The sequence below is a fragment of the Panthera pardus genome, unplaced genomic scaffold (genome assembly GCF_024362965.1).
Source record: "Panthera pardus isolate Hobbes unplaced genomic scaffold, ASM2436296v1 HiC_scaffold_316, whole genome shotgun sequence".
Taxonomy (NCBI): Eukaryota; Metazoa; Chordata; class Mammalia; order Carnivora; family Felidae; genus Panthera; species Panthera pardus.
Window position 1 is genome coordinate 1820327 of NW_026526895.1, and position 72089 is coordinate 1892415.

Here is a 72089-nt window from a genome sequence, read left to right on the forward strand (position 1 = left end):
ATATTATGAACAACTATATGCAACAAATTGGACACTCTGAGAAAAATGGACAAATTCCTATAAACACACAAACTACCAAAACTGAAACAGGAAGATACATATATTCTGAAAAGAGAAAGAAATCAAATCAGTAATAAAAAAATCTCCCCCCAACACAAAAGTTCTGGGCCAGATGGTTTAACTGATGAATTCTACCATCCATTTAAGAAAGAGGTAATATGTATTCTCCTCGAATTATTACGAAGAATAAAAAAGAAGGAAAACTTATAAATTCATCTTATGAGGCCATCATTACCCTGATACCAAAACCAGATAAAGCCTCCACTAAAACCGAAAACTGGCGGGGCGCCTGTGTGGCTCGGGCTGTTTACTGTCCAACTCTTAATTTCGGATTATGACATTATCTTGCGGTGCGTGGGTTCGAGTCCCATGTTGGACCCTGCCATGACAGTGTGGGGCATGGCCAGGATTCTCTCTCTCCCTATCTTTGAGCCACTCCCTCACTTTTATGTACTCAAAGGAAAGAAATAAACATTTAAAAAATGTTAAAAAAATTTTTAAATAAAACTGCAGCCCAATAGCCTGATGACTGTGTATGCAGAAATTCTTATTAAAATACCTTCAAATTAAAGTCAACAATACATTAATAGAATCATTTACCATAATCAAGTGGAATATATTCCTGGGCTGCAAGGGGGGTTGCACATTCACAGATCAATCAACATGATGCACCACAGTAATAGAAGAAAGGATAAGAACAATACGATGCTTTCAACAGATGCAGGAAAACTATTTGACAGAATGTCACATCCATTCATGATAAAACCCCTCAGCAAAGTACATTGAGAGTCAACCTACCTGCACATAATAAAGGTCATCTAGGAAAAACCCACAGCTCATCTCATCCTCAATGGGGAAAAATTGAAAAATTTTCCTCCAAGGTCAGGGACAAAACAGGGACGACCCCTCTCACCACTGTTATTCCACATAGTACGGGAAACCCTAACCACAGCACTCAGACAACCAAAAGAAATAAGAGGCATCCAAATCGGCAAGGAAGAAGTAGCACTTTTGCTATTTGGAACTGACATGATGTGTTCTATAAAAAAACATGAATGATTCCCTTAAAAATTGCTAGAATTGATATATGAATTCCACAAGTCACAATATACAGAAATCAAGCTACATAGATGTATTGCATTTCTAACACAAATCATGAATTAACACAGAGAGAAAGTAAGGGATCAATCCCACTGACAGGCTCACAAATACCACAAGAAACCAGGAATAAACCTAACCAAAGGGTTGAAAGACGTGTACTCTAAAGTCAATGAAACACTGATGAAAGAAATGGAAGAGGACACAAAGAAATGGAATACATTTCATGTTCATGGATGGGAAGCACAAAATACTGTTAAAATGTCTACACTCCTCAAAACAATCTACACATATAATGAAATCCCTATCACACTAACAAAAACATTTGTCACAGAACAATAACAAATAATCTCAAAATTTGTATGGAATAACAAAGTCCCCAAACAGCCAAAACAAACTTGAAGAAGAAAAGCAAAGTTGGAGACATCACAATTCCAGACTTTAGGTTATATTACAAAGCTGTACTGATCAGAACAGTATGGTACTGGCAAAACAACAACAACAACAACAACAACAACAACAACAACAACCACAACAACACACAGAGGCATAGATCAATAGAATAGAAACGCAGAAATGAACTAACACCTATATGGTCAATTAATGCTCAACAAAGCAGGAAAGAACATCCAATGGGAAAAAAGATAGTCTTGGGACACAGGGGTGGCTCAGTCAACAAAGCGTGTGATTGTGAATTCAGCTCAGGTTATGATCTTAGGGCAGTGCAGAGCATGCGTGGGATTCTCTGTCTCCATTTCTCTCTGCCCCTCTTCTGCATGCTCTCTCTCTCAAAAATAAGTAAATAAACTTAAAAAAAGGCTCCTCAACTATGGTTTTGGAAAAACTGGACAGCATCCTGCAAAACAAAACAAAAACAACAATGGACCACTTTCTTACAACATACACAAAAATAAATCCAACATGGATAAAGACCTATATGTGAAACCTGAAACCATAAAAATCCCAGAGGATAACACGGGTAGTATCTTATTTGACATTGCCTGTACAAACGTCTTTGCAGATATATCTCTACAGGTAAGGGAGACACAAGCAAAAATAATGGGACTTCATAAAAATTAAAACCTTCTATCACCAAGGAAATAATCAACAAAACTAAAACACCTACAGAATGATATTTGCAAATGACATCAGATAAAGGCTTAGTGCCCAAAATATATACAGTTATTCAGCACCCAAAAAATGACAAATCTGATTAAAAATGGGCAGAAGACAAAAATGGACATTTCCTGAAGGAAGACATATACCTGGCCAAGAGACACATGAAAAAATACTCAACAATACTGATCTTCAGGGAAATACAATTTAAAAGTACAATGAGTTAACACATCACATCTGTCACAATGACGAAAATCAATGAAGGATGAAACAGCAGGTGTTTCCAAGGATGTGGGGAAAGAATAACTCTCTTGCACTGTGGGTAAGAATGCAAACTGGTGCAGCCAGTATGGAAAACATTATGGAGATTTCTCAAAAAAAAAAAAAACTGGAAATGGAAGTACCTTACAATCCAGCAATTTCATTACAAGGTATTTCCACAAAGAATACAAAATCTTCAAAGGGATACATACACCATGATGTTTACAGCAGCATTTTCTACAACAGCCAAATTCCAGAAACTACCCAAGCTTCCATCAACTGATGAATAAATTGAGATGTGGTATATGGAATGTAATATTATTTAGCCGTAAAAACATGAAATCTTGTCATTTGCCATGAGCTGGATGCAGCGAGAGAATGTTATCCTGGGTGAAATAGCCTTTCAGACAAAGACAAATACCAGATGATTTCATCAACACATGGATATAAAATAAAACAAAGCGGGGGGGGGGGCGGGGGCGGGGAGGAGATAGTGACAAACAGACTTTTAACTAGGAAACAAACTGAGGGCTTCCAGAGCAAGGTGGGGAATGGGTGAAACAGCTGCTGGGGATTAAGAAGTGCACCTGGGATGAGCACCGGATGACGTGTGGAAGGGTTGCTCTATATTTTACACCTGAAACTAATACTACACTGTATCTTTATGCACTGGAATTTAAATTCAAGATAACGTACGTTAATGACAGGTACCTACCAGGTTTTCTGTAGTTTGCAATCACTTAATTAGGTTGGAAAAAAAACCATGAAACTTTTTAAAAGGCATGTATGATATGGGGGACAGTTTGTGCCCTTACCTCGGTCACTGGTTCTAGCAGGACTCGGAAAGTGGGTCCCAGCTCAAGCTTCTAGGGGTTCCCAAGACGAGCATTTCATGTATTCATGTCCTAACGGAATGCAGCTCCCGTTCTTCTGAATTTCTGTCAGGGTTTCTTCCCAGAAACAAGCCTGAATCTGGAACAACAAACCATCGACTGCATCAATGAGGTGATGTCGTGGGCCTCCGCAATCCACGAGACCTTTAGTAAAATACGTCTTGTTCAAATACTGTCCGGGAAGGGGAGGAATGAAACACGAGAACAGCCCAGAAAACGCAAGGGCCTGTGCAGCTCAGCAACCAGTTTGCCCAGGGAAGCCACCCAGCGCCCACTCCTCAGCACTCAGTACAATAAGACAAATTCTCTCTGGCGACTCAGGAGATGCCAAGTTGCTACAAAGCTCCCAAGATCTCCCCTGGGGCGGGCGGCACAACCTGCTGGAAATGCAGCTCTGCTCTCTGTACTGAGGCAGCGGCAGAGGCCCTGAGTCCTCTGGGAGCAATCAAAGCCCTTCCTGCTCTCAGGTGCCCTGGGTCAGAAAAGCCCATGGTGCGCCCTCTACTGGCCATCACTGCCTGGGCAGAGGAACCCGCCTCTCCGGGTCTGTGGTGCTCGAGCTCTCTCTGTTGGCTATCATGGGCATTTTTGCAATGTGGAAGGCCCTGGTCGCTCAGCTGAGACACTGAAGGTGCCTGGGCAACTAAACCTGTTCTCCACATTGGGAAAGGTTTTAATGACAGGGCCTGAGACACAAAGAAATCTTTTCCTTCTCCTTTCTTGTGAGTGAAGAATGAAACCGACGTTATTAACGTAATGACATGATTTGTAATGTTTTAAGCAATGTTCACAGAAAAACAGACCGCCAATTTACACTTGCTGAGCAAGTGGTAATTGTGTTTACCACCAAAATACTTAGGTTAGATAAAGAATGAACACCTTTGAGAGAGATACTGGCGTCAGCTATGGAATGAATGAGTCCTAGGGATACAAGGGACAGCCAATGTAATGGAGTCAATCCTGTAATACTGTTGCATGCTTTCACAGGATAGCTACACTCGTGCTTAAGTACAATATAATTTATAGACATATGGAATGACTACAATGTATGCCTAAAACTCATACAACAAATGTGTGAACAATATTTCAATTAAAAATAAACATCCTTTACACTATGTTTAATTTCTCCTTCTTTGCCAATAAACTATCATTCCTGGGGCGCTTGGGTGGCTTAGTCGGCTAAGCGTCCGACTTTGACGCAAGTCGTGATCTTGCAGTCCATGAGTTTGAGCCCTGCATCAGGCTCTGTCCTGAGAGCTCAGAGCCTCGAGCCTGCCTCAGATTCGGTATCTCCCACTCTCTCCCCCCTCCCCAGCTCGGGATCTCTCAAAAAAAGAAAAAAAGAAACATTAAAAATGAAAAATCATTCCTCATTTGGAATTTGTGAAATTCCATTTATACCAGATTCTCTAACATCACCATCTTGATGTGGAGGGCTTATCTGAAAAGTCACTAATAATATCTTTGATGACACATATGTGACAAGGTCAGAATGAAACTAACAGGGAGCTATGAATCAGTTGTGAATTTACAGTATGTATCCTTGGCTAATATTTACAATGAAACGTGCTTTAGGGTCACGGATGGATGAAACAATGTCCACCAGTCATATAGGTAAATATTCTATAGGACCATTATGCCTTCAATTACTAATTGCCATCTCTTCAGCAGTAAAAGAAAGCTGGGACAAGAAAATGTCTTTGAATTTGATGTAAGAGAAGACTAGAGTGTTTTAAAGTGTTCACCTACCTTCTGGAATGCTCAGATTAGTTGTGGACAGGAGGATAGCAACCCACGATTGGGATGCACACCGCTAGTCCCAGAGGGAGGATGTGGACCTTATTGTCAAATTTTTTTTAAATCAGTATCAGCAGTCCACCTCTGCCAGGTACAGACTTCAGGACCTGGGGACAACATGATGCCTGATGCCTGGGTTCAGAACTTGAGGAAGGCCAGCTGGTGGGGGAGAGGGGAAATCCAACAGGGCCGGTGGCAGTGAGAGAGATGGCCCCAGGTCACCTCCCCACAGGGCAGACTTGGAGTATACCTGCCAAAGAGCAGCACAATCTCCCTCAAGACATCCCTCTCCATGACAGAACATGAGGCTGAGCCTCACAGTTCCAGAAGAAATGAGGGATACCCATTTGTTCAATTCCAATGACTTCTGCAGAGTTTGGACCCAGGGATGTTGGAGTCTTGGGGTCATGGAACTCTGGTGCCCATGATACAAGCCCTTTCTGCCCCAGCACTCAGAGCCACCTCATACATCCCCTCTCCCCTGACGCCTCTAACGCCATCCACATACCTCGAGTAGGTGTCTACCTTCCTCTTTGTACTTCCTCTTTGTCACTGTTTCTCTCTAACCACATCTCTCTATGTTTCTTCCTTTCACTCTTTAGGGAGTGGTGTAACATATGGTGCTAACCTTTATTCTTATACATGTGAATATCCAATTTTCGCAGCACCAGTTATTCAAGAGACTATTCTTCTCCACTGTGTATCTTTGACTCCCTTGTCAAATACTAGTTGACTGTGCATGCTTGGGTTTAGATTGGGCTCTGAATTTCCGTTCCATTGTCTTATGTGTGTGCTTATGCCAGTGACATAACTGACTTATTTGTGTTAGAATGTAGCTTGAAATCGAGAAGTGTGATGCCTCCTATTTTGTCCTTTCTTGCATTGGCTACTTAGGGTCTTTTTGTGGTTCCAAATACATTTGAGGAAATGTGTTTCTAATTGCATAAAAATTGCATCGGAGTCTTGATAGAGATAGCACTGAATCTCTAGGGGGCTTTGAGTAGTATGGACATTGTATCTGTATTAATTCCTCCTACAGATGGACATGGGGTGGCTTTTCACTGACTTGTGTGTTCTGTTTCTTCCATGAAAATTGAATTTCTTCCATTTCTGCACACAGGTTTTATAGTTTTCTGTAGAGATCTTTCACCTTCTTGGCTCAATTTATTCCAATAAATTTTATTGTTTTTGATGCTATTGTAAACGTATGGCCAACTAATCTTTGACAAAGCAGGAAAGATTATCCAATGGAAAAAAGACAGTCTCTTTAACAAATGGTGCTGGGAGAACCGGACAGAAACATGCAGAAGATTGAAACTAGACCACTTTCTCACACCATTCACAAAAATAAACTCAAAATGGATAAAGGATCTGAATGTGAGACAGGAAACCATCCAAACCCTAGAGGAGAAAGCAGGAAAAGACCTCTCTGACCTCAGCCGTAGCAATTTCTTACTTCACACATCCTCAAAGGCAAGGGAATTAAAAGCAAAAATGAACTACTGGGACCTCATGAAGATAAAAATCTTCTGCACAGCAAAGGAAACAACCGACAAAACTAAAAGGCAACCAACGGAACGGGAAAATATATTTGCAAATGACATATTGGACAAAGGGCTAGTATCCAAAATCTATAAAGAGCTCACCAAACTCCATACCCGAAAAACAAGTAATCCAGTGAAGAAATGGGCAGAAAACATGAATAGACACGTCTCTAAAGAAGACATCCAGATGACCAACAGGAACATGAAAAGATGTTCAACGTCGCTCCTTATCAGGGAAATACGAATCAAAACCACATTCAGATATGACCTCACGCCAGTCAGAGTGGCCAAAATGAACAAATCAGGAGACTATAGATGCTGGTGAGGATGTGGAGAAACGGGAACCCTCTTGCACTCTTGGTGGGAATACAAATTGGTGCAGCCACTCTGGAAAACAGTGTGGAGGTTCCTCAAAATATTAAAAATAGACCTACCCTATGACCCAGAAATAGCACTGCTGGGAATTAACCCAAGGGATTCAGGAGTACTGATGCATAGCGGCATTTGTACCCCAATGTTTATACCCTCCAGATTTTCCAGTGATCCGTGCACTGCAGTCTGCAGGGAACCAAGTCCCCACAGCACTGCACCCTGCAGTGAACCCTGTTCTGACTGCACTGCAGGTTCTAAGGATCCCAGTGCCCATGGCACTTCAGCCTCCAGGGAACAAAGTGCCCGCAGCAATGCAATCTCCAGTGAACCCAGTGCCCGCGGCACTGCAGCCTGCAGTGAACCCAGGGCCTGCGGGTCTCTACGCTCCAGTGAAGCCAGTGTCCCTGGCACTGCACCCTCCAGTGAACCCAGTACCCACGGCACTACACCATCCAGTGAAAAGAGTGCCCTCAGCACTGCCCCACGCAGTGAATTCACTTCCCGCTTCTATGCAGCCTCAAGTAAACCAATTGCCCACAACACTACAACCTCCAGTGTACCCACTGACCGAGGCACTGCACCCTACATTGAAGGCAGTGCCTGCCGCACTGCACCCTCCAGTGAAACCAGTGCTCGCGGAACTGCACCATGCAGTGAACCAGGTTCCCACTTATATGCAGCCTGTAGTGAACACAGTGTCCGTAGCACTGCAGTCTCCAGTGAACCCAGATCCTGCAGCAGTGGAGCCTCCAGTGAACCCACTTCCTGCAGCACTGCACCCGCCAGTGAAGGCAGTGCCTGCCGCACTGTAGCGTCCTGTGAACCCAGTGCCCGCGGCACTGCACCATGCAGTGAAACCAGTTCCAGCTTGTATGCAGTCTCCAGTGAACATATTGCCCGCAGCACTGCAGCCTCCAGTGAACCCGGATCCGGTGGCACTGCCCCCTACAGTGAACCCACTGCCTGCGGCACTGCAGCCTCCAGTGACCCATTGCCTGTGACACTGCCTCCTCCAGTAATACAGTGTCCGTGGCACTGCACCCTCCAGTGAACCCAGTGCCTGTGGCAATGCACCCTCCAGTGAACCCAGTGCCCAGGGCACAACAGCATCCAGTGAACAAAGTGCCTGCGGCACTGCAGCCTGCTATGAACCCAGTGCCCGCGGATCTGCAGCCTCCACTGAAGTCAGTGCCTGCCGTACTACACTCTCCATTGAACCTTGGGTCCACGGCACTGCAGCTGCCAGTAAAGCCAGTGCCCTCGGCATTGCAGCCTCAAGTGAAACCCGTGCCCACAGCACTGCAGGCTCCAGGTTTCCCAGTGATCTGTGCACTGCAGTCTGCACTGAACCAAGTGCCCACAGCACTGCACCCTGCAGTAGAACCTAGTTCCGACTGCACTGCAGGTTCCAAGGATCCTAGTGCCTATGGCACTTCATCCTCCATTGAACAAAGTGCCTGCGGCAATGTACCCTGCAGTGAGCCCAGTACCTGCGGCTCTGCAGCCTGCAGTGAACCCAGGGCCTGCGGGTCTCTACCCTCCAGTGAAGCCAGTGTCCCTGGCACTGCACCCTCCAGTGAACACAGTGCCCACGGCACTACACCATCCAGTAAACAAAGCGCCCTCAGCACTGCACCATGCAGTGAACCCCGTTCCCGCTTCTATGCAGTCTCAAGTAAACCAACTGCCCGCAGCACTGCAGCTTCAAGTGAACCCACTGACCGCGGCACTGCAGCCTCCATTGAAGGCAGTGACTGCCGCACTGCACCCTCCAGTGAACCCAGTGCTCGTGGAACTGCACTATGCAGTGAACCCAGTTCCCGCTTCTAGGCATCCTGCAGTGAACACAGTGCCCGCAGCACTGCAGCCTCCAGTGAACACAGATCCCGCAGCACTGGAGCCTCCAGTGAACCCACTTCACGCAGCATTGCACCCGCCAGTGAAGGCAGTGGCTAACGCACTGTAGCCTCCTGTGACCCCACTGCCCACGGCACTGCAGCATGCAGTGTAACCAGTTCCAACTTGTATGCAGCCTCCAGTGAACACACTGCCCGCAGCACAGCAGCCTCCAGTGAACCCAGATCCGGCGGCACTGCCTCCTCCAGAGAACCCACTGCTTGCGGCACTGCAGCATCCAGTGACAAACTGCCTGCGACACTGCAGGCTCCAGTGAACCCAGTTACGCGGCACTGCACCATCCAGTGAACCGAGTGCACGCGTCACTGCATCCTGCATTGAACCCACTGCCCAGGGTACTGCAGCCTGCATTGAACCCAGTTCCCGCTGCACTGCACCATCCAGTGAACTCAGTACCCGTGGCACTGGAGCCTGCTGTGAACCCACTGCCCGAGGCCCTGCAGCCTCCAGTGACCCACTGCCTGCGACACTGCCCACTCCAGTGAACACAATGTCCGTGGCACTGCACCCTGCAGTGAAGCCAGTGCCAGCGGCAATGCACCCTCCAGTAAAACCAGTGCCCACGGCACGACACCATCCACTGAACAAACTGTCCGCAGCATTGCAGCCAGTAATGAACCCAGTGCCCGCGGTTCTGCAGCTTACATTGAAGCCAGTGCCCGCCGTACTGCACTATCCAGTGAAACTAGGGTCTGCGGCACTGCAGCCGCCAGTAAAGCCAGTGCCCATGGCATTTCAGCCTCCAGTGAAACACTTGCCCACTGCACTGCAGCCTCCAGTTATCCCAGTGATCCGTGCACTACAGTCTGCAGTGAACCCAGTGTCCACAGCACTGCACCCTGCAGTGAACACAGTTCCGACTGCACTGCAGTTTCCAGGGATCCCAGTGCCCATTGCACTGCAGCATCCAGTGAACGAAGTGCCTACGGCACTGCAGCCTGCAATGAACCCAGTGCCCGCGTCTCTGCAGCCACCATTGAAGGCAGTGCCCGCTGTAATGCACTCTCCAGGGACCCTAGGGTCCGCGGCACTGCAGCTGCCAGTAAAGCCAGTGCCCGCTCCATGGCAGCCTCCAGTGAAACGCGTGACCACTGCACTGCAGCCTCCAGTTATCACTGTGATCCGTGCACTGTGAGCCTGCATTGAACACAGTACCCGCAGGACTGCACCATGCATTGAACCCAGTTCCCGCTTCTATGCAGCCTCCCGTGAACCTAGTACCCGTGGAATTGCAGCCTCCAGTGAACCCAGTGCACGCGTCACTGCATCCTGCATTGAACCCAGTGCCTAGGGTACTGCAGCCTACAGTGAACCCAGTTACCACGTCACTGCACCATCCAGTGAACCCAGGAACCGTGGTACTTGAGCCTGCTGTGAACCCACTGACTGCGGCACTGCACCCTCCATTGAACCCAGTGCACATGTCACTGCATCCTGCATTGAACCCACTGCCCAGGGTAATGCAGCCTGAAGTGAACACAGTTCCTGCGACACTGCACCATCCAGTGAACTCAGTACCCGTGGCACTGGAGCCTTCTGTGAACCCAATGCGCGCGGCACTGCAGCCTCCAATGACCCACTGCCTGCGACACTGCCCACTCTAGTGAACACAGTGTCCATGGCACTGCATCCTCCAGTGAAGCCAGTGCCCACGGCACTACACCATCCAGTGAACAAAGTGCCCGCGGCACTGCAGCCTGCAATGAACCCAGTGCCCGCAGCTCTGCAGCCAACATTGAAGACAGTGCCTGCTGTAATGCACTCTCCAGGGAACCTAGGGTCCGCGGCACTGAAGCCTCCAGTAAAGCCAGTGCCCGCGCCATTGCAGCCTCCAAAGTAACCCGTGCCCACTGCACTGCAGCCTCCAGTTATCCCTGTGATCCGTGCACTGCACTCTGCATTGAAACCAGTACCCGCAGGACTGCACCATGCAGTGACCCAGTTCACGCTTCTATGCAGCTTCCAGTGAACCCAGTGCCCGCAGCACTGAACCATGCTGTGAAACCAGGTCCCGCTTCTATGCAGCCTCCAATGAACCCGGTGCCAACGGTACTGCAGCCTCCAGTGAACCCAGCGCACGCGTCACTGCATCTTGCATTGAACCCAGTGCCCAGGGTACTGAAGCCGGCAGTGAACCCAGTTCCCGCGGCAATGCACCATCCAGTGAACCCAGGACCCATAGTACTGGAGCCTGCTGTGAACCTCTGCCCGCGGCACTGCAACCTCCATTGACCCACTGCCTGCGACACTGCCCCCTCCAGTGAACAAAGTGTCCGTGGCACTGCACCCTCCAGTGAACCCAGTGCCCACAGCACTGCAGCCTGCTATGAACCCAGTGCCCGCCGCTCTGCAGCCTCCATTGAAGCCAGTGCCCGCAGTACTGCACCCTCTATTGAACCTTGGGTCCGCCGGACTGCAGCCGCCAGTAAAGCCAGTGCCCGCGGCATTGCAGCCTCAAGTGAAATCCGTACCCACAGTACTGCAACCTATAGTTTTCCAAGTGATCTGTGCACTGCAGTCTGCAGTGAACCCAGTGCCCACACCACGGTACCCTGCAGTGAATCTAGTTCCGACTGCACTACAGGTTCCAAGGATCCCAGTGCCCATGGCACTTCAGCCTCCAGTGAACAAAGTGCCTGTGGCAATGCACCCTCCAGTGAACCCAGTGCCCATGGCACTGCAGCCTGCGGTGAACCCAGGGCCTGTGGGTGTCTACCCACCAGTGAAGCCAGTGTCCCTGGCACTGCACCCTCCAGTGAACCCAGTTACGTGGCACTACACCATCCAGTGAACAAAGTGCCCACGGCACTGCAGCCTGCAATGAACCCAGTGCCCGCAGCTCTGCAGCCTCCATTGAAGCCAGTGCCCGCCGTAATGCACTCTCCAGGGAACCTAGGGTCCGCGGCACTGCATCCTGCAGTGAACCCAGGGCCTGCGGGTGCCTATCACCAGAGAAGCCAGTGTCTCTGGCACTGCACCCTCCAGTGAACCCAGTGCCCACGGCACTAAACCATCCAGTGAACAAAGTGCCCGTGGCAGTGCAGCCTGCAATGAGCCCAGTGCCTGCAGCACTGCACCATGCAGTGAACCCAGGTCCCGCTTCTATGCAGCCTCCAGTGAACCCGGTGCCCACAGTACTGCAGCTTCCATTGAAGACAGTGCCCGTGGCACTGCAGCCTCCATTGAACCCAGTGCCCGCGGCTCTGCAGCCTCCATTGAAGCCAGTGCCCGCCGTACTGCACTCTCCAGTGAACCTAGGGTCTGTGGCACTGCAGCCGCCAGTAAAGCAAGTGCCCGCAGCATTGCAGCCACAAGTGAAACCCGTGCCCACAGCACTGCAGCCTCCAGTTATCCCAGTGATCTGTGCACTGCAGTCTGCAGTGAACACACTGGCAATGGCACTGCACGCTGCAGTGAACCCAGTTCCAACTGCACTGCAGGTTCCAGGGATCCCAGTGCCCATGGAACTGCAGCCTCCAGTGAACAAAGTGCCCGGGGGAATGCACCCTCCAATGAACCCAGTGACCGTGGCACTGCAGCCTGCAGTGAAACCAGGGCCTGAGGGTCTCTATATTCTAGGGAAGCCAGTGTCACTGGGAGTGCACACTCCAGTGAACCCAGTGCCCACTGTACTACATCATGCAGTGAACAAAGTGCCTGCCGCACTGCAGCCTGCTATGAACCCAGTGCCCGCGTCTCTGCAGCCTCCATTCAAGACAGAGCCCACCATAACTGAACTCTCCATTGAAACTTGGGTCTGTGGAACTGCAGCCGCCATTTGAGCCAGTGCCCGCGGCATAGCAGCCTGAAGGAAACCCATGCCCACAGCACTGCAGCCTCCAGTTATCCCAGTCATCCGTGCACTGCAGTCTGCAGTGAACCAACTCCCAACAGCACTGCACCCTGCAGTGAACCCATTTCCAACTGCACTGCAGGTTCAAGGATCCCAGTGCCCAAGACACTTCAGCCTCCAGTGAACAAAGTCCCTGTGGTAATGCACCCTCCAGTGAACCCAGTGCCCGCAGCACTGCAGCCTACTGTGAACCCAGTGCCCGCGGCTCGGCAGCCTCCATTGAAGCCAGTGACCGCCGTACTGCACTCTCCATTGAACCTTGGGTCCGAGGCACTGCACTGCCAGTAAAGCCACTGCCCGCGGCATTGCAGCCTGAAGTGAAACCAGGGACCACAAAACTGCATCGTTCAGTTATCCCAGTGATCCATGCACTGCACTGTGCAGGGAACCCAGTGCCCACACCACTGCACCCTGCAGTGACCCCAGTTCCGACTGCACTGTAGGTTCCATGGATCCCAGTGCCCATGGCAATTCAGCCTCCAGTGAACAGATTGCCTGCTGCAATACACCCTCCAGTGAACCCAGTACATGCGGCACTGGGGCCTGCAATGAACCCAGGGCCTGAGGGTGTCTACCCACCAGTGAAGCCAGTGTCCCTGGCACTGCACCCTCCAGTGAACCCAGTTACGTGGCACTACACCATTGAGTGAACAAACTGCCCGCAGCACTGTAGCCTGCTATGAACCCAGTGCCCGTGGCTCTGCAGCCTCCATTGAAGCAAGTGCCCACCGTATTGCACTCTCCATTGAACCTTGGGTCCGCGGCACTGCAGCCGCCTGTAAAGCGCGTGCCCGTGGCATTGCAGCCTCAAGTGAAACCCGTGCACACAGCACTCCAGCCTCCAGTTATCCCAGTGATCAGTGCACTTCAGTCTGCAGTGAACCAAGCCCCCACATCTCTGGACACTGCAGTGAACCCATTTCCGACTGCACTGCAGGTTCCAAGGCTCCCAGTGCCCAAGGCACTTCAGCCTCCAGTGAACATAGTGCCTGCGGTAATGCACCCTTCAGTGAACCCAGTGCCCGCAGCAGTGCAGCCTGCTATGAACCCAGTGCCCACGGCTCTGCAGCCTCCATTGAAGACAGTGCCCGCCGTACTGCACTCTATTGAACCTTGGGTCCGCAGCCCTGCACCGCCAGTAAAGCCACTGCCCGCAGCATTGCAGCCTGAAGTGAAACGCGTGCCCACAGCACTGCATCGTCCAGTTATCCCAGTGATCCATGCACTGCACTGCAGTGAACCCAGTGCCCACACCACTGCACCCTGCAGTGAACCCAGTTCCGACTGCACTGTAGGTTCGAAGGATCCCAGTGCCCATGGGAATTCAGCCTCCAGTGAACAAATTGCCTGCCGCACTGCACCCTCCAGTGAACCCAGCGCCCGCGGAACGGCACCATGCCATGAACACAGTTCCTGCGGCACTGCACCATGCATTGAACTCAGTACCCGTGGCACTGGAGTCTGCTCTGAACCCACTGCTTGAGGCACTGCAGTCTCCAGTGACCCACTGCCTGCGACACTGACCCCTCCAGTGAACACAGTGTCCGTGGCACTGCACCCTCCAGAGAACCTAGTGTCTGCGTCAATGCACCCTCCAGTGAAATACGTGCCCAAGGCACTATACCATCCAGTGAACGTGCCCGTAGCACTGCAGCCTGCTATGAACCCAGTGCCCGCGGCTCTGCAGCCTCCATTGAAGCCAGTGCCCACCGTACTGCACTCTCCATTGAACCTTGGGTCCGCGGCACTGCAGCCGCCAGTAAAGCCAGTGCCCGCTGCATTGCAGCCTCCAGTGAAACAAGTGCCCACTGCACTGCAGCCTCCAGTTATTCCAGTGATCCAGGCACTGCACTGTGCAGGGAACCCAGTACCCACACCACTGCACCCTGCAGTGAACCCAGTTCCGACTGCACTGTAGGTTCCAAGGATCCCAGTGCCCATGGCAATTCAGCCTCCAGTGAACAAATTGCCCGCAGCAATGCACCCTCCAGTGAACCCAGTGCCTGCGGCACAGCGGCCTGCAGTGAACCCAGGGCCTGCGGGTGTCTACACACCAGTGAACCCAGCGCCCGCGGAATGGCACCATGCTGTGAACACAGTTCCCGTGGCTCTGCACCATGCAGTGAACTCAGTACCCGTGGCACTAGAGCCTGTTCTGAACCCACTGCTTGTGGCACTGCAGTCTCCAGTGACCCACTGCCTGCGACACTGACCCTTCCAGTGAACACAGTGTCTGTGGCACTGAACACTCCAGAGAACCCAGTGCCCGTATCAATGCACCCTCCAGTCAAACCAGTGTCCTAGGCACTACACCATCCAGTGAACAACGTGCCTGCGTCATTGCTGCCTTCTATGAACCCAGTGACCACGGATCTGCAGCCTCCATTGAAGCCAATGCCCACCCGTCTGCACTCCATTGAACCTTGGCTCTGCGGCACTGCAGCTGCCAGTTAAGACAGTGCCCGCAGCATTGCAGTCTCAAGTGAAACCCGTGCTGGCAGCACTGCAGCCTCCAGTTATCCCAGGGATCCGTGCAATGCAGTCTGCAGTGAACCAAGTCCCCACAGCACTGCACCATGCTGTGAACCCTGTTCCGACTGTACTGCATGTTCCAAGGATCCCAGTGCCCATGGCACTTCAGCCTCCAGTGAACAAAGTGCCTGCGGTAATGCACCCTCCAGTGAACCCAGTACCCGCAGCACTGCAGCCTGTTATGAACCCAGTGCCCACGGCTCTGCAGACTCCATTGAAGCCAGTGCCCGCCGTACTGCACTCTCCATTGAACCTTGCGTACGTGGGACTGCAGCTGCCCGTTAAGCCAGTGCCCGCGGCATTGGAGCCTCAAGTGAAAACTGTGCCCACAGCACTGCAGCCTCCAGTTATCCCAGTGATCCGTGCACTGCAGTCTAGAGTGAACCCAGTGCCCACAGCACTGCACCCTGCAGTGAACCCAGTTCCCACTTCTATGCAGCCTCAAGTAAACCAATTGCCTGCAGCACTGCAGCCTCCAGTGAACGCACTGACCGCGGCACTGCACCCTCAAATGAAGGTAGTGCCTGCCGCACTGCACCCTCCAGTGAACCCAGGGCCCGCAGAACTGCACCATGCGGTGAACCCAGTTCCCGCTTCTATGCACCCTGCATTGAACACAGTGCCCGCAGCACTGCAGCCTCCAGTGAACCCACTTCCCGCAACACTGCACCAACCAGTGAAGGCAGTGCCTAACGCACTGTAGCCTCCTATGAACCCAGTGTCCACGGCACTGCACCATCCAGTGAACCCAGGACCCGTGGTACTGGAGCCTGCTGTGAACCAACTGCCCGCGGCACTGCAGCCTCCAGTGAACCCAGTTCCCGCGGCACTGCACCATGCAGTGAAACCATTTCCAGCTTGTATGCAGCATCCAGTGAACACATTGCCCCCAGCAATGCAGCCTCCAGTGAACCCAGATCCGGCGGCACTGCCCCCTCCAGTGAACCCACTGCCTGCGGCACTGCAGCCTCCAGTGACCCACAGCCTGAGACACTGCCCCCTCCAGTGAACACAGTGTACGTGGCCCTGCACCCTCCAGTGAACCCAGTGCCCGCGGCAATGCACCCTCCAGTGAACCCAGTGCCCAGGGCATGACAGCATCCAGTGATCAAAGTGCCTGCAGCACTGCAGACTCCTATAAACACAGTGACCACTTCTCTGCAGCCTCCATTGAAGCCAGGGCCCACAGTAATAGACTCTCCAATGAACCTTGGGTCCGCGGCATTGCAGCCGCCAGTAAAGCCAGTGCTCACGGCATTGCAGTCTCAAGTGAAACCCGTGCCCACAGCATGACAGCCTCCAGTTTTCCCAGGGATCCGTGCAATGCAGTCTGCAGTGAACGCATGCCTACAGCACTGTACCCTGTAGTGAACCTAGTTCTGACTGCACTGCAGGTTTCAAGGATCCAAGTGCCCATGGCATTTCAGCCTCCAGTGAAAAAAGTGCCTGCGGCAATGCACCGTCAAATGAACCCAGTGCCTGCGGCACTGCAGCCTGCAGTGAACCCAGGACCTGTGGGTCTCTACATTCCAGTGAAGACAGTCCCCACGGCACTGCACCATCCAGTGAACAAAGTGCCCGCAGCACTGCACCATGCAGTGAACCCAGTACCCGCTTGTATGCAGCCTCAAGTAAACCAATTGCCGCAGAACTGCCGCCTCCAGTGAACCCACTGACCACGGCACTGCACCCTCAATTGAAGGCAGTTCCTGCCGCACTGCACCCTCCTGTGAACCCAGTGCCCGCGGAACTGCACCATGCTGTGAACCCAGTTCCCGCGGCACTGCACCATCCAGTGAACTCAGTCCCCTTGGCACTGGATCCTGCTGTGAACCCACTGCCCGCGGCACTGCACCCTGCTATGAACCTTGTCGCGAATGCACTGCAGGTTCCAGGGATCCCAGGACCCATGGCACTTCAACATCCAGTGAACAAAATGCCTGCCGCAATGCATCCTCCAGTGAACCCACTGCCCATGGCACTACACCATCCAGTGTACAAAGTGCCCGCGGCACTGCAGCCTGCAATGAACCCAGTCCCCGCGGCTCTGCAGCCTCAATTGAAGCCAGTGCCTGCCGTACTGAAATCTCCATTGAACATTGGGTCCGCGGCACGGCAGCTGCCAGTAAACCAGTGCCCGTGGCATTACAGCCTCCAGTGAAACACGAGCCCACTGCACTGCAGCCTCCAGTTATTCTAGTGATCCGTGCACTGCAGTCTGCAGTGAACCCAGTGACCACAGCACTGCACCCTGCAGTGAACCCAGTTCCGACTGCACTGCAGGTTCCAGGGATCCCATTTCCCATGGCACTGCAGCCTCCAGTGAACAAAGTGCCCGCGGCAATGCACCCTCCAGTGAACCCAGTGACCGCATCACTGCAGCCTGCACTGAACACAGGGCCTGCGGGTCTCTACCTCCAGTGAGGCCAGTGTCCCTGGCACTGCACCCTCCATTGAAGACAGTGCCTGTGGCACTGCACCCTCCAGTGAACCAAGTGTCCGCGCCACTGCAGCCTCAAGTGAAGCCAGTACCCATGGCACTGCACACTCTAGTAAAGCCAGTGATGGCGGCACTGCAGCTTCCAGTGAATCCAGTTCCTGCGTCACTGGAGCCTCCAGTGAACCCAGTGACCACTGCACTGCAGCCTCCTGTGAACCCAGTGCCAGCTGTAATGGATTGTCCAGTGAACCCAGTGCCTGGGGCAATGCAGCCTCCAGTGAGTGCACTGCCCGATGCAGTGCAGCCTACAGTGAACCCACTGCCAGTGTCACTGCAGCCTCCAGTAAACTTACCACCCGAAGCACTGCTGACACCTGTAAACACACTTTCCGACGCACTGCTGCCTACAGTGAACCCACTGCCCGAGGCAATGCAGCCTCCATGAACCCAGCGCCTGCCATCATGGAGTTACTTACGTTAAGGCGTCATGTCACTAACCCTAAATTTACTCCTGTAGGAATGTAACCTTTAACCGGTCAACAATGAAATTCCTAGTCATTGCCGGAAATTTAACTGATAGACCACTGCCATTCCATCAGGGAGGAAATCTCGCATAAATAAGGTATTCCATGCCACTAAATTTGTTTTCAGTTTATTTTGAGAGAGACAGAGAGCACAAGCAAGGAAGGGGCAGGAATAGAGGGAAAGAGAGAAGCCCATGACCACGAGGTCATGATCTGAGCCAGGATCAAGACTCGGACACTTAACCAAGTGATCCAGACCCTGAGAATGTGGAGTTTCAAAGGTTAGAAGGCTTGGCTGGGATACAGCCCTGAGGGCACTGGCCTAATCCTTCAGAGAGGGCAGCAAACTACTTACAGGCAGATGGCATGGAAACAGTTACCTGTACATCGCCTGGTGAACACAGTGGGGAGATTATACATATCATGGAGAGCAACCCTGAGAGGCAGTGTTCACAACAAGGGGACAAAGGAGCTAGGAGAGAGGAGGTGTGTGGGACCATTTTCCTCCTCTTCTCCACAGCATAAACACAGAGCCATCTGCTGGAAACAATGTCATCCCCACACTGGCTGCCTAAGATGCTTACACCAACCCCACATTCCTGTGCTCTGGTGAGACTGGCCTTCTAGGTCAATCAGGCTTGCCTCAGTCCCAATGGAGGTGTCCCCTTCCCCAGGAGACCAGCGGAAGCCCAGGACCACACCACCTCTCTTGACCAGACAGTTCTGCAGAGCTTCACTTCGAGTGGCAGTCATTTCAAGTCTCATTTAAGAAGCAGATCGGAGCTGGCCTAGACAAAACTCAGCACATTCTGGCCAAGGACCATACATTATCCATACAACTGGCCTGAAGGACAGTGCAGCCAGAACACAAAACAATGTATGCAACACACACCATGGACACTCCCTGATGTGTCAGCCCCTGGACACTAGATGACCTCCTTTTCATAAAGCCATTCATCTCACAGACAGCTAACATAATGAGTGTTTGTAACACAGAGAAGGCAAAAACTCAGCCAAAATGCCAAGACAAGAGGAATGCATCCCAAATGAAAGAACAAGGTAAGGTCATGGCCAGAGAAATGGAAGGAACACTTCCAAACTCATTCTATGAGGCCAGCTTGGCCTTGAGTCCAAACTGGACAAAGACCCCACCAGAAAGGAAAACTACAGACCAATTTCCCTGATGAACCTGGATGCAAAAATTCTCAACAAAAGTAGCAAACCGGATCCAACAATACATACAAATAATTATTCACCAGAATGAATTGGATTCTGGGATGCACCACGAATTCAATATCTGCAAATCAACTGATGTGATACATCACATTGATAAAAGAAAGAATAACAACCATATGATCCTCTCAATAGATGCAGAAAGAGCATTTGACACAATGCAGCATCCGTTCTTGATGGAAAAAAAAGCACTCGTGAAAGGAAGGATAGAAAGATCTTGTCTGAATATCCGTATGTCCAGATACGAAAGTCCCACAACTAATATCATCTTCAATGAGGAAAAACTGAGAGCTTTCCCCCTAAGGTCAGGAACACGACTGGGATGTCCACTCTCACCACTGTTATTCCACAAACTGTTGGAAGTCCTAACCTCAGCAAGCAGACAACAAAAAGAAATACAAGGCGTCCAAATTGGCAAGGAGGGTCAAACTTTCCCTCTTCGCAGACATGATACTTTCCAAGGAAATCCAAAAGACTCCATGGAAAAACTTGTAGGACTGATACTGGAATTCAGGAAAGTCTCAGGATATAAAATCAATATACAGAAGTTGACTGCATTTCTATACACCAATAATGAGTCAGCAGAGAGAAATCAAGGATTAATGTTCTTTACAACTGCACTGAAAACCATCAAATACCCAGGGGTAAACATAACCAAAGAGGTAAAAGATCAGTACACTTAAAACAATAGAGGGGCGGGGCGCCTGGGTGGCTCAGTCGGTTAAGCGTCCAACTTCAGGTCACGATCTCACGGTCCGTGAGTTCGAGCCCCACGTCGGGCTCTGGGCTGATGATGGCCCAGAGCCTAGAGCCTGCTTCCAATTCTGTGTCTCCCTCTCTCTCTGACCCTCCCCCATTCATGCTCTGCCTCTCTCTGTCTCAAAAATAAATAAACGTTAAAAAAATATTAAAAAAAAAAAAACAATAGAGGGGCACCTGGGTGGCTCAGTCGGTTAAGTGCCGACTTTGGTTCCGGACATGATCCTGCATTTGTGGGTCTGAGTCCCGTGATGGGCAATGTGCTGACAGCTCGGAGCCTGGAGCCTGCTTCAGAGTCTTTGTCTCCCTCTCTCTCTCTTTCTGCCCCTCCCCTGCTCATGTGCTCTCTCTTTCTCTCTCTCTCTCTCAAAAATAAACAAAGATTAAAAACATAAAGGAACAGACCATAACATCTATGAAAGAAATGGAAGAAACACAAAGAAATGGAAAAACATTCCATACATGGATGAGAAGAACAAATATTATTAAAATGTCAATACTCCCCCAAGCAATCGACACATTCAATGCAATCCCTATCAACATAACACCAGCATTTCTCACAGAAACAGAACAACCCTAAAATTGTAGGGAGCCAGAAAAGACCCCAAATCGCCAAAGTCATGTTGAAAAAGAAAACAAAGCTGGAGACATTAAAATCTGGACTTTATGGTGTATTAGAAAACCGCCATCATCAAGACAGTATGGTACGGGCACAAAAACGGACACAGACATCAATGGAATGGAATAGGGAACCCATAAATGGACCCTCAAACATATGGCCGAGTAATCTTTGATAACACTGGAAAGAGTATCCAGTGGAAAAACAAAAGTCTCTTCAGCAAATGGTACTGGGAAAACTGGACAGTGAGAAGATTGGACCTGGACTATGTTCTTAACCACACACACACACACACACACACACACACACACACACACACACACACACAAACACACCTCAAAATGGATGAAAGATATAAATGTAAGAAAGGGACCATCAAAATCCTAGAGGAGAAAACAGGCAATCTACCTCCTTGATCCTGGCCACAACAACTTCTTGCTTGTCATGTCTCCAAAGCAAGGGCAATAAAAACAAAATGAACTATTGGGACCTCAAGATAAAAAGCATCTGCACAGCAGAGGACACAATCAGCAAAACTGAAAGGCCACTGAATGAAATGGGAGAAGATATTTGCAGGTGACATATCAGATAAAGGGTTAGTATCCAAAATCTATAAAAAAATTATCACACTCAACACCCAAAAACCAAATAATCCAATGAAGAAATGGGCAAAAGACATGAAGAGACACTTTAACAAAGATGACATCCAGATTGGTCGCACATGAAAAGATGCTCAATCTCACTTGTCATCAATGAAATACAAATCGAAACCACAATGAGATATCCCCTCACACCTATCAGAATGGCTAAAATTAACATCTCCGAAAAAGACAGATGTTGGCAAGGATGCATAGAAAGGGAACGCTTTTGAAATGCTGGTGGGCATGCAAAGTGGTGTAGCCACTCTGGAAATAGTATGGAGATTTGTCAGAAAAACTAAAAATAGAACTACACTAGGCCCCAGCAATTGCACTACTACGTATTTATGCAAAGGATACACTAACGCTGAGTCGAAGTGGCATATGCACTGCAATGTTTATAGCAACATTATCAACAATAGCTAAATTATGCAAAGAGCCCAAATTACCATTGACAGATGAATGGATAAAGAAGATGTGGTATATTCATACAATGGAATATTACTCGGCGGTCAAAAAGAATGAAATCTTGCTATTTGAAACAACATGGATGGAACCGGACTTGATTATGCTAAGCAAAATATGTCAGAGAAAGACACACATCATATGATTTCTCTCATCTGTGGAATTTAATACAACTGATGAATGTAGTGAAAGGAAAGCAAAAATAAGATGCAAACAGAGAGAGAGTCAAACGATAAGAGACTCTGAAATACAGAGAAGAAACTCAGGGTTCCAGAAGGGTTACTGAATAGGGGTATGGACTAAATGGGTATGGGCATTACGGGCGCACTTGGGATGAGTATTGGGTATAATTTGTACTTGATGGATCACTAAATTCTACTGCTGAAATGTATTCCACTATAAAGTAACTAACTTGGGCTTAAATTTTAAAAAAAAGAAATATTAAAAAGAAGTAAAGAAATGTACTACCAGTCAAAAGAAAAGAATATTTAAATCGGGCTCTTTGAGTGGAAATCTAGGACTAAAAGTGTTACAGACAAGAAAGGATCAGAGAAAACATCAAGAAACAATGGCAAAACAACTAGTAGAATGGCACTAAATATATGCCTATTAATAATCACTCTAAATGTACATGGACTAAATGCTCCAATCATAAGACATTGAATAGGGCATCAGAATGGACAAAACAAACAAACAAACAAACAAACAAACAAAAACAACACCTATCTAGATACTGCCTACAAAGCTTTATTTGGACTTGAGTCACCTTCAGATTTAAAGTAAGGGAATGAAGAAACATTTATTATGCCAATAATGTCAAAGGAAAGCCAGTAGCAATACTTATATCAGGCAAAATAACCTTTAAAACCCAGACTCTATTTTGGTACACTTTGGGTAAATACCTAATAGTGACATTTCATGAACCCAGTATTTGTAGCAGCATTATCAACAGTAGCCAAACTATAGAGAAAGCCCAAGTATCCATCAACTGATGAAGGTATAAAGAAGTTGTGGTGTGTGTCTGTGTGTGTATGTATGTATACGCATATATACATATGTACATATGTGTAGGTTCATATATACAAACATGTATATGCAAAGAAATATAACTCAACTTCAAGAAGAATGAAATCTTGCCATTTGCAATGATGTGGATGGAGCTAGAATGTATTATGTGGATGGAGCTAGAATGTATATATGACATATATAGAAATATGTCAATCAGAGAACGACAAATATATGATTTCACTTATGTGGAATTGAAGAAACAAAACCGATGAAAACATGGGAAAGGGGCAGGAAACGAGAAGAGTGGTAACAAACCACATGACTCTCTTAATGTTAGAGAAAAAAACCGAAGGTTGATGGAGGGAAATGGGTCAGCGCTGGGCTAGATGTGGGATGAGTATTACGGAGAGCACTTGTTGGGATGAGCACTGGGTATTGTATGTAAGGGATGAATCACCAAATTCTACTCCCGAAACCGAGAATGCACTATATGTCAACTATGACTTAAATTAAAATACATAAATAAATAAATAAATAAATAAATAAATAAATAAATAAATAAAGCTATAACAAGAGATGAAGACGGACGCTATCTCATACTAAAGGGGACAATGAAACAAGAAGATCCAATGATTATAAATTTTGATGCACCCAACATGCGATCAAGAAGTATATAAAATACTTAACAACAACCATAAAGGAAGTCATCTTTTATAATATAATGATAGTAGAGGACTTTAACACATCGCTCACATCAATGGACAGAAGGTGTAAACAGAAAATCAACAAGGAAACAATGGCTTTGAATGACACACTGGACCAGATGGGTTTAACAGATATATTGAGAACACTCCATACTAAAATGGCAGAGTACATATTCTTTTCAAGCGCACATGGGACATTCTCCAGAATTGATAATATTCTAGGTCACATATCAGAAGAAGAACAGCAGAAGGAAGGAAGTAATAGAGATTCAGACAGAAATAAGGGATATTCAAACCAAAAAGACACTAGTCAAAATCAGTGAAACCAGGGGCTGGTTCTTTGTAAACATTAATCGACATGAAAACTTCTAGGCAGACTTTTCAGTAAGAAGAGAGAAATGACTCAAATAACTAAAATCACAAATAAGAAAGGAGAAATAACATTCCACACCACAAAAATACAGTTAGAAGTTAATATTATGAACTATATGCAACAAATTGGACACTCTGAGAAATATGGACAAATTCCTATAAACACACAAACTACCAAAACTGAAACAGGAAGATACATAAAATCTGAAAACAGAAAGAAATAAAATCTGTAATAAAAAAAAATCTCCCCCCAACACAAGAGTTCTGGGCCAGATGGTATAACTGATGAATTCTACCATCCATTTAAGAAAGAGGTAATAGGGGCGCCTGGGTGGCGCAGTCGGCTAAGCGTCCGACTTCAGCCAGGTCACGATCTCGCGGTCTGTGAGTTCGAGCCCCGCGTCAGGCTCTGGGCTGATGGCTCGGAGCCTGGAGCCTGTTTCTGATTCTGTGTCTCCCTCTCTCTCTGCCCCTCCCCCGTTCATGCTCTGTCTCTCTCTGTCCCAAAAATAAAAAAAAAAAAAAAAAACGTTGAAAAAAAAAGAAAGAGGTAATATGTATTCTCCTCGAATTATTACGAAAAATAAAAAAGAAGGAAAACTTATAAATTCATCTTATGAGGCCATCATTACCCTGATACCAAAACCAGATAAAGCCTCCACTAAAACCGAAAACTGGCGGGGCGTCTGTGTGGCTCGGGCTGTTTACTGTCCAACTCTTAATTTCGGATTATGACATTATCTTGCGGTGCGTGGGTTCGAGTCCCATGTTGGACCCTGCCATGACAGTGTGGGGCATGGCCAGGATTCTCTCTCTCCCTATCTCTGAGCCTCTCCTTCACTTTTATGTACTCAAAGGAAAGAAATAAACATTTTAAAATGTTTAAATTTTTTTTAAATAAAACTGCAGCCCAATAGCCTGATGACTATGTATGCAGAAATTCTTATTAAAATACCTTAAATTAAAGTCAACAATACATTAATAGAATCATTTACCATAATCAAGTGGGATATATTCATGGGCTGCAAGGGTGGTTCCACATTCACAGATCAATCAACATGATGCACCACAGTAATAGAAGAAAGGATAAGAACAATACGATGCTTTCAACAGATGCAGGAAAACTATTTGACAGAATGTCACATCCATTCATGATAAAACCCCTCAGCAAAGTACATTCAGAGTCAACCTACCTGCACATAATAAAGGTCATCTATGAAAAACCCACAGCTCATCTCATCCTCAATGGGGAAAAATTGATAATTTTTCCTCCAAGGTCAGGGACAAAACAGGGATGACCCCTCTCACCACTGTTATTCCACGTAGTATGGGAAACCCTAACCACAGCACTCAGACAACCAAAAGAAATAAGAGGCATCCAAATCGGCAAGGAAGAAGTAGCACTTTCGCTATTGGGAACTGACGTGATGTGTTCTATAAAAAGCATGAAATATTCCCTTAAAAAATGCTAGAATTGATATATGAATTCCACAAGTCACAATATACAGAAATCAAGTTACATAGATGTATTGCATTTCTAACACAAATCATGAATTAACACAGAAAGAAAGTAAGGAATCAATCCCATTGACAGGCTCACAAATACCACAAGAAACCAGGAATAAACCTAACTAAAGAGGTGAAAGACCTGTACTCTAAAGTCTATGAAACACTGATGAAAGAAATGGAAGAGGACACAAAGAAATGGAATACATTTCATGTTCATGGATGGGAAGCACAAAATACTGTTAAAACGTCTACACTCCTCAAAACAATCTACACATATAATGAAATCCCTATCACACTAACAAAAACATTTGTCACAGAACAATAACAAATAATCTCAAAACTTGTATGGAATGACAAAAGTCCCCAAACAGCCAAAACAAACTTGAAGAAGAAAAGCAAAGCTGGAGACATCACAATTCCAGACTTTAGGTTATATTACAAAGCTGTACTGATCAGAACAGTATGGTACTGGCAAAACAACAACAACAACAACAACAACAACAACAACATCAAACACAGAGGCATAGATCAATAGAATAGAAACGCAGTAATGAATTCACACCTATATGGTCAATTAATTATCAACAAAGCAGGAAAGAACATCCAATGGAAAAAGAGATAGTCTTGGGACACAGGGGTGGCTCAGTCAACAAAGCGTGCGATTGTGAATTCAGCTCAGGTTATGATCTCAGGGCAGTGCAGAGCATGCATGGGATTCTCTGTCTCCATTTCTCTCTGCCCCCCTTCTGCATGCTCGCTCTCTCTCTCTCAAAAATAAGTAAATAAACTTAAAAAAAGGCTCCTCAACATATGGTTTTGGAAAAACTGGACAGCATCCGGCAAAACAAAACAAAAACAACAATGGACCACTTTCTTACAACATACACAAAAATAAATCCAACATGGATAAAGACGTATATGTGAAACCTGAAACCATAAAAATCCCAGAGGATAACACGGGTAGTATCTTATTTGACATTGCCTGTGCAAACGTCTTTGTAGATATATCTCTACAGGTAAGGGAAACACAAGCAAAAATAATGAGACTTCATAAAAATTAAAACCTTCCGTCACCTAGGAAATAATCAACAAAACTAAAACACCTACAGAATGATATTTGCAAACGACATCAGATAAAGGGTTAGTGCCCAAAATATATACAGTTATACAGCACCCAAAAAATGAAAAATCTGATTAAAATTGGGCAGAAGACAAAAATGGACATTTCCTGAAGGAAGACATATACCTGGCCAAGAGACACATGAAAAAATACTCAACAATACTGATCTTCAGGGAAATACAATTCAAAAGTACAATGAGATAACACATCACATCTGTCACAATGACGAAAATCAATGAAGGATGAAACAGCAGGTGTTGCCAAGGATTTGGGGAAAGAATAACCCTCTTGCACTGTGGGTAAGAATGCAAACTGGTGCAGCCAGTCTGGAAAACATTATGGAGATTTCTCAAAAAAAAAAAACAACTGGAAATGGAAGTACCTTACGATCCAGCAATTTCACTACAAGGTATTTCCACAAAGAATACAAAATCTTCAAAGGGATACATGCACCATGATGTTTACAGCAGCATTTTCTACAACAGCCAAATTACAGAAACTATCCAAGCTTCCATCAACTGATGAATAAATTGAGATATGGTATATGGAATGTAATATTATTAGGCCGTAAAAACATGAAATCTTGCCATTTGCCATGAGCTGCATGGAGAGAATGTTATCCTGGGTGAAATAAGCCTTTCAGACAAAGACAAATACCAGATGATTTCACTAACACATGGAAATAACACAAAACAAAGCGGGGGGCGGGGCGGGGAGAAGACAGTGACAAACAGACTCTTAACTAGGAAACGAACTGAGGGCTTCCAGAGCAAGGTGGGGAATGGGTGAAACAGCTGCTGGGGATTAAGAAGTGCACCTGGGATGAGCACCGGATGACGTGTGGAAGGGTTGCTCTATATTTTACACCTGAAACTAATACTACACTGTAACTTTACTCACTGCAATTTAAATTCAAGATAACGTACATTAATGACAGGTACCTACCAGGTTTTCTGTAGTTTGCAATCACTTAATTAGGTTGGAAAAATAACCATGAAACTTTTTAAAGGCATGTATGATATGGGGGACAGTTTGTGCCCTTACCTCGGTCACTGGTTCTAGCAGGACTCGGAAAGTGGGTCCCAGCTCATTCTTCTAGGAGTTCCCAAGACGAGCATTTCATGTATTCATGTCCTAACGGAATGCAGCTCCCGTTCTTCTGAATTTCTGTCAGGGTTTCTTCCCGGAAACAAGCCTGAATCTGGAACAACAAACCATCGACTGTATCGATGAGGTGATGTCGTGGGCCTCCACAATCCACGAGACCTTTAGTAAAATATGTCTTGTTCAAATACTGTCCGGGAAGGGGAGGAATGAAACACGGGAACAGCCCAGAAAACGCAAGGGTCTCTGCAGCTCAGCAACCAGCTTGCCCAGGGAAGCCACCCAGCGCCCACTCCTCAGCACTCAGTACAATAAGACAAATTCTCTCTGGCGACTCAGGAGATGCCAAGTTGCTACAAAGCTCCCAAGGTCTCCCCTGGGGCGGGCGGCACAACCTGCTGGAAATGCAGCTCTGCTCTCTGTACTGAGGCAGCGGCAGAGGCCCTGAGTCCTCTGGGAGCAATCAAAGCCCTTCCTGCTCTCAGCTGCCCTGGGTCAGAAAAGCCGATGGTGCGCCCTCTGCTGGCTATCACTGCCTGGGCAAAGGAACCCGCCTCTCCGGGTCTATGGTGCTCGAGCTCTCTCTGTTGGCCATCGTGGGCATTCTTGCAATGTAGAAGGCCCTGGTCGCTCAGCTGAGACACTGAAGGTGCCTGGGCAACTAAACCTGTTCTCCACATTGGGAAAGGTTTTAATGACAGGGCCTGAGACACAAAGAAATCTTTTCCTTCTCCTTTCTTGTGAGTGAAGAATGAAACCGACGTTATTAACGTAATGACATCATTTGTAATGTTTTAAGCAAAACAAACCGCCAATTTACACTTGCTGAGCAAGTGGTAATTGTGTTTACCACCAAAATACTTAGGTTAGATAAAGAACGAACAACTTTGAGAGAGATACCGGCGTAAGCTATGGAATGAATGAGTCCTAGGGATACAAGGGACAGCCAATGTAATGGAGTCAATCCTGTAATAATACTGTTGCATGCTTTCACAGGATAGCTACACTTGTGCTTAAGTACAATATAATTTATAGACATATGGAATGACTACAATGTATGCCTAAAACTCATACAACAAATGTGTGAACAATATTTCAATTAAAAATAGACATCCTTTACACTATGTTTAATTTCTCCTTCTTTGCCAATAAACTATCATTCCTGGGGCTCTTGGGTGGCTTAGCCGGCTAAGCGTCTGACTTTGACGCAAGTCGTGATCTTGCAGTCCATGAGTTTGAGCCCCGCGTCAGGCTCTGTCCTGAGAGCTCAGAGCCTCGAGCCTGCCTCAGATTCGGTATCTCCCACTCTCTCCCCCCTCCCCAGCTCGGGATCTCTCAAAAAAAGAAAAAAAGAAACATTAAAAATGAAAAATCATTCCTCATTTGGAATTTGTGAAATTCCATTTATACCAGATTCTCTAACATCACCATCTTGATGTGGAGAGCTTATCTGAAAAGTCACTAATAATATCTTTGATGACACGTATGTGACAAGGTCAGAATGAAACTTACAGGGAGCTATGAATCCGTTGTGAATTTACAGTATGTATCCTTGGCTAATATTTCCAATGAAACGTGCTTTAGGGACACGGATGGATGAAATAATGTCCACCAGTCATATAGGTAAATATCCTATAGGACCATTATGCCTTCAATTACTAATTGCCATCTCTTCAGCATTAAAAGAAAGCTGGGACAAGAAAATGTCTTTGAATTTGATGTAAGAGAAGACTAGAGTGTTTTAAAGTGTTCACCTACCTTCTGGAATGCTCAGATTAGTTGTGGACAGGAGGATAGCAACCCACGATTGGGATGCACACCGCTAGTCCCAGAGGGAGGATATGGACCTTATTGTCAATTTTTTAATCAATATCAGCAGTCCACCTCTACCAGATACAGACTTCAGGACCTGGGGACAACATGATGCCTGATGCCTGGGTTCAGAACTTGAGGAATGCCAGGTAGTGGGGGAGAGGGGAAATCCAACAGGGCCTGGGGCAGTGAGAGAGATGGCCCAGGACACCTCCCCACAGGGCAGACTTGGAGTATACCTGCCAAAGAGCAGCACAATCTCCCTCAAGACATCCCTCTCCATGACAGAACATGAGGCTGAGCCTCACAATTCCAGAAGAAATGAGGGATACCAATGGTTCAATTCCAATGGCTTCTGCAGAGCTTGGACCCAGGGATGTTGGAGTCTTGGGGTCATGGAACTCTGATGCCCATGATACCAGCCCTTTCTGCCCCAGCACTCAGAGCCACCTCATACATCCCCTCTCCCCTGATGTATCTAACGCCATCCACATACCTCGAGCAGGTGTCTACCTTCCTCTTTGTACTTCCTCTTTGTCACTGTTTCTCTCTAACCACATCTCTCTATGTTTCTTCCTTTCACTCTTTAGGGAGTGGTGTAACATATGGTGCTAACCTTCATTCTTATACATGTGAATATCCAATTTTCGCAGCACCAGTTATTCAAGAGACTATTCTTCTCCACTGTGTATTTTTGACTCCCTTGTCAAACACTAGTTGACTGTGCATGCATGGGTTTAGATTGGGCTCTCAATTTCCGTTCCATTGTCTTATGTGTGTGCTTATGCCAGTGACATAACAGACTTCTTTGTGTTACAATGAAGTTTGAAATCAAGAAGTGTGATGCCTCCTATTTTGTCCTTTCTTGCATTGGCTACTTAGGGTCTCTTTGTCGTTCCAAATACATTTGAGGAAATGTGTTTCTAATAGCATAAAAATTGCATCGGAGTCTTGATAGAGATAGCACTGAATCTCTAGGGGGCTTTGATTAGTATGGACATTGTATCTATATTAATTCCTTCTACAGATGGACATGGGGTGGCTTTTCACTGACTTGTGTGTTCTGTTTCTTCCATGAAAATTGAATTTCTTCCATTTCTGCACACAGGTTTTATAGTTTTCTGTAGAGATCTTTCACCTCCTTGGCTAAATTTATTCCAATAAATTTTATTGTTTTTGATGCTATTGTAAACGTATGGCCAACTAATCTTTGACAAAGCAGGAAAGATTATCCAAGGGAAAAAAGACAGTCTCTTTAACAAATGGTGCTGGGAGAAGTGGATAGCAACATGCAGAAGGTTGAAACTAGACCACTTTCTCACACCATTCACAAAAATAAACTCAAAATGGATAAAGGATCTGAATGTGAGACAGGAAACCATCCAAACCCTAGAGGAGAAAGCAGGAAAAGACCTCTCTGACCTCAGCCGTAGCAATTTCTTACTTGACACATCCCCAAAGGCAAGGGAATTAAAAGCAAAAATGAACTACTGGGACCTCATGAAGATAAAAAGCTTCTGCACAGCAAAGGAAACAACCGACAAAACTAAAAGGCAACAAACGGAATGGGAAAATATATTTGCAAATGACATATCGGACAAAGGGCTAGTATCCAAAATCTATAAAGAGCTCACCAAACTCCACACCCAAAAAACAATCTAGTGAATAAATGGGCAGAAAACATGAATAGACACTTCTCTAACGAAGACATCCAGATGGCCAACAGACACATGAAAAGATGCTCAACGTCGCTCCTCATCAGGGAAATACAAATCAAAACCACATTCAGATATCGCCTCACGCCAGTCAGAGTGGCCAAAATGAACAAATCAGGAGACTATAGATGCTGGCGAGGATGTGGAGAAATGGGAACCCTCTTGCACTCTTGGTGGGAATGCAAATTGGTGCAGCCACTCTGGAAAACAGTGTGGAGGTTCCTCAAAAAATTAAAAATAGACTACCCTGTGACCCAGCAATAGCACTGCTAGGAATTTACCCAAGGGATACAGGAGTACTGATGCATAGGGGCACTTGTACCCCAATGTTTATAGCAGCACTCTCAACAATAGCCAAATTATGGAAAGAACCTAAATGTCCATCAACTGATGAATGGATAAAGAAATTGTGGTTTATATACACAATGGAGTACTACATGGCAATGAGAAAGAATGAAATATGGCCCTTTTTAGCAACATGGTTGGAACTGGAGAGTGTTATGCTAAGTGAAATAAGCCATACAGAGAAAGACAGATACCATATGGTTTCACACTTATGTAGATCCTGAGAAACTTAACAGAAACCAATGGGGGAGGGGAAGGAAAAAAAAGAGGTTAGAGTGGAAGAGAGTCAAAACATAAGAGACTCTTAAAAACTGAGAACAAAATGAGGTTTGGTGGGGGGTGGGAGATAGGGGAGGGTGGGTGATGGGTATTGAGGAGGGCACATTTTGGGTTGAGCACTGGGTGTTGTATGGAAACCAATTCGACAATAAACTTCATATATTGAAAAAAAAATAAAATGTATTTAGTTTAAATTTATGTATGCATTTCTTTAGTATTTATTTTTTCAAGTTTTTTATTTAAATTCTAATTGGTTAGCATACAGTGTATGTTAATTTCAGGTATAGAATGTAGTCATCCATCACTTACATACAACACCCAGTGATCCTCACTGCTAGCGCCCTCCATAGCCCATCACCCATTTAACCCATGCCCCTGCCCACCTCACTTATAGTAACCCTCCATTTGCTATTTATAGTTAAGAGTCTGGTTTCTGGTTGATTTTTATTTCATTCAATTATGTGAGGGGTCACATTTATTGATTTGCATTTCTGAAACATCCTGCCTTTACAGGGAAAAAACCCTTCATCATGGTCAATGATCCTTTTCATGTGATCCTGAATTTGGTTTGCCTGTATGTTACTGGGAATTATTCATCTATATTCATCACGGGGATACTGGCCTATAGATTTCTGTTCAGCTAGTATCCTTTCTGGCTTCCTACCAGGGTAATTCCAGTCTCATGAAATGAGTTTGGTGGTGTTCATTCCTTTTGAATCAGTGAGAGTACTGCTGTTAGTTCTTCTACAAACGTTTGGTTAAATTCACCAATGAATCCACCTGGTCCTGGGGTTTTCTTCCTTGGCAGAACATCGATTACTGATTCAATTTACTTACATTGGTTATCTTCTTGTATTGATACAGTCTTCCTTTAATGGGTCTGTGCAAACCTTCTATATCTTCCTGATACAATCTTGGTAGGTTGTGTGTTTCTAAGAACCTATCCATTTCTTCTAGGTAGGTAGTTTTCTGTCATCTAATTTGGCCATAGTCGCCACTTTGTCTGCTTTATGTTTCTTTTGTATAAGGCATAATATCTTCTCTTTTATGTATAATTCTTTTGAATTTGGTCCTCTTTATGTCTTAGCATAGTCTATGTATAGTCCTGAAAATTTTATTTCACTCTTCTGAAAACTCACTGTTGGTCTTCTTCATATTTTCTATTGATTTCATGGTCTGTTTCATTGGTTTCCACTCTCATATGGATTAATTTCTCCCTTTTGAGAACATTGGGCATAGATTGTTTTTTTCTTCTAGTTCTTAGAAGTTAAAGGTAGGTTGTTCATTTGAGTCTCAAATCTATCCTCCACGCATGCAAATCCAGTGACACATCAGAGAACCTTCAATAGGTCTTTTCTGTCCTATTTCTCATTCTCAGAACTCTGAGAAATAGAATCCGAAAATTTATTTGAAGACACAATAAATGAAAACTTCCCTAATGTGGGGAAGGAAACAGATCCAAAGCAGGAGGCACAAAGAACCCTCATTATATTCAACAGAAGCAGATCCACACCAAGTCGTATACTAATTAAAACCCAAAATGTTGTGATAAAGAAAAACTTTCACAGCAAGAAAACAAAAGTTGACAGTTACCTACAAGGGAAACCCCATAAGGTTATCACTGGATGTATTTCAGTAAATGAGCAGCACGGTTTTGTAAAGTGAGTGAGTGAAACCGCAAGTGAGCAGCACGGTTTGGTAAAGGTGCCGAATGGAAAACATCTGCAGCCAAAGAGAGTCTATCCAGCAAACTATCATTCAGAAGGAAGGAGAGATTAAGAGGTTCCCAAATAAATACTAAGCGAGTTCACAATCAACAAACCACCCCTGCAAGAAATGTTAAAGGGGACTCTTTAAGTGGAAAAGAAACACCTAAAGTGACAATATTAAAGTGTGAAACGCAAAAGCAATAAAAATGAGTTTATCTGTAAAACATCAGTCAAGGTATTCACAATATGAAAGTTTTCGAAATAGGAACACTACATAGCTACAAAACGGGGAGGAGAGGAGTAAACAACTGGTTCAAACTTAAACAACTATCAACTTAATATAGACTCCTATATGCAGAAGTGGTTAGGTACAAACCTAATAATACCCACAAATCAAACACTACTAATACATATGCAGAGTATAAAGACAAACAATTTCAACTGTGAAATTGTGAAGAAACCCAGCAAATCGAAAAAAGAGAAAGAGAACAAAGGATCAGAAAAAATCAGAAATAACCAATATCAAGTAATAATAGGACAAGTACATGTCTATCAATTACTTTGAATAGAAACAGAATAAATGCTCAAATCAAAGGCACTGGGTGACAGGGGCAACTGGATGGCTCAATCGCTTGAGATTTCGACTCTTGATTTCAGTTCAGGCTATGATCGCAGGATCATGGGATTGAGCCCCAACTGGGCTCTACACTGAGCATGGAACTTGATGAGGATTCATTCTCATTCTCATTCTCTCTCTCCCTCTCTCTCTGTCTCTCTCTTCCCTCATTCCCCCCTCCCCGCCCTCCCATGCCTGTGCTCTCCCTCTTCATAATAAAAGGCACTGGATGATAGAATGAGTAAATATATAGGACCCATCTATCTTCTACCTACAAGAGACTAATTATAGAACTAAGGTTTCAAAAGAAATCTGCAGTAGCAGTACCTTTATCAGACAAAATAGATTTAAAAATAAAACTGTAACAAGAGACAAAGAAGGACAATATAATAATAAAAGATACAATCCAACAAAAAGAACAATTGGAAACATATATGCGCTCAATCTGAGAGCATTCAAATACACAAAGCAGTCCAAAACTAAAGAATTGATAGTCATCCAATAATAGTAGGGCACTTTAACACCCCAATGACATCAATGGAGAGATTTTTCCATCAGAAAATCACAAAGGAAGTAGAGACTTTGAATGATAGAGTAGACCAGATGGACTTAACCAATATATTTTAGACATTCCATCTTAAAACAGCACAATACACATTCGTTTCACGTGCACATAGAACATTCCCCACACTCGATAAAAAGATCATAAAACAAGTCAAAACAAAATCAAACCGATCGACACCATACCATGTGTCTTTTCAGACCACAATGCTATGAAACTAGAAGTCTGAAACAAAAAAAAAAAAAAAATTCCGGAAAAGGCACAAAATCATGAAAGTTAAATAACATGCTACTAAACAATCAATGGCTCAACCAACAAATCAAAGAGAAAATACAAAAAAAAAATGAAAACAAATGAAAATGAAAATACAACAATCCAAATTTCTGTAAAGCAGGAAAACTGGTTCTAACAGGGAAGTTTATAACAATACATGTCTGCCTCAGGAAAAAAAGAAACAAAAAAAACCCAAAAACTGAAGTAAACACCATAACTTTATAAAATAAAAACCAGACAAAGGACAACAAACAAAACTCACAAAGGACAGAATGAAGAAAATAATTAAAATCAAAAAGAAATAAATGATATAGAGATTAAAACTATGCATCCGATGCATCAAAAACAGATGAGGCAGTACGTGAAATCCTATCATACCGAGAGAGGCAGCGTGGCGGTGTGAAACAGTCCAGAGCCAAGCAAGAATGGAGCAAGGCAAAAACAACCTCCAGTGCACAGAGACAGGGGCGAAAAAAATGAACACACTCCCTTCCAGATGCAGGGCGGTGTCCACGGATAAACATCTCCCCGCTACAAGTGGGAGTGTAAACATAACTTACTTCTTGTCCTAGACCTAACCCTAACAATAACCCAAGTCCCAACACCTAAACATAACAGCTAACCCTAACCAGAACCCAAATACTAAACCCAGTCCCTATCCCTACGCCTAAACCCAAACCTAACCCTACCGAACTGAGAAAGTAAACAAACCCTGAACTAACCCTAAACTTGTGACTAAATCTCTTACTCTAACTCTCTAACTCTAACCCTAAAACCCTAACCCTAATGCTCTAACTATACCCACTAACCCTAAAATTATAAAACATAAAACTAACCCTAACCATAACCATAAAACTCTAACACTAACCCTAACGCTAACCGCGAATCGAATCTCCAAACCCATAACCCGAACGCAAGTCCTAGACCTAGACCTCACCTTATCCCTAAACCTAATGCAAACCCTAACACTAATGCTATCAACTTATCCTAACCCCACCATCTAACCATTATCCTAACTCTCAAACCCAAACAATAACTCTAAACCTAAGCCTAACGCAAGCCCAAACCTAATGCCTAAACCTAACTCTAACTCCAAACCCTAACCCTTAAGCATAACCCTAAACATAACCCTAATGCATAAACCTAACTCTATCCCCTAACACTATCCCCTAACACCAACCCTAACCCTAACCCTAACCCCTAACACCAAACCCAATCCCAAACCCTAACCCAACGCACACGACACACAGGAATGGTGTCACATCCACACTGGTGAAGTCCCTGGTCAGAACATTAACCCTAGTTAAGGATCTTTCTAGATGGGGACCCAATTCCTATCTCTGAGAACACCACAAACAAATGGCCCAAAGCAGTGCAGAATTACTCCACATGGAACATCGAACATCATCATGACATTTCCAATGCCCGCATGGAGCAGCACAAGGGGGCTGATGAGGCCCAACTGAAGATGGCACACACACGAGGCTGGTCCTGGAACACAACGACTAAGCCTGAACAGCCCATTCTGATGAGGCCCACACACATTCCTCTGGGGAGACCACTACACTGCGGAGGTTCAGCGCTTGGAGCTTCCTGGGACCTAACCCTAACCTTAACTGTGACACTCACATACCGCTCAAACTAAAACTCACCCCAACTCTAAACCTAACCCTACACATGACTCGCAACCGCGCATGGACCCTCATTCAGCCCTCAGGGTGATCACGGCACTGGTGTCGCTTTGGCCCTGGCAACATCCATGGAACGAACCTTAACCTTGGCAAAAGCTTTCTCCTAATGGGGACCCAATTCCTAAGTCTAAGGGCATGACGGACATGGGGCCGAGAAGCGGAGGAGGATTACGTGGCATGGAACCTGGAACATCACCATGTCATTTCCAAAGACCAGAAGGAGCTCCACAGGGGACTTCTTGAAGTCTAACCGAGGAGTGGCACTGGCACCCAAAACTCAGCCTAACTGGGACCCTCCTTAGACCCCTCTACTCAGCCTTGTGGGGTGACAATGGCCCTACTGGGGGTATAGTGCCAGGAGCCTCCTGTGACCAAGCCCTAATCTTAACAGTGACCCACAGTATACACGTGAACCTAAACCTCACCTCATCTTTAACACTCACCCTACACCTGACTCGCACCATGCGTGTGCCCTCATATAATCGATTCAGGGAGATCACAGGACTGGTGTCACTTCAGCCCTGGAGATTTCCCTGGCCAAAACCCTAACTGTAGCTAAGGCTTTCTGCATATGGAGACCGAATTTCCACAGTCTGACAAGAGCAGGCACAATTGGTTGAGAAGCGGTTCAGGATAATTGTGTGTGAAGTGTGGAACATCACCATGTCATTTCCAAAGCAGGGCTTCAGATGCACAGGAGGATTCCTGAGGCCTACTGAAGAGTGTGGATATAGGTGTGGGGCTGTGGAATGCAAAGACTAATACTGACCGGTACCCTTCCTTCTGCACCCCAGTCAGCCCTTCGGGGAGACAACTGCACTGCTGTAGGTTCAGGGTCTAGAACCTCCTGGGAACTAATCTCAACCATAAACAGAAACGTAACCCTAATGCTACACCTAAACCTAACACGAACTCTCACACTAACTCTAAACCAGACCTACACCCGCCCATGTGCCCACATTTCAGCCCTCCATGGAATTCATGAGAATGGTATCGCTTTGGCCCTGGCGACGTCCCTGTACCAAACGCTAATCCTAGCTAAGGCTCTCTCACCATGGAGACCCAATTCCAAAGTCTGATAACAGCATGTACATGGCTTCCAGAATCAGTGCAGAAATACTCAACATAACATGGAACATCACCATGTCATATCCAAAACACGACTGCAGCTACAACAGAGGATTTATGAGTACTACATGAAGAGCATTCCATACACTTGTCTGGACTTTGTACACAAAGAAAAATCCATACTGGAAACCTCCTTTGTGTACTCCACTCAGCCCTTTGGGGAGACAACTTCGGGGAGACAGCTGGACGAGGGGATTCCTGAGCCCCACCAGAAGGGTGGCCCATACATTTGACTGGCCATGGAACACAAAGACTAATCCTGACCGGCACCCTCCCTTGTGTACTCCACTGAAACCTTCAGGGAGACAACTCCTCTGCTGTGGGTTCAGTACCTGGAGCCTCCTGGGACATAACCCTGACCCTAACCCTAACCCTAACCCTAAAGCTTACCCTACACCTGACCCTATCTATCACACTAACTCTAAAACAGACCCAGAGCCAAGAATGTGCCCTCACGTCACCCTCCATGGATTCACAACACTGGTGTCACTTTGGCCCTGGCAATGTCCCTGGACCGAACCCTAACCCTAGGTAAGGCTTTCTTCCCTGGGGACCCAATTCCAAAGTCTGACAACAGCATGCACACGGGTTCAAGAATCAGTGGAGAAATACTCACCATGGAACGTGTAACATCACAACATCATTTCCAAAGATCTATGGCAGCTGTACTAGAGGTCTTCTTAGGCCTAACCAAAGGGTGGCCCATATATTTGTCTAGCCTTGGAATCAAAAAACTAATCCTGACGGGCACCTTCCCTTGTGTACTCCACTCAGAACTTTGGGGAGACATTGCTCTGCTGTGGGGTGTCTAGAGACTCCTGGGACCTAACCCTAACCCTAAACATAACCTTAAACATAAGCATCACCCTACACCTAACCCTATCTGTAACCCTAACCCTACACGTGACCCGCACCGTCGCATGGGCCCTCACTTCAGCCCTCGAGGGAGATCACGAGACTGGAGTCGCTTCAGCCCTGGCGATGTCCCTGGACCGAACCCTAACCCTAGCTAACACTAGCTAAGGCTCTCTCCCCATGGGGACCCAAAACCAAGTGTGACAACACCACGCACCTGGGGTCCAGAAGTGGTGCAGGATCACTCGGCATAGAACCTGGAACAACACCATGTCCTTTCAAAGACCCGGCTGCGGCATCCGAGAGGATTCCAGAGGCCTCACTGACCAGTGGCCCAAAGAGCTGTGTGGTCTTGGAAGACCAAGACTAATCATGACTAACACCCTACCATGTGCCCTCATCTTATTCCTTCGGGAAGACAACTGCACTGCTGTGGGTTCAGCGCCTGGAGCATCCTGGGTCCTAACACTACCCTAAACCTAAGCCTAACAAGAACCCTCAACCGAAACCTAATCCTATCTCAAACACTAACCCTCCACTTGACCATCACCATCGCATGGGCTCTCACTTCATCCCTGGAGGGACATCACGAGACTGGAGTCGCTTCGGACCTGGCGACATCCAGGGACAGAATGTTAACCCTAGCTAAGGCTCTCTCCCCATGTGGACCCAAAACCAAAGTCTGACAACACCACATACCTGGGCTCCAGAAGCGGTGCAGGATCACTCGGGATAGAACCTGGAAGGTCCCCATGTTCTTTCGAAGGCCTGGCTGCAGCTGCCTGATAGGATTCCTGAGGTCTACTACACCAGTGACCCATAGAGTTGTCAGGCCTTGGAACCAAAAGACTAATCCTGACTAGCACCCTCCCTTGTACACTCAGCCCAGCGGGGAGACAACGGCACTGCTGTGCTTTCAGTGCCTGGAGCCTCCTGGGACCTAATTCTAACCCTAACCCTAAACGCAATCCTAACCAGAACCCTCAACCGAAACCTAATCCTATCTTGAACTCTAACCCTACACTTGACCCACATCGTCGCTGGGCCTCAATTCAGCCCGTGAGGGAGATCACGAACCTGGAGTCGCTTCGGTCCTGCCGACTACCCTGGACCTCACCCTAACCCTGGTTAAGGCACAAACCCTGTGGGGAACCAGTTGCAAAGACTGACAACAGGAAACACACGGTTTCGAGATCAGTGTAGAAATACTCTACACAGAATGTAGAACATCACTACATCATTTCCAAAGCATGACTGCAGCTGCACAAGAGGATTCCTAAGGCCTATCTGAAGTGTCTCTCATACATTAGTCTGGAATTGGAACCCAAAGACTTATCCTGACTGACACCCTCCCTGGGGACACCACTCGGCCCCTCAGGTAGACAACAGCACTGTTGTGGAATCAGTGCTTGGAGCCTCCTGGGACCTAACCCTAACCGAAACCATAACCCAAACCATATCCCTCAACCTACACTTAACCCTTTCTCTAACCCTAACCCTGTACTTCACCTGAAACTTCGCATGGGCCCTCAATCAGCCCTCTAGGAAGATCATGAAACTGGAGTCGCTTCAGCCCTGGTGACTTCCCAGGACCAAACCCTAACCCTAGCTAAGGCTATCTCCCCATGTGGAATAAATTTCAAGTCTGAAAACAGCATGCACATGAGATCGACAATCAGTGCAGAAATACTCGGCATGGAACATGGAAATTCACCATGTCATTTGCAAAGCGCGACTGCAGCTGCATGAGAGGATTCCTGAGGCCTACCTGTAGGGTGGCCAATACATTTTTCTGGCCTTGAAACCCAAAGCCTAATGCTGACCGGCACCCTCCTTTGTGTAGTGCACTCAGCCCTTTAGGGAGACAACTGATCTACTATGGGTTCAGTGCCTGGAGTCTCCTGTGACCTAACCCAAACCCTATCCATGACCCAAACCATAACCCTCACCCTACACCTAACCCTATCTAGCACAGTAACTCTACAGCGGACTCACAGCCACACATTTTCCCTCACTTCACCTTCCATGGAATTAACAACACTGGTGTCGCTTCAGCCCTGGCAACTTCCCTGGACCAAATCCTAAACCTAGCTAAGCCTCTCTTCCCATGGGGTCCCAACTCCAAAGTCTGACAATACCACACAGACGGGTTCGAGAATCAGTGCAGAAATACTCAGTATGGAGCGTGTAACATCACCATGTCGTTTTCAAAGCGTGACTGCATCTGCACGAGAGGATTCCTGAGGCCTACCTGAAGGATGGCCCATACATTCATCTGGCCTTGAAACCCAAAGACTAATCCTGACCAGCACCCTCCCTTGTGTCCCCCACTCAGCCCTTTGGGGAGACAAAGGTTCTTCTGTGGGGTCAGTGCCTGGAGCCTCCTGGGACCTAACACTAACCCTACACATAACCCTAACCGTAACACTCACCCTACACTTAACCCATTCTCTAACACTAACCATACACTTGACGCGCACCCTCCCATGTGCCCTCATTTCAGCCCTTGAGGGAGATCACAAAACTGGAGTCGCTTGAGCCGGGTCTATTTGCCTGGACCGAATCCTAACCCTAGCTAAGACTCTCTCACCATGGGGACCCAATTCCAAAGTCTAACAACAGCCCGCTCAAGGGTTCAAGAATCGGTACAGAAATACTCGGCATGGAACGTGGAATATCAGTATGTCATTTTCTAAGGGTGACTGCAGCTGCAAGAGAGGTTTACCAAGGCTTACCCGAAGGGTGGCCCAGATATTTGTGTGGCCTAGAATCCAAAGGCTAATCATGACCGGCACCCTCCCTTGTGTCTTCCACTCAGCCCTTCGGGGAAACATCTGCACTGCCTTGGGGTCAGTGTCTGGAGGCTCCTGAGACCTAAACCTAACAGAAACCCTAACCAGAACCCTAAGGCGAACCCAAACCCTATATCGAACTCTAACCCTACACTTGAAGCACACAGTCACATGGGCCCCCACTTCAGCCCTCGAGGAAGGTCATGAAACTGGTCTCGTCAACACTGGTGATGTCCCTGGATCGAACCCTAACCCTAGCTAACGCTCTCTCCCCATGGGTACCCAATACCAAAGTCTGACAACCCCACGCGATTGGGGTCCTGAAGCGGTACAGGATCACCTGGCATAGAACCTGGAACATCACTATGTTGTTTCCAAGCCCCACTGTAGCTTCCCCTGAGAATTCCTGAGGCCTACCCGACCAGTAGCCCATACAGTTGTCTGGCCTTCGAACCCAAAAATTAATCCTGACGAGCATGATCCACTGTGCCCTCACTCAGCCCTTCCGGGAGACAACTGCACTGCTGTGGGGTCAGCGCTTGGATCCCCCTGGGAACTAACCCTAACCCTAACACTAGCCAGAACTCTCAACAAAACCCTAACCCTATCTCAATTCAAAGCCTATTCATGACATGCACCTTCGCATGGGCCCTCAATCCAACCCTCCAAGGAGATCACAAGACTGGATTCGCTTTGTCATTGGTGATGTCACTCAATTGAACCCTAAATTTAGCTAAGGTCTCTCCCATGGGGACCCAATACCAAAGTCTGAAAATACCACGTGTCTGGGCGCATGAAGCAGTACAGAATCACTCGGCAAAAATCTTGGAACATCACCATGTCCTTTCAAAATCCTGGCTGCAATACAGAGAAAGACAGATACCATATGGTTTCACTCTTATGTGGATCCTGAGAAACATAACAGAAACCCATGGGGGAGGGGAAGGAAAAAAAAAAAAAGAGGTTAGAGTGGGAGAGAGCCAAAGCATTAGAGACTGTTAAAAACTGAGAACAAACTGAGGGTTGATGGGGGGTGGGAGGGAGGGCAGGGTGGGAGGGAGGGCAGGGTGGGTGATGGGTATTGAGGAGGGCACCTTTTGGGATGAGCACTGGGTGTTGTATGGAAACCAATTTGACAGTAAATTTCATATATTAAAATATAAAAAAAAAAACAAAAAACAAAAAACAAAATCCTGGCTGCAGCTGCCCAAGAGGATACCTGAGGCCACCCTGAAGGGTGGCCTATACATTTGTCTGACCTTGGAACTCAAAGACTAATCCTGACCGGCATCCTCCCTTGTGTACTCCACTCAGCCCTTCGGGGGGACAGTTGCTCTGATGTAGGGTTAGTGCCTGGAGTCTCCTGGGACATACCCTAACCCTAACCGTAATCCTAACCCTAGCCTTCAACCTGCTCCTAACCCTATTTATCACACTAACTCTACAGCAGGCCCACAGCTGTGCATGTGCCGTCACCTCAGTCCTCCATGGAATTTATGATACTGGTGTCGCCTCAGCCCTGTCGTCCCTGGTCCGAACCCTAACTGTTGCTATGGCTCTCTCCCCATGGGACCCAATTCCAAAGTCTGACTACAACACGCACACGGGTTCGACAAAAGGTGCAGAAACACTTGGCATGGAACCTGAAACATCACCATGTGATTTCCAAAGCGCGAGTGTGTCTACAAGAGAGTATTTCTGAGGCCTACCTGAATAACGTCCCATAGAGTAGTCTGGTCTTGGAACCCAAAGAATAATCCTGACTGGTACCCTCCCTTGTGTACTCCACTCAGCCCTTCGTGGAGACAAGTGCACTGTTGGGGTTTCAGTGCCTGGAGCATCCTGGGTCCTAAGTCTAACCCTAACCTTACCCCTAACCATAACCCTCAACCTACATCTAACCCTGTCTCATTAAAAAGGACAACATCAGAATCAGAGGGCTCCCAGAAGATGAAGAGAGAGACAAAGGGGTAGAAGTGTTAAGTCAGCAAGTCATAGCGGATATATATATATATATATATATATATATATATATATATATATATTTTTACCTAGGAAAAGGCACAGACATTAAAGTCCAGGAAGCACAGAAGACTCTCATAAGATTCCATAAAAATCCACCAGTAAAAGGAATATCACATTCAAATTCACAAAATACTCAGGCAAAGAAAGAATCATGAACGCAGCAAGGGAAAAAAGTCCTTAACCAACAAGGGAAGACAACACAGATCAGGTTTGCAGCAGACCTACCCACAGAGGCTTGGCAGGCCAGAAAGGAGTGGCAAGATATACTCAATGTGCTGAATCAGAAAACTATGCAGCCAAGAATTCCTTATCCAGCAAGTCTGTCGTTCAAAATAGAAGGACAGATTAAAAGTTTCCCAGACAATAAAACTTAAAGGAGTTTGTGACCACTAAGCAATTCCTCAAGGAATTTTCAGGGGGGCTCCCTGAGGGGAGAAAAGATAAAAAAAAAAGAATAAAAAAACACCAAAAGTACCAAAGACTGGATAGCACAAAAAAACACCACCACAAAATCCAACGCTACAAGACACATAACGGCCATAATCTCATATCTGTGAGTACTCACTCTAAACGTCAATGGCATAGATGCTCCAATCAAAATACACAAGGTAACAGGGTGGGGAAAAAAACAAGATCCATCTATATGCTGTTTACAAGAGACCCATATTAGACCTAAAGGCGCCTTCAGATTGAAAGGAAGGGGCTGCAGAACCATCTATCATGCTAATGATCGCCAAAGAAAGACGGAGTAGCCTTGCTCATATCAGACAATCTAGATTTCAAAATAAAGACTGTAACAAGAGATGAATAAGTGTGTTGTATCATAATTGAGGGGGTCTATCCACCAAGAAGGCCTAACAATTGTAAACATTTATGCTCCCAATGTGAAAGCACACAAAGATATAAATCAATTAATCACAAATATAAAGAAGCTCATTGATAATAAAACCATAATACTATGGGACTTCAACACCCCATTATGACAACAGAAAGATCATTTAAACAGAAAATCAACAAACAAACAATGGATTTGAGTGTATATAAAAACACTATATTTGAGTGAATATACACATACATATATACACACACACACATACATACACACACACACATATACATAGTGATATATATATCACTTATATATATTTATATATATATATATATATATATAAAAGACTGAAATCTTGCCATTTGCAACTACGTGTTTAGAACTGTAGGGTATTATGTTAAGTGAAATTAGAGAAAGACAAAAATCATGACTTCACTCACATGAGGACTTTAAGAGACAAAACATGAACATAAGGGAAGGGAAACAAAAATAAAAACAGTCAGGGGGACAAAACAGAATGGACTCATAACTATGTAGGACAGACAGAGTGTTACTGGACAGGATGTGGGAGGGGGTTTGGCTAAATGGGTAAGGGGAATTAAGGAATATACTCATGAAATCATTGTTGCACTATATGCTAACTAATTTGGATGTAAATTTTAAAACATAAAAAAAAATGAAAAAAAAAAGGAATGAATGGGTGAACCAAGAAGTTAAAGAGAAAACTAAAAAGTACATGGAAGCCAATGAAACGGATAACACCACACCCCTAAACCTCTGGGATTCAGCAAAAGTAGTAATAAGAGGAAGTTTATAACAATCCAGGCCTTCCAAAAGAGGTAAGAGGGTCTCAGATACACAGCCCAACTTTATACCTTAAAGAGCTGGAAAAAGAACAACAAATAAAACCAAAACCAGCAGAAGACAAGAAATGATAAAGATTACAGCAAAAATCAATGCTATCGAAACTGAAAACAAAAACAAAAACACACACAGAAAAAAAACAACAACAAATAACCCCCTCCACCCACACACAAAACAGTAGAACAGATCATTGAAACCAGAAGCTTGTTCTTTGAAATAATTAATAACATTGATAAACCACTAGCCAGTTGGATCAAAAAGAAAAAGGAAAGGACCCAAATAAATAAAATTACGAATGAAAGAGGAGAGGTCACAACCAACGCAGCAGAAATACAAATAATAAGAGAATATTACCAGCAAATATATGCCAATAAAATGGACAATCTGGAAGAAAGAGACAAATTCCTAGAAATATATAAACTAACAAAACTGAAACAGGAAGAAATAGAAAATTTGAACAGACCCATAACCAGTAAAGACATTGAATTACTAATCAAAAATTTCCCAAGAAAAAGAGCCTAGGGCCAGATGGCTTTCCAGGGGAATTCTACTAAACATTTAAGGAAGAGTTAACACCTATGCTCTTGAAGCTGTCCCAAAAAAAGAAATGGAAGTAAAACTTCCAAACATTTTCTCTGAACCCAGCTTTACCTTGATTCCAAAACCAGAAAAAGACCCACTAAAAAGGAGAAGTATACACAAATTTTCATGATGAACATGGATACAAAAATCTTACACAAGATATGAACCAACCAGATCTAACAATACATTTAAACGTTACTCACCACGACCAAGTGGGATTAATACCTGGAATACAAATTGGGTTCAATATCCACAAAACAATCAATGTGACTTATCACATCGATAAAAGAAAGGACAAGAACCACATGATCCTCTCAATAGATGCAGAGAAAGCATTTGACAAACTACAGCATCCTTTCTTGATAACATCCCTCAAGAACGTAGGGATAGAAGGATCATACCTCGAGATCATAAAAGGCATATATGAAAGGCCCGATGCTAATATTGTCCTCAAAGGGGCAACACTGAGAGCTTTCCTCCTAAGGTCAGGAACAAGACAAGGATGTCCACTCTCGCCACTGGTATTCAACATAATATGGGAATTCTTAGCCTCAGCAATCAAACAACACAAAGAAATAAAAGGCATCCAAATCGTCCAGGAGGAGCTCAACCTTTCACTCTTCATAGATGGCATGAAACTCTATGTGGAAAACCCACAATAGTCAACAAAAAACTGCTAGAAATAATACAGGAATTCAGCAAAGTGGCAGGATACAAAATCAATGCACAGAAATCAGTTGCATTCCTATGCACCAACAATGAAGCAAGAGAAAGAGGGATCAGGGAATCGATCCCATTTAAAATTGCACCAAAACCCATAAAATACCTAGGAATAAATCTAACCAAATAGGTGAAAAATCTATACACTGAAAACTATAGAAAGCTTATGAAAGAAATTGCAGATGGCAAGCACACAGAAAAGACAAATATTGCATGCTCCTGGATAGGAAGAACAAATATTGTTAAAATGTCAATAGTACCCAGAACAATCTACATAGTCAACACAATACTTATCAAAATAATACCATCATTCTTCACGGAGCTACAACAAAGAATCCTACAATTTGTATGGAACCAGAAAAGACCCGGAATAGCCAAAGCTATCTTGAAAAAGAAAACCTAAGTAGGAAGCATCACAATCCTGGACTTCAAGCTGTATTACAAAGCAGTAATCACCAAGACAGTATGCTCTTGCCACAAGAACAGACACTCAGATGAGTGGAAGAGAATACGAACACAGAAATGGACCCAGAAACGTATGGCCAACTAATCTTTGACAAAAAGGATAGAATATCCAATGGAATAAATACAGTCTCCTCAGCAAGAGTGCTGGGAAAACTGGACAGCGACATACAGAAGAATGAGTCTGGACCACTTTCTCACACTCAAAATGGATGAAAGACACTCAAAATGGATGAAAGACCTAAATGTAACATAGGAAGCCATCAAAACCCTCGAGGAGAAAGCTGGCAGAAACCTCTTTGATGTTTGCTTCCACAACTTCTTAGTCAACAAGTCTCCAGAGGCAAGGGAAACAAAAGCAAAAATGAACGATTAAGACCTCATCAAAATAAAAAGCTTCTGCACAGTGAAGGAAACAATCAGCAAAACTAAAAGGCAACCAACAGAATGGGAGAAGATATTTGCAAACGACATATGAGATAAAGGATTAGTATACAAAATCTATAAAGAACATATCGAACTCAATACCCAAAAAACAAGTAATCCAGTGAAGAAATGAGCAAAGACATGAGCAAACATCTTCCAAGGATGACATCCAGATGGCCAAATGAAACATGAAAAAATGCTCAACATCACTCATCATCATGGAAGTACAAATCAAAAACACAATGAGATAACACCTCACCCCTGTGAGAATGGCTAACACTAACAACTCGGGCAACAACAGATGTTGGCGAGGAAGCAGAGAAAGAGTAACTCTTGCACTGCTGGCGGGAATGCAAACTGGCACAGTCACTCTGGAAACCAGTAGGTAGGTTCCTCACAAAATGAAAAAGAGGACTACTCTACAACCCAGCAGTTGCACTACTAGGTATTTATCCGAATGATACAGATGTGCTATTTTGAAGGGAAAAGTGAACCTCAAAGTTATAGAAGCACCATCAACAACAGCTAAAGTATGGAAAAAACCAAAATGTCCATCGATGGATGAATGGATAAAGAAGATGTGGTGTATACACACACACACACACACACACACACACACACACACACACACACACTAGAGTATTGCTTAGCAATCCAAAAGAATAAAATGTTGCCATTTAACCTGCATGGATGGAACTAGAGGGTATTATGCTAAGCGAATTTAGTCAGAGAAAGACAAATATTATAGGACCTCACTCGTATGAGGACTTTAAGATACAAAACAGATGAATATAAAGGACGGGAAGCAAAATAATATAAAAACATGGAGGGGGACAAAAATATAAAAAAAAAACCCTCTTACGTGTGGAGAATAAACAGGGTTACTGGAGGGACTATTGGAGGGCTGATGTGCTAAATGGGTAAGGGACTTTAAGTAATCTACTACTGAGATCATTGTTCCACATTATGCTAACTTGGATGTAAATTAAAAAATAAATTAACTAAAAATTAAAAAAATTATCCCAGTAAATAAAAGACATCCCAACAGAATATTGTTGAAAAGGTGTCAGTCATGAGTCCCCACTAAGGTTTGTACCTAAGTGGCTTTCTTAATTTCCCTAGTTTCTCATAAATACGGACAGTGCGCTCTGACACAAATCTGCTCTTGCCCTGCCTCAAGGTGAGCAGAAAGAATATATTCACCTTTGACTTGGCTTGTTAAAAATAAAAGAGAAAAGCAAATTCATTTAAGATAAAGCAACTTTTACTCATGATGCAAAATCTGCTTGACTACTTTGGACATAATGTATTGCATTTGTTTATGGCTGACTTTGCCTAAATTAGTGAATCTATTTAAATGACCAAATATTGCACATTTCACTTAGTTGCAAACACACACACACACACACACACACACACACACACACACACAAATAGCATGAAACAAAAGTGAATAGTATATAACATAAATGCAGTAAGGACATAAAAGATTAGTTTTCCTATAAAACATAAAATAACTGCTTTGGCAACAGTTTTCCATTTGATAACTTCACAAGCAAATTTATATTGACTTCCAATTTATTAACCATTTTTAGAAATACTATGTTTAATGATAACTCTAAATACAAATGGGATTATTTTTCAGAAAGAGGGAAACATTTTTTTTCTCCTTAGTATATTAATTAAGCTGAAAACTGAAAGGATATCAGTTTTGTAAAAGACAATCCCAACAGACAACATTGTTGGTATCTGAACCATCATGTCAGTAAAAGTACAGTCAGTGAGGCTGTATCCTTGACTGAAATCATGCACCATTTGTGGAGGGAACGCCAGAAACTCTCCTCCAACATGATGATTGTCATTCAGGAGCTGTATTTTTTTTTTTTATTTGATGAAATGGCATGTTCAAACTATCTTTATCATGACTCCAGTCTCTGGCTTTTTAAGTCCAGATCAGTTCTAAAATGGTCTTAATTCATTTTCCTCGGGTAACTTCTCTTAATCCTGAATACCCAAATAAAAGAGACCTCAAATTAATTTTTTGATCATTAAAGAAAATAGGTCTACCAAAACGACATATACCAAACCTTACTAGCTATGATAGTATGCTTATCTCTTCCAAGTTACTAAAAGATTACTGCTTGTATTCAGCTTAATGGTCAACCTGGCATTTAATGGGAGCCTAGGGAAACAACAGTAATGTATTTTTGGAATTTCAGGATATTTCTTTGTTTCAATCAGCAGTCACTATAAATATGTTATGGTCTACAGATTTATTCTAGACCTATTTTCTATGTTTAAGTTTATATTTGAGAGAGAGAGAAAGAGCATGAGCCAGGGAGGGGCAGAGAGAGGGAACACAGAATCGCAATCAGGCTCCAGGCTCCCAGCTGCCAGCACAAAGCCCAACATGGAGTTCAAAGTCATGAGCAGTGAGATCATGACCTGTGCCAAAGTCAGATGATTAACCAACTGAGCCACACAGATGCCCGAAGACCTATTTTAAATTTGCAAATATCAGACTCCAAAAGTACTGACTATTATCTAAGCCTTTAGCTCATTCACAAGTTGCAATTGACTTTGAACAAAAGTAATTTTGATAAGATGCGCTAGTCTTCTATTTTTAGGAGCTACACAGACATAGAAGCAGAAAACCAACAGCTTCCTCATACACAACTTAAGAATCATCTCTACACCACTGATGCCAATTTAAAACAACCATTATATGGCCACTTGATCAACATTCATAAGGTCATGGCAATGGTTTGGAAATGCCAAATGAAACCAGAGCTCAACACGTGTAAGGAGTCACACCATGACCCTTAGGATTTCCATCTACATGTCCAAATGACAACTATTAACAGCTGCTTTCCTGTCAATTTAATGATGGTACAACTTACATGAATGCAAATATAACATACTTTTTAAAACAAAGCTCATTCTGAAATAGACAATCTATGCAGACAAATCCTAAGTTCTATTTCAAAAATCAGCTGCACCCAAAGAAAGAACGATACTCTCTTAACTATAAATAACTGACTTTCAAAATCTACGACGGGTTTTCACCAATACAGCTCAGTCATGTTACCAAGAACACATGGTAAACTCTCACAACAAAGGCAATGACCTTTTCCTCTATATTGTAGGAAAAAATAACAGCTATTATCTTGACATTATGAATTCATCCTATAATTCAGACCTGTTAAAAAGGAAACAAACTCTCTCAGTATTCTTACTGGCTAAATTTTGCAAAGAAAAGAATACGTTTATATAATCATTAAGGATAACAGAAATTCCAGCAGTAAAAAATAAAAGGATGTGATATTGAAATTCAACCTGTGGGTATAATTACTCAGATACTAAACTTAATCCCATTTCCTGAATTGTTACACCAGCTTTACACGTACCATTGCTTATATTATACCATGCTGAAATATGGCTTTTCCCCATTCATCTTGGGGACATATGGTAGATGAAAGAAAGTGGGCTTTGGAGCCCATGAGAACAAAGTTATCCAAAGGACAGCACTTACTAGTATTGTGATCTCAGAAACATGACCTACTCTCTTTTGAGCTTCAGATTGTTGATTTTCAAAATGAAAATCATACTTACCTCACCTGGAGGTTATGATGTCCGTGCTAAAGATGTAATTCCAGTGCCAGCCAGGAACTTGGAGCATAGAGGTAGAGGGAAGATGCAAGCCTATACAAATAAATAAACAGAGTTATAACTTGGGCTAAGGGCAAACTGGGATTAGCACTGTGTGAGCAAATAACGGGCACAAGGGCATAAAGAAAAAAAAACCCATGTAGGTAGTGACTAGGTACAACAGACATAAACCTGTTATGGAATGGATTTGCCCCCAAAATCCATACATTGAAGTCCTAACTACCCATGGGACTGTACTTGGATACCAGATCTTGAAAGGTAAAGTGGAGGTCGAATGAGCTCATTTGCGGGGAGGGACTCTAGTCTGATAACCGGTGTCCTATAGGAAGAGAGTGGGCAACTACACACACAGAAGGAAGACCACGTGAAGACAGTGGGAAGGAGGCCATCCACCAGTCATGGAGAGAGGACACCCACCCTGGCCACACCTTGATCTGAAGTGTGAGAAAATAAATAAATCAATTTCTGTTGCTTAAGCCACCCAGTCTGTGGTACATTGTGATGGCAGACACAGCAAAACAATACGAAATCCTAATATTTACTTGCTCAGCAAATGGTTTGTGAGCCTTTGAAGGAGTCGGGCACTGTTCGAGGGCCCTAAGGAACCAGCCCTAAACAAAGCTAGTTTGGTCTTTGGAGCCCATGGAGCCGACAATCTGGCAGGGACTGCAGTAGGCAACATCCAGCAAGCAAGAAAGAAAACAGATGGTGCCAAGGGCCAGGAAGAAAAAGAATGCAGGGAAGGGATATGGGGTGTTCAGGTCGGAGAAGGAACAGTTTTCAGTTTTACATAGAGAGCTAGCAGAGAATCCACTGAGCAGGTGATGTCAGAGCAAGGTTATGACGGAATTGAGGGAGTATGTCTTGTTGGCACGTGGAAGTATATCTCCGACAGAGAGAGGCAAACTGATTGCAAAGACCTGATGCGGGAGTATGTGCTTGACAAGCTCAGGGAACAGGGAGGGGCCAGTGTGGCAGCAGCCCAGTAAACAACGGGAGGGGAATAGGAGAGGCCTATAGGGAGGTAGCAGAGTCTGGGGAGGGTAGCACCTGTGTGGTGCACAGCTGGAGTCAGGTGTCTGGAGACATGAACAGCTGTGGGCAGCGCATAAAGACTTAGAGGCCCCAGATGCTGGCATATAGAAGCCTGAGGCTGGCTGAGATCACCCCAAAGTAAGGGCGGGTGGAAAGCAGATGGGGGGCAGGAAGAAGACGAGGACCTACCAACACAGACACTGGTGAGCAGCGGCCCAGACGGTGGGAGGAGGAAGGGAGTAATTTTTAAAGAAAGGGGGTAATCAATTGAGACTGTAAAATGGTGCCACGTAATCCACATACTGAAGTTTGAGACTTCACTGTGACCTTCAGCGATGTGTGTCATCCATTAAAGAGATGAGACCTAGGGACAAGTGGGAGAGGAAGCCCATTCAGACTCAGCTGACAGAGAAACAAGGGAAGTTCTGCAGACACTGGCACGTGCGCTGCTAGGCGTAGGAAGACAAAGCAAGTGGTGCTGGATGGGAAGTGATTGCTCCCCGTGGGGCGGGAGAAACAGCTGCAGGTGCACAGGAAACAATAATGCTAGTATGTGCAACACGAAATATTTGTACTTGTGTAAGCTGTATCAGAGCGGATAACCATGGATAGTTAACCATGAGATAAAAATAACCTAAATGTAAAGTCAATATCAAACTAATTGTTGACCCAACATGGATAGGCAATCAAGGAAAGATGAAACGAAGTAAAAGGAACTCAGTGAACACAAACCCCACCTGCTTACCAGTAAAATCACCTCTAGCATTTCTAGTTTTAGAGGCCCCGCCTGCCTAGGGACATTCATGAAATGGCCATGGTATCCTGACCGTGGAAAAGTAGCATAATCACTTGTTTCCTAAATAGTGACTCATTTGAATGGCCACACGAGGGTTTTACTCTCTTCGTAAAACCGTAAAACCAATCAGTGAAATGGACCTTCCCGTGAAGAGGCGGGAATAGGGCAAGAAGACAAGTAGACCGATGGAGCTGCTTTAAAATGTTTTCAGCTTCACTGTTTTTTTTGAGAGAGAGAGAGAGACAGACAGACAGACAGACAGAACACACATGGGGAAGGGGCAGACAGAGAGTGAGACACAGGATTTGAAGCAGGCTCCATGTTCAGAGTCATCAGCACAGAGATGAAGCGAGGGTTCGAAACCACAAACCGTGAGACTATGACCTGAAGTGGGACACTTAATCCACTGAACGGCCGAGGCAGTGCAAAATACGTCTGGCCTAAAAGGAACATCAAGGCTACATCACCGATGAAGGGGTGCAGAAGGGGCATATGCATGATCCCCTCCCATGCCAAGGTGTGGGAAAGAACATGAGTGACACCCCTCCATCGCAGAGACAGTGGCGCAATGGTGACCCCCTACCTTGATGTGGGAGAGCGCATGTGTTAACCCCCTCCTGTCCAAAGGGGGGGGGAAGCTAATGCTTGAAAACCTTTCATACCCAGGGTGGAGGAAGTACTACCTAAGCCTTACCCTACCCCTTATGTCATTGTCAACCCTAACAATTAATTACCTTAAGAGATGTGTGTTTCTTCAGCTGTGAAAGTGAAAGAACCATTCATGAAATATCACATTTAATAGTGACACCACTACTCTCCCTAAAAGGTGGCACTGTGCATGGGTGACCATCTCACACACCAACCAGGGGCAAGGCAGAATCCTGAACCACTTCTGGCATCAAGTGGGGTGGGGCACATGTTTGAACACCCTCCAATGCTGAGGGGGGTTATGTGCATGTGTGAACACCCTTCCCACCGAGGTGAGTGGGGCCAAGCATGAACACTGTCCCTTGCTGAGGGAAGGTTGTGTGCCTGTACAAATGGTCTGCCTCACAGAGCGGGGGTTGTGGGCATGCCTGAACCCCCTTTGGCAAGGGGGGGGGCTTTGCACATGTGTGAACACCATCCTGGCAAGGGGAGCGGGGAGAATATGTTAATGCCCTCCCTGGTCGCATTTCTTCAGCTGTGTTTCTTCAGCTCTGAAAGTGAAAAGAACCATTCATGAAACATCACATTCAATAGTGACATCAGTACTTCCTCCCTGAGGGGTGGCGCTGTGCGTGGGTGACCGACTCACATGCTGACAGGGGGCCAGGCGGAAGCCTGAACCACCTCCTGTGCTAAGTGGGGCAGGGCGCATGCACCAATGACCTCCCTGGCTGAGGTGGTGGTTCTGTGCATGCCTGAACACCCTTCCTTGCCCAGGGGAAGGGGGCGCATGTGCAAATGCCTTCCCTCATTGAGGGGAGCTGTGTGCATGCGTGAACATACACCAGTAGGGGGGGCAGTGCGCATGCCTGTACAGCCTCCTGCGGTAGTGGGTAAGGAGCATGCATGCATGCCCTCCCTCAGTGATGGGGATTGTGCTCATGTGGAAACACCCTACCTCTTGGAGCAGGAGTTTTGTGCATGTGTGAACACTCTTACGCCAGTAGGGAGAGCTGTGCACATGTGTGAACAGCACCCAGTGGTATGGGGTGGGGCCAACGTGAGAATGGCATCCCTCCCCCAGCCGGGGTTGTTCAGAAGTATGAACACACTTCCGCCACAACGGGGGCTGTGCACATCTATGAACACCCTCCAGCGCTGAGGGGGTAAGGTACATAGGTCAACACCCTCCCGTGCCAAAATGGGTATGCGGCACATGCTTGAACCATTCCCTTGTTGAGGGATGCATGGCGCATATGTGAATGCCCTCCTTCATGGAGGGGTTGTTGTGCGCATGCATGAATACCGTCCCTCACTGGTGGCTGTGCGCATGCATGAACACCCTCCCGGACAGAGGGGGGCGGGGCAGATGTGTGAATATTCCCCCATGCTGACATGTCATGTCACATAGGTCAACACCTTCCCATGCCAAAGTGGGGGGATGGTGCACATGGGTGAACGCCCTTCCACCAGGAGGGGGGGCCTTACACACACGAGAACAAACTCACGCACTAATGGGGCAGGGTGCATGCACAAACAAGTTCCATCGCCAAGGAGGGTTGTGCGTGAGAACACCCTTCTACACGGATGGAGGGCTGTGCCCATCTGTGCCAGGGGGGCAGGGAGTATTAGTGAAACACCTCTCGTGCAGAGAGGGGAAGCAAGCATGACCTAACCCTTACCCTAAAGCCTAAATGTATAGCTAACCCTAACCCTTACCTTAAGTGATGCATGCTGCTTCAGCTGTGAGAGTGAAAAGAATCATTGATGAAAGGTCACATTTAATAGTGGCAACAGTACTCCCTTGCCAAGGGGTGGCACTGTTCATGGGTGACACCATCCATCACCGAGGGGATGAGGAGCATGTGTGTACCACCTCCCATGCCGAAGGAGACAGGGCACATGTGTCAACACCCTCCCTCACCTTGGGACGGGTGGTGCAAATGTGAGAATGCGTGAATGCACTTCCAAGCTGAAGAGGATGGGGCACATGTGTGAACACCCTCCCACGCTGAAGGGGGCAGGACACATGCATGAATATTCTCCCACACTGAGGGGCGGTGCTATTGTGTGAATACACTCTAGAGAGGAGGGGGTGGGTGTGGAAGCATGACCTAACCCTTACCATAACCGTTAATGGTAATGCTAACCCAGACCCTTACCTTAAGAGTTGTCTGCTACTTCAGCTGTGAAATTGAAAAGAACCATTCATGAAACGTCACATTTAATAATGGCATCACTATTCCCTCATTGAAGGGTGGCGCTCTGCATGGGTGACCTCCTCCCACACCAAGGTGAGGCTGTGCACATGCGTAAAAGCCCTCCCTGCTGAGGTGAGCAAGACACATGCATGAACCTCTCCCATGCAGAGGTGGGGTGTGCCCATGAGTGAACACCCTCCCGACCCGACAGGTGGTCATGCACATATGTGAACAATCTTTCCCGAAGGGGGGATCTACGCATGTGTGAAAGCCCTCCCCAGCGGAAGTGGAGTGGAGCACGTGCTTCAATATTTTACCACTCTCAGGGGTTGGGGTGAAAGGGTGAACACTCTCCCTTGCTCAGGATAGTAGGGTGATGCGTGAAGTCTTCCGGTGCTGAGGGGGGAGAGCAAGCATGACCTAGCCCTATTCTTAACCCCTAACTGTAATGATAACCCTACCCCTGACCTTAAGAGATGCATGCTTCTTCAGCTGTGAAAGAGAAAACAGCCGTCCATGAAACGTCAGATTTAATAGTGGCATCACTACTCCCTTGCTGACTAGTGGTGCTGGGCACAGGTAACCCCCTCCAGCGCCTGAGGGGGGAGGGCACATGCGTGAACGCCCTCCCACGCTGGGGAGCGGGTTCATGCACATACCTGAACACCTTCCCAAGCCACGGGGGCACTGTGCTCATGCGTGAACACCTCCTGAGCCAAGGAGGGCATGGTGCATGGACAAATGCCCTCCCTCACCAAGCGTTGTGGTGTCCATGCATGAACACCCTCGCACACGAGATGGGTGCAGGCGCATACATCAACATCCCCCCGCTGAAGGGGACTGGTTCCTATTGGTGAACACACTCCTGAGATGAGGGGGTCGTGGCTCATGTGTGAACGCCCTCCCACTCCAAGGGAGGGTGCAGGCATGGCCTATCCCTTACCCGAACCATGAACAGCAATCCTAACCATAACCCTTATGTTAAGAAATGCCTGCTTCTTCAGCTGTGAAAGTGAAAAGAGCCATTCATAAAACAACACATTAAGTAGTGGCATCACTACTCCCTTGTGGAGGGGAGGCAGGCTGCATGCCTGAACACCCTTCCACAAGGAGGGTGGCAGGGGTCAGGTGTGACCTTCCTCCCTTGCCAAAACGGGGGGTGCAAGCATGACCTAACCCTTACCCTAATCCTCAGGGTAATCCAAACCCTAACCCTCATCATAAGAGATGCTGCTTCTTCAGCCATCAAAATGAAAAGACTCATTCATGAAACATCAGATTTAATAGTGGCAACACTACTCCCTTGGTGTCTCTTTCAATCGGTGAAATGGACCTTCCCGTCAAGAGGCAAGAACAGGACAAGACCCTATGGAGCTTTAATTCACTGGCCTACAGAGACAACATCAATACAGTCAATAGGGACAACACATCTTCCCATGGGCCAACAATTTAGGTTGGGGTGACCTCAGAGAATATCCCCTCTGAGGGATTTAGTTGTACACTTACCAGTCAAAAGTACAACCTCACTTATTGATCCAAAATACATAACCAACACCTTAGGTTTGATACATGTACCCTGCTAGAGTTTCCTTTTGGGGGTGGGTGATTGTTGTCTCCACATTCGGTGCAGAGTTATGAAACGGTGGTGGTGGGTGTTTTCTCCTCTTCCATAAAGAGTTCCAAGGCGACCATTTGTGGGAGCAAAGCGGTAGTTGGTCTGCTCCTGAATCCCTGTGTGCTTCGGGTTCCCTGTTGAGCATCATAGCGGTGGCCTAGTGGAAACATGAGAGGAGATGTCAGAAGACACTCAGGTAACCAAAGATGCGAATGAAGAACCTCCTGAAATACCATCAGAAGACTATGGGACACTGCTACCATCCACAGTTACAGTCCAGTTTCCGAGAGCATGTGGGATGCTCTAGAGGAACGCAGTGTTACAGTGGATGAGAGGTGTCTGGCTGGTAGAAGAAATGCTGAGCATCCCCGATGCTGGCTGGGGAAATGTCGTATATGTTGTCAGCTATGCCAAAGATAACAAAAGAACAATGAATGAGACAGACGCCTTCTTCTTCAGCAATGAAAGTGAAAAGAGCCATCCAGGAAACATCGGATTGAAAATGATTTTAGGTACATTAATTTTTGAAAGACACAAAGAACACAAGTGGGGCATGGGCAGAGAGAGAGAGAGAGAGAGAGAGAGAGACAGATAGTATCTGAAGCATGCCCCAGATTCAGAGCCATCAGCACAGAAGCTACCCAGGGCTCAAAACCAGAAACCCAGAGACCATGAACCAAGACGGAGTGGGAAGCTTAACCCAGAGACATCCAGGTGCCAAGGAAAACATCTGAATTAAAAGGACTATCACTGCTACATCGCGGATAAAGAGAAGCAGATGGGACACATTCATGAAGGCATCCCACACCAAGGGGGATTGAACCATGCGCTAAACCTTAACTCACACCTAATATTAATCCTAAACATAAACCTTACCTTAAGAAACGCATACTTTTTCAGTTGTGAAATTGGAAAAAGATATTCATGATTTAATACTGGCATCAGTATCAGATTTAATACTGGCATCAGTAATCCCAATCTAAGGAGGGGTAAGGCTCATGGGTGACACCATCGCATGCAGAGGGGGTGGAGGGTCGCATGTGTGAGCACACCCCATGCACCAAAAAGGATTGGGTGGTATGTGAAATCCTACCATACCGAGAGAGTGTGGGGTGATGGTGTGAAAAACTCCAGAGCAAAGCTGGAATTGGCGAGGCAAGAACAACCTGCAGTGCAGAGAGACTGGGGCCATAGCAAGAACACAATCCCTCAAACATGGAGGGCGGTATCCACGCATGAACACCTTCCCCCTCAAAGTGGGGGTGCAAGCATGACCTACTCCTTGCCCAACTCCTAACCCTATCACTAAACAAAATCCCACCACCTAAACCTAACACCTAACACTAACCATAACCCTAATGCTAAATACTGCCCCCATCCTTCCCCTAACCCTAGCCCTACCTCTAACTAACCGCAAATGTAAACACAACCCGAACTCACCCTAACCTTACCCTAACCCTCTAACACTAAGCCTCTAATTCTAACCCTAAAACCCTCGTCCTAACCCTCTAACTCTACCCGCTAAGTCTAAAACTATAAACCTAAGGCCTCTCTCCCCATGGGGATCCATATCGAAAGACTGATAACAGCACACACACCAAGACCAGAAACGGTTCATGAACACTCAGCATAGAATGTGGAAATCACCATGTATTTCCAAAGCGTGGCTGCAGCTGCACAAGAGGATTCCTGAGGCCTAACTGATGGGTGGCCCAAACAGTAGTCTGGCCTTGGAAGCAAAAGACTAATTCTGACCAGCACCCTCCTTTGTGTACTCCCTTCTGCCCTTCTGGGAGACAAATGCTCTGCTGTGCTTTCAGTGCCTGGAACCTCCTGGAACCTAACCCTAATGCTAACCCGAACCGTATGCTAACCCTCAACCTCAACCTAACCCTATCACTCACACTAGACACATGTATCTACACCAGACCAGATACAGTTGTCTGTCCTTAGAACCCAAAGATTAATCCTGACCCGCAGCCTCGGTTGTGCACACCACTCAGTCATTCGTGGGGGCAACTGCACTGCTGTGGGTTCAGTGCATGGAGCCTTGGGAACAAAGAAAACCCTAACCGTACCCCTAACCATAACCCTCAACCTAATCGTAACCCTATTTCTAACCCTAACCCTACACTTGAGCCACAGCCTCGCATGGGATCTCAGGTCAGCCCTTGAGGGATACCACTAGACTGGAGTTGCTTCGGCCCTGGTGGCTTCCCTGCACTGAACCCTAACCCTGGCTAAGGCTCCTTCCCCATGGGGACCCAATTCACAGTCTGACATCAGCACGCACATGGAATCGAGAAGTGGTACAGGAATACTTGGAGTGGAATGTGGAACATCATCATGTCATTTCAAAAGCCCGGCTGCCACTGCACTCGAGGATTCAACAGGCCTACCTGAAGAGTGCCCGATACATTTGTCTGGCCTTGGAAACTGAAAACTATTCCTGACTGGCAGCCTCCGTTGTGCATTCCGCTCAACCCTTCCGGGAGACGACTGCACTGCTGTGGGTTCAGCGCCTGGAGACTACTGGGACCTAACTCTAAACCTAACCGTAAACCTAACAATAACCCTCAACCTAAATCTAACAGTTTCTATCACACTAGACTCACCTATCTACACCAGACCTTATAGAGTTGTTCATCCTTGGAACCCAAACACTAATTCTGACAAGCAGCCTCCATTGTGCACTGACTCAGCCCTTCGGGGAGATAACTGCACTGCTCTGGGTACAGCGCCTGGATCATTCTTTGACCTACCCTAACCATAACCATAACCCTGAGCATAACCCTCAATCTCACCTGACCATATATCTCACAATACCTCTACACCAGACCCACACCAGCGCATGTGCCCTCACTTCAGCCCTCCAAGGAGATCACGAGACTGGAGTCCTTTGGCCCTGGCCACATCCCTGCACTGAACCCTAACCCTAGCTAAAACTCACTCCCTAGGGGTACCCAATTACATTGTCTGACAACAGAATGCACATGGGGTCAAGAAGCAGTGCAGGATCACTCAGCTTGGAACGTGGAATATCACCATGTCATTTCCAAAGCCCGGCTGCTGCTGCTGCATAAGAGGATTCCTGAGGTCTTCCCCAAAGAGTGTCCAATACACTTGTCTAGCCTTGGAACCCAAAGACTAATCCTGACCGGCAGCTTCCGTTGTGCCTGAGAGCATTCCTGAGGCTTACCCGAAGAGTGCCAGAAACAGTTGTCTGGCCTGGCAACCGAAAGACTAGTCCTGACGCGCAGGATCCATTGTGTACTCCAGTCAGCACTTCAGGGAGACCACTGAACTGCTGTGGGTTCAGCATCTGGAGCCTCGTGGGACCTATCCCCAACCCTAACCAGAATCCTGACCCTAGCACTCAACCTAAACCTAAACCTATCTTTCACACTAACTCTATACCAGACCCATACCCTCACAAGGTTTCTCACTTCAGCCCTCATGAAATTCATGAGACTGGAGTCACTCTGCCCTGATGATGTCCCTGCACTGAACCCTAACCCTAGCTAAGTCTCCCTCCTCCTGGCAACCCAATTCCAATGACTGACAACAGCACACTCATGGTGTAAATCACTCGGCTTGGAACCTGGAACATCACCATGCCATTTCCAAAGCTCAGAGGGAGCTGCACAAGGGCGCTGCTGAGGCCCAACTAAGGAGTGTCCTACACCCAAGGAGGGCCTTCACACCCTATGACTAAGAAGGAATGGCACCATCCTTTGCGCCCTCCACTCAACCCTCTAGGAGACCACTGCACTATTAGGTTTCTGCACTTAAGCGCCACCTGGAACCTACCCCTAACCCTCACCATGACCCTAGCCATATTCCTCAACCTAAACCTCACCCCAATTCTAACACTAACCCTACACCTGACCTGCTACTGCGCATGGCCCTCATTCATACTCAGTGGAGATAAATGGACTGTTGTTGCTTCAGCCTTGCTTATGTCCCTGGATCTAACTGTAATCCTACCTATTTCTCTATCCCGATGGGGATCCAATTCCTAATGCAGAGAATATCACGCACCTGTGGCCCAGAAGCAGTGCAGGATTACTCCACATGGAGCATGGACCACCACCATGTCATGTCCAAATACCAGAGGGAGGTGCCAAAGTGCTTGCTGAGGCCCAAAAGTGGCACACATGCAAGGCTGGCACTGGTGACCAAAGACTAAACCTGACCAGAACCCTCCCATGTGCCCTCCACTGAGCCCTCCCAGGAGACCACTGCACTGCATGGAGTTCATCACCTGGGGACTCCTTGGAGCTATCTCTCACCCTAATCATGACCCACTCCATACTCCTCAATCGGAACCTCACCCTAAGTCTAACGCTAACCCTACACGTGACCTGCATCCGTGCATGAGCCCTCACTCAGCCCTCCATGGAGGTAAAGGGATTGTTGTTTCTTCAGTCTTGCTTACGTCCCGTCCCTGGATCAAACGCTTGCCCTAGCTATGGCTCATTCCCAATGGGGACCCAATTCCTAACTCGGAGAAAACCACGTACATGGGGCCCAGATGCGGTGCAGGCTTACTTGGCATGGAACGGGGAACATCACCATACCATTTCCAAAGCCCAGAGGGACCTGCACAAGGGGGTTGCTGAGGACCAACCGAAGAGTGGCCCACACAAGAAGCTGGCCTTGGCACCCAAAGAATAAGCATGACAGGCACCCTCCCATGCGCCCTCCTCTGGGTCCCCCAGGGAAACAACTGCACTGCCTTGGATTCAGCACCTTGGGCCTCCTGGAACCTAGCCCTAACCCAAACCATGACCCTCCCCATACTACTCAACCTATACGTCACCCCAACGCTAATGCTAACCCTACACCTGACCCTCACCTGTGCATTGGCCCTCATACAGGCTCTCATGGAGATAATGGGACCGGTGTCTCTTCAGCCCGGCTTATGTCCCTGGACAGAACCTCACCCTATCCGTGGTTCTCTCCCAATGGATATCCAGGTCCTAATTCTGAAACACCATGCATATAGGTCAAACCCCTGCAGTATTATTCGGTATGGAATTGGAACATGATCATTTCATTGCCACTGCGGGGATGGAGCTGCCCCAGGAGGCTACTGAGACCCAATGAATAGTGGCACACACGGGAGGCTGGCCTTGAAACACAAAGAATAAGTCTGAACTGAAGGCTCCCGTGCAGCCACCACTCAGCCTTCCGTGGAGACCACTGTGATGCTAGGGGTTCACCGCCTGGAATTTCTTGGGCCCTAACCCTAACACTAACCGTGACCCTCACCATACCCTGAACCTCAAACTCATTCTTACACTAACGCTAACCCTACAACTGACCTTCACCTGCACACTGGCAACCATTCATCACCCCATGGAGGTAAGTGGAATGGGGTAGCTTTGGCCCTCCTCATGGCCCTGGTCTGAAACCCAACTCTATCTAAAGCTCTCTCCAGATGGTGACCCGATTCTTAAGTCTGAGGATACCTCCCTTCCAGAAGAAGAGGCGGATTCCTCGGCATGGAATGTGGAATATCACCATGTAATATCCAAAGCCCAGATGTTGCTTCAGAAGTGGTTCCTGAGGCTCAACCAAAGTGTGGCCCACAAAGGAGGCTCACCCTGGCTCTCAAAGACTAAGCATGACCTACACCCTCCCATGTGCTCACCACTGAACCCTACAGGAAGACCAGCACTGCTGGTGCTTCAGCTTCTGGAGGACCCAGGACAAAACCTAACCATCATATTGTCCAGAACCATACACATCATCCTCAACCTCACCCCAACTCTAAAGGTAACACTACACCTGACCTGCACCCCTGCATGGGTGCTCATTCAGCCCTCCATCTAGATAATGGGACTGGTGTTGCTTCGGCCCTGCTTATGTCCCTGGACCGAATCCTGACCCTAGCTATGGCTCTCCCCCAAAGGGGATCCAGTTCCTAACTCTGAGAACACCATGCACATAGTGTCCAAACCCCTGCAGTATTCTTCAGTGTAGAATTGGAACATCATCATCTCATTTGCACAGCTGGGATAGAGCTGCACAAGGAGGTTGCTGAGGCCCAACTTAAGAGTGTCACACATAGGATGCTTCCCTGGCACGCAAAGACTTAGTCTGAACTGCAGACTTCCATGCAGCTTCCACTCAGCCCTCTGTGGAGACCACTGCACTGCTAGGCGTTCACTGCCTGGAACCTCCTGGGACCTAACACTAACACTAAACTTGACCCTCACCATACACCTCAACCTAAACTTCACACCAACTCTAACGCTAACCCTACACATGACCCGCACCCAAGCATGGGCCCTATGGAGTCCTCCAGAACGATCACGGACGCATGTGGATTTGGACCTATCTACATCCCTGGGCCGATACCTAACCCTAGTAATGGCTCTCTCTCATTGAGGAACAAATTCCTAAGTCTCAGTCACCACGCATATGGGGCCCAGAAGCACTGCAGCGTTACTCGCATGGAACATGGAACATCGACAGGTAATTTCCAAAGCCCAGAGGGAGCTGCACAAGGGGGTGGCTGAAGCCCAACCAAAGTGTGGTCCATATCCGAGGCTGGCCCTAGCCCTTAAAGACTAAGCCTGGCCGGCACCCTCCAATGCGACCTCCCTCAGCCTTCCAGGGTGATCACTGCACTGCTTGGGTTTCAGCACCTAGGGCCTCCTGGACCCTAACCCTAACTGTGACCCTCGCAGTACTCCTCAACCTAAACCTCACTCCAACTCTAACACTAATCCTACACCAGACCCTCACGTGTGCATGGTCCCTCATCCAACGCCCCATGTAGATAACGTGAGTAGTGTTGCTTCAGCGCTGCTTATGGCCCTGAAGCAAACCCTAACTCAAACTAAGGCTCTCTTCTGATGGTGACTCAATTCTTTTGTCTGAGGATACCACACACATGGAGTCCAGAGGAGGAGGACTATTACTCGGTGTGAAATGTGGAATATCACCATGTAATATCCAAAGCCCAGATGTTGCCGCAGAAGTGGTTGCTGAGGCTCAGTCAAAGAATGGCCCACGATGGAGGCTTGCCCTGGCAAACAAAGACTAAGCATGACGGACAACCTGCAATATGCCCTCCACTGAGCCCTCCGGGAAGCTCACTGCATTGCTGTTGGTTTATCGCTTGGAGCCACCTAGGACTTAACCCCAAACCCAATAATGAACATAACTATACACACCAACCTCACCATGAACATAACTATGAACAGAACTATAACAATGAACATAACTATAGACACCAACCTCACCAACTCTAACCGTAACCCTACATCTGACCTGCACCTGTGCATGTGCCCTATTCAGACCTCCATGTAGCTCAAGGGACTGGTGTCGCTTCAGCTGTGCTTATGTGGCTGGAACATACCCTAACCCTAGAGATGGCTCTCTCCCAATGAGGATCGAGTTCCGAATTCTGAGAACAACACGCCCATAGGGCCCAGAACCCTGAAGTATTATTCGGTATGGAATTGGAACATCATCATGTCAATTCCACTGCCGGCATGGAGTTGCACAAGGAGGGTGCTAAGGCCCAACTGAAGAGTGGCACACACGGGAGGCTGGCTCTGGCATGGAAAGACGAAGACTGAACTAGAGGCTTTCATGCAGTCTCCATTCAACCCTATGTGGAGACCACTGCACTGCTAGGAGTTAACTGCCTAGAACCTCCTGGGACCTAAACCTAACAGTAACCTTGACCCGCACCATACCCCTCAACCTAAAGTTCACACCAACTCTTACCATAATCCTAAACCTTACACACATTAGTGCATGGGCCCTCACTTCAGCCTTCCAGGGTGATCATGGGTCTTCTGTCCATTCAGCCCTATCTAAGTCCCTGGCCCAAACCCAAACACTAGCTAAGACTCTCTCTCTCTCTCTCTCGATGAGGACAAAATTCCTAAATCTGATATGACCACACACATGTGGGGCCAGAAGTGGTGCAGCATTACTTTCCATGGAAAGTGTCCTGAAGGGCACAGACGCTCCCAGTACCTGAAGGCACACCCCATGCCGGAAGTGGCTCCCCATAACTGAAGGCACTCCCCGTGCCTGAAGACAAGCTCCGTGCCTGAAGGCAAGCCACGCACCTGAAAGCAAGCCCCGTGCCTGAAGCCTTGCCCCATGCATGAAGCCCCACCCAGTGCCTGAAGGCACGCCCCATGCCTGAATTCTCACCCTGTGCCTGAAGGCTAGCCCCCTGCCTGAAGGGCACAGGCATGCCTAGTGCCTGAGGTCATGCCCAGTGACTGAAGTCACTCACCCCCAATGACTGAAGTCACTCCCACTGACCGAAGTCACTCTCGAAGTATCTCCCAGTGATTGAAGTCAATCCTGACGTCACTCCCACTGACTGAAGTCAAGTTACTCGCAGTGACTGATGTCATAGTCACTCCCAGTGACTGAAGTCAAAGACACACTCAGTGTCTGCGGTTACTCCGAGTGACTGCAGTCGTCAATCTCAGTGCCTGATGTCGGCACTCCAGTGAAAACAAGGCCCGCGACACTGCATCATCCAGTGAACCTAGTGCCCGCGGCAGTGGAGCCTCCAGTGAACCCAGGGCCCGCGACAGTGCATCCTCCAGTGAACACAGTGCCTGCGGCACTGCATCATCCAGTGAACCCAGTGCCCGCGGCACTGGAGCCTCCAGTGAACCAAGTGACCGCGACACGGCAGCTTCCAGTGAACCCAGTGACTGCGACATAGCCTCCTCCAGTGAACGTAGTGCTTGTGGCACTGGTGCCTCCAGTGAAAACAGTGCCCTTGACAATGCATCCTCCAGTGAACCCAATGCCAGCGGCACTGCATCCTCCAGTGAAACCAGGACCCGCAGCACTGGAGATCCAGTGAACACACTGCCGGTGGCACTGCAGCCTCCAGTGAACCCAGTGCCCTCGACACTGCATCCTCCAGTGAACCCAATGCCCGCGGCAATGGATCCTCCAGTGTGCCCAGTGCCTGAGGCCCTGCCGCCTCAAATGAACCCATTGTCCAACACACTGAAGCTTACAGTGAATCCACTCCACGAAGCACTTCTTGCAGGACACCCACTGCGCCACCACTGCTGCTAACAGTGAACCCTCAGCCCGAGGCATGCAGCCTCCAGTGAAACCAATGCCCACGGAGTTGCATCTTCCAGTGAACACAGTGCCTGCAGAACTGCATCATCCAGTGAACCCAGCACACGAGGCACTGGAGCCTCCAGTGAACCCACTGCCCGCAGCACTGCAGCCTCCAGTGAATCCATCGCCCATGGCACTGAACCCTCTTCTGAAACCAGTGCATGTGGCACAGAACCCTCCAGTGAAGCCAGTGCCCGCGACACTGCAGCCTCCAGTGAAGCCAGTGCCCGCGGCACTGCAGCCTCCAGTGAACGGAGTGCGCGCAGCACTGCAGCTTCAATTGAACCCAGAGCCCGTGGCACTGCACCCTCCAGGGAACAGAGTGCCCACGGCACTACAGCTTGCAGTGAACTCAGTGTCTGTGGCAGTGCAGCCTCCAGTGAACCAAGAGCCCGCAGAACTTCACCCTCCAGTGAAATCAGTGTTCGGTACACTGCACCCTCCAGTTAAAGCAGTGCCCGCAGCACTGAACCATCCAGTGAAAAAAGTGCCCGCGGTACTGCAGCATTCAGTGAACCCAGTGCCTGAGGCACTGTGCCCTGCAGTGAACCCAGTGCCCAAGGCACTGCAGCCCGCAGTGAACCCAGGGCCTGCGTGTCTCTACCCTCCAGTGAAGCCAGTGCCTGCGGCACTGCACCCTCCATTGAACCAAGTGTCTGCGCAACTGCAGCCTCAAGTGAAGCCAGTGTCCACGGCACTGCACACTCTAGTAAAGCCAGTGTCCGCGGCACTGCAGCTTGCAGTGAAGCCAGGTCCCATGGCACTGGAGCCTCCAGTGAACCCAGTGACCGCTACAATGCAGCCTCCAGTGAACCCAGTGCCTGTGGCACTGCAGGCACCAGTGAAACCAGTTCACACGGCACTGCAGTCTGCAGTGAACCAAGTGCCCATGGCACTGGAGCCTCCAGTGAACCCTGTGCCCAAGGCAATGAATCCTCCCATGAATACAGTGCCCGTGGCACTGAAGCCTCCAGTGAACCCAGTGCACAAGGCACTGCAGCCTCCTGTGAACCCAGTGCCCGTGGCACTGCATCGTCCAGTAAACCCAGTGGCTGGGGCAATGCGGCCACCAGTGAATGCCTGCCCGAGGCACTGCAGCCTCCAGTGAACCCACTGCCAGTATCACTGCAGCCTCCAGTGAACTTACCACCCGAAGCACTGCTGAATCCTGTGAACACATTGTCCAAAGCACTGCTGCCTTCAGTGAACCCACTGCCCGTGGCACTGCAGCCTCAAGTGTACCCAGTGTCCGTGGCACTGCAGGCTCCAGTAAAGCCAGTGCCCGATGCACTGCATCCTCCAGTGACCCCAGTGCCCACAGCACTGCAGCTTCCAGTCATCTCATTTACCGGTGCTCTGCAGCCTTCAGTGAACCCAGTGCCCGTGGCACTGCACCCTACAGTGAACCCAGTACCCACTGCACTGCAGCCTCCAGTGAACCCACTGCCCGCGGCCCTGCAGCTTCCAGTGAAGGCAATACTCGCTGCACTGCACCCTCCAGTGAACGCAGTGCCTGCAGCACTTCACCCTCCAGTGAACCCAGTGGCCAAGCACTGCAGCCTCCAGTGAACAAAGTGCCCATGGCAATGCATCCTGCAGTGAACCCAGTGCACGGGGCACTGCATCCTGTAATGCACCCAGTGCCCGCGGCTGTGCATCCTCCAGTGAACACAGAGCCCACAACACTGCAGCCTCCAGTGAACCTCGTGCCTGAGGCACTTCAGCCACCAGTGAAGCAAGTGCCCGCAGTGCTGCACCCTCCAGTGAACCCAGTGCCCGTGGCACTGCTTCATCCAGCGAACACAGTGCCCATTGCACTGCAGCATCCAGTGAACACAATGCGCGAGGCACTACAGCCCCAGTGAACCCAGTGCCCGCAGTTTGCAGCCTCCAGTGAACCCAGTGCCCGCAGCACTGGATCCTCCAGTGAATCCAGTGGCAGTGGCACTCCAGCCTCCAGTGCCCCATGACCGCGGCACTGCAGCCTCCAGTACCCCAGTGCTCACGGCACAGAGCCTCTAGGCTCTGTGCTCGCGGCACAGACCCTCCAGTTCCTGACGCCACTCACCATATCTGAAGGCGCTCCCCGTGCCTGAAGGCACTCCCTTGGCCTGAATGGCATAGGCACTCTCTGAGGGTGCACCCCTGCCGGAGGGCATTCTCTGTGTCTCCTTGAGTGCCTTGTGCATGATGGGGCACCCCTGTTGAAGGCACATTTGCTCCCCTGGCCCGAATGGCACAGGAGCTCGCTGTGCCTGAAGCCGCGCCCTATGCCTGAAGAAGCTCCCATTGCCTGAAGGCAAGCCCCATGCCTGAAGGCGCTCCCCTTGACTCGAGGGCACAGGAACTCCGTGAAGGCTTTCCCATGCCTGATGGCGCACCCCTTGCCTGAGCGCGCCCTGTGCCTGATGGCGAGCCCAGTGCCTGATAGCTCATGCTGTGCCTGATGTGCACAGAGGCTCCCCATGCCTGATGTTGGGCCCTGTGCATGAAGCCACTCACTGTACCTGAAGGTGCTCCCAGTGTCTGAAGACAAGCCCCATGGTTGAAGGTATGCACCGTGCCTGAAAATGCTCCCTGTGCCTGAAGCCGCTCCCTGGTCCTGAAGGCATGCCTCTTGCCTGAAACAGCTCCACATGCCTGTACTCAAGCCCCTTGCCTGAAGGCAAGGCCCGTGCCTGAAGGAAATCCCCGTCTCTGAAGACTTGCCACAAGCATGAAGCCCCGCCCAGGGCCTGAAGGCACACCCCTTGCCTGAAGGCACGCCCCATGCCTGAAGTCTTGTGCCATGCCTGAATGGCACAGGCATGCCCAGTGCCTGAAGGCATGCCCAGTGACTGAAGTCAGTCACCCAAAATGACTGAAGTCATGCCCAGTGAATGAAGTCACTCCCAACGTCACTCCCAGTGACTGAAGTCAAAGTCACTCACAGTGAAGGAAGTTCCTCCCAAAGTCACTCCCAGTGATTGAGGCCTCTCCAGAAGTCACTCCCAGTGACAGAAGTCACTCGCTATGTCACTCCCAGTGACAGAAGTGCCTCAAGAGTCACACCCAGTGACGGAAGTCCCTCTCAAAGTCCCTCCCAGTGACAGAAGTCACTCCCGAAGTCACTCCCAGGGACTGAAGTCACCCCTGACGTCACTCCCAGGGAATGAAGTCAAAGCCACTCCGACTGACTGATGTCATAGTCAGTCCCAGTGACTGAAGTCAAAGTCACACTCAGTGTCTGCAGTTACTCCCAGTGACTGCAGAAGTCACTCCCAGTACCTGAAGTCTTCACTGCCAGTGCCTGAAGTTGGCACTCCCAGTGCCAGAAGGTATTGCAGGGAAAGGACAGAGAGAGTGAGACACAGAATTCCGAGCAGCCTGCAGGCACTGCGGTCTCAGCACAGAAACTCCCGGGGAAGGACAGAGACAGAGGGAGACACAGAATCCCATGCAGCCTCCAGGCTCTGGGCTCTCAACACAGAGCCTCCTGTGGAAGGACAGAGAGGGAAGCACAGAATCCCAAGCAGCCCCTCCAGGCTCTGTGCTCGCAGCACCAGGCCTCCAGGCCCCAGTGCTCGCAGCTCCAAGCCTCCAGGCCCCAGTGCTCACAGCACCAAAACTCCAGGCCCAGGTGCTCGCAGCACAGAGCCCCCAGGCTCCGGAGCTCGCAGCAACGAGCCTCCAGGCACTGGTGGTCGCAGCACCAAGACTCCAGGGTGCATTGCTTGCAGAACCGAACCTCTTAACCCAGTGCTTGCAGCACGGAGGCTCCAGGCCCCAGTGCTCGCAGCACAGAGCCTCCACTTCCTGAAGCCACTCACCATGCTTGAATGCACGCCCAGTTCTGAAGGCACTTCCTTGCCTGAAAGGCAAAGGCACTCTCTGAGGGCGCACCCCATTGATAACAGAGCACCCCTTACCCGAGTTCACCCTGTGCCTGATGGCGAGCCGAGTGCCTATTGGCGCAACATGTGCCCGAAGAGCACAGAGGCTCCCCATGCCTGAAGTCTCACCCTGTGCATGAAGCCGCTCACTGTACCTGAACGTGCTCCCAGTGCCTGAAGACAAGCCCCATGGTTGAAGGTGCGCCCCGTGCCTGAAAATCCTCCCTGCTCCTGAAGCAGCTCCCTGTTGCTGAAGGCATGCCTCTTGCCTGAAACAGCCCCAGGTGCCTGTACTCAAGCCCCGTGCCTGAAGGCAAACTCCATGCATGAAGCCCCGCCCAGTGCCTGAAGGCACGCCCCTTGCCAGAAGGCACGCCACATGCCTGAATTCTCACCCTGTGCCTGAAGGCTAGCCCCCTGCCTGAAGGGCACAGTCATGCCCAGTGCCTGAGGTCATGCCCAGTGACTGAAGTCACTCAGCCCCAATGACTGAAGTACCTCCCACTTATGGAAGTCACTCTCGAAGTAACTCCCAGTGACTGAAGTCAATCCTGACGTCACTCACACTGACTGAAGTCAAGTTACTCACAGTGACTGATGTCATAGTCACTCACAGAGACTGAAGTCAAAGTCACACTCAGTGTCTGCAGTTACTCCGAGTGACTGCAGTCGTCAATCTCAGTGCCTGATGTCGGCACTCCAGTGAAAACCAGGCCCGCGACAATGCAACATCCAGTGAACATAGTGCCAGCGGCACTGCAGCAGGCAGTGAATCCAGTGCCAGTGGCACTGCTGCATGCAGGGAATCCAGTGCCAGTGGCTCTGGAGTCTGCAGTGTATCCAGTGCCAGTGGCAAAGCAGCATGCAGTGAATCCAGTGCCAGTGGCACTGCTACATGCAGTGAATCCAGTGCCAGTGGCACTGGAGTCTGCAGTGTATCCAGTGCCAGTGCACTGCAGCATGCAGTGAATCCAGTGCCAGTGGCACTGGAGTCTGCAGTGAATCCAGGGCCAGTGGCACTGCAGCACGAAGTGAATGCAGTGCCGGCATCACTGCACCATCCAGTGAACCCAGTGCCCGCGGCAATGCACCATCCAGTGAACCCAGTGCCGGCGGCACTGCAGCATGCAGTGAATCCAGTGCCACTGGCACTGCAGCATGCAGTGAAGCCAGTGCCAGTGGCACTGCAGCATGCAGTGAATCCAGTGCCAGTGGCACTGCAGCATGCAGTGAAGCCAGTGCCAGTGGCACTTCAGCATGCAGTGAATCTAGTGCCAGTGGCACTGCAGGATGCAGTGAAGCCAGTGCCAGTGGCACCGCAGCATGCAGTGAAGCCAGTGCCAGTGGCACCGCAGCATGCAGTGAAGCCAGTGCCAGTGGCACTGCAGCATGCAGTGAAGCCAGTTCCAGTGGCACTGCAGCATGCAGTGAAGCCAGTGCCAGTGGCACTGCAGCATGCAGTGAAGCCAGTGCCAGTGGCACTGCACCCTCCAGTGAAGCC

General features: G+C 47.5%; 1 long non-coding RNA gene across 1 annotated transcript; it reads right to left on the reverse strand.

Annotated features, from left to right (window-relative positions):
• Positions 1-27878: 27878 nt before the first annotated feature.
• Positions 27879-54212, reverse strand: LOC128774446 (uncharacterized). The gene is made up of 3 exons (XR_008419008.1): positions 53858-54212; positions 51236-51325; positions 27879-28035 (listed from the first exon to the last, which is right to left on the reverse strand). It is a non-coding gene; the product is annotated as an uncharacterized LOC128774446 (long non-coding RNA).
• Positions 54213-72089: the final 17877 nt, after the last annotated feature.